This window comes from Lissotriton helveticus, chromosome 1_1 (assembly GCF_964261635.1).
Source record: "Lissotriton helveticus chromosome 1_1, aLisHel1.1, whole genome shotgun sequence".
NCBI lineage: Eukaryota > Metazoa > Chordata > Amphibia > Caudata > Salamandridae > Lissotriton > Lissotriton helveticus.
The window spans coordinates 1,439,711,660-1,439,783,748 of NC_136057.1; the positions used below are offsets into that span (position 1 = coordinate 1,439,711,660).

Here is a 72,089-nt window from a genome sequence, read left to right on the forward strand (position 1 = left end):
CCAATGATTGTGTACCGTGCACATGAATCTACCATTAATTGAGCAGGTTTACCATTTATGTTAATGATGCATGACCGAAATTCTTCACATTCAGACTCATCCACAAAAAAAATACAATTCAGACTATGTAAAGCTTCCTCTTCTTCCTCTGAAAAATAATTAACTCTCTGAAAAGAGCGGCATGCACTACTGAAATGACCCTTTTTCTTGCACTTCATGCAAACTTTATCCCAAGCAGGGCATCCTCTATCATTACCCACATGGTTTGCACTACCACACCTATAGCAAATAATGGCATTCTTTTTGAAAAAGGTCTTATTATCAACATGTTTTCTCTTTTTTAACGAAACTCTTCTTAGGACCATTAGTTTTATCTTTTACTAAAGAAACTTCAGGTTCCGTAGTTTGTACTTTAGTAGATTGATTCCTTATCTCAGACACGAACAATTCAGACTGTTCAATTCCCTTTGCAATGTTGATAACTGCGCTTAGAGTAGACTCTGTACCCAACCAAAGTCTTTCCTGAATATTTTTGCTTTTATTTCTCATCATTATCTGGTCTCTAAGTACTTGTTCATAAGAAATAGTCTCAAAGGCACATGAACAAGCAAGAGAACGTAAAGCGGCAACATAGTCTTCAATAGTTTCTTCAGTCTTTTGGGCACGTGAGTAAAATTTGAACCTTTCCATCATTAATTTTTTTTCCAAAGCGAATTTTCATTTGTTTCGCAGCCTTCTCAAAGACGTCCATGTCTCCAGCTTCCTCAATTGGCGGTAAATGATCAAACTCTTTAATTCCCGCACCACCTAAACAATGCCTCAATAAAGCAAGTTTTCTTTTAGCTGAGCAACCATCTTTCTCTTAAACATCTACGTAAGCCAAAAACATGGGAAACCATAAGTCCCACTCTATGTTTGGATCTCCAGCGATTTGTAAAAAATGTGGTGGTGCAGCGATGTTAGACATGTTTATAATGGGATTGAATAAAAATAGAATTGAAAATAATAATAACAAACAATACCTTATTTCTTGGTAGGACGAGAAGAAAGCAGAAAAATATTTTCTTTCATTATTATTATTTTTTTTAGATAATGATGGAGCCTTTGAATGATCACAGTAAGAAGAATACTCGAAAACAAGTTCTAACACCAAAGAAGGTGCTATCGTGAATTCCACTTTAAATTGATCTAAAACGCTGAGATCCGAGTGAAATTGACCCGACAATGCTCACGAAGATGATCCAAAATGGCCGCACGTAAGACGTGAGGTCAAAATATCAATTCCAAGGTGCAACGCGCTAGGGCAATGCCAGCATGCAATGCGCCAAACAAGCGAAGAGGTTCCGGCTTCGAACGCTGAAGAAAGAGAATAGGGCACGCACTCAGTTTTCAAAAAAATACAACGGAGCACAGTTACACCGCTTGATGATGCGGTTGAAAATAACAGGAAAAGTAAGTCAAAATTAACTTAAATTTCGCTCTCCACACAAAGCGCCAATATTTTTTAAAACTCCACAATACTCATTCAAGATTGACCCGCTTTCAACTATCAGCACGAATAAAAGCAAAGCGCTAAGTTGAAAGAAAACATTTAAAACATGGTAAAGTACTCAATTCTACATTACCAAGTGGTGGTCCATGACAAGGTATCTTGAATAATTTATTTTAGATGTGGGGAAAAAAAAATCATAAAGAAAAATCCAGTGAGCGCTGTCTTCTTCTGTAAATCAGTCTCCCGATCGTCGCCAGTAATTGTGTAGTAAATAAGTGCGAGGACGCAGGTCCAAGTTACAGGATTTATTCCAGAGAAGTACAGCTTGACATCCACAAGGGAGCAACTGGGTAACACAACCAGTCAGCTCGTAAACCACCTCCAACATTCCCCATGACCTAACATAATGACCTAACATCATTCTAACAACTACATTCTATAATCTAGAATACTACAGTACTGTGAGGGTTTGTGGTCTCTAGTCATGTTCAAGGGGTGAGATATACCGTGTGTTTGTGTTGATTTGATGTGAGGCGAAGTGGGTTATGTTGACAAGACCACTGTTCAAGGGTTGAAAGGTACTGTCTGTTGTGTCCCGATGTGGGGCGAGGTGGGATTTTACCAACTGTTGTAGGGGTAAGAGTTACCCTGTGTGTAGTGCACTGTTAAGGGGTAGAATTTACCACCCTGGGAGGTTGTGCCTTGTGTGTGAAGTCAGGAGGGATTATTACCCACTGTTTAGGGGTTGTGGAGATGCCATGTGTGTAGTTGTGTTGTGAGTGTGAGGCGAGGTGGTGTGATATAACCTCTGTTTGAGGGGTTGGAGATACCCTGTGTTTAGTTGTGCTTTTAGTGTATGGCGAGAAAGGGTTATTACCCACTGTTTAGGGGTTGTGGAGATGCCCATTGTGTAGTTGTGCCTTGTGTGCGAGTTGAGGTGAGTACCCACTGTTTACGGGTGAGTGGTACCCTGTAGTTGCTTTGAGTGTGAGGCGAAGTGGGGAGGTTAATCACTGTTTGAGGGGTGATAGATGTTGTAAAGCAATACCCTGAGAAGGGAATATTTTAGGTTCACTTTATTGAAGACTTGAACCCAGTAACATCGTTGAGGAGACACATACAGACACCTCCTCACAGCCTGGTGATCTCGCCTCTGGTGACCTCATAGCATACCACAGCCCGAGGAAGACCGGAGCCCTGGAACCCCATGAGCTCACCAGCAGGCTCAAGCTCACAAACACAATAGATACCCTGTGTTTTGTTGTGCTTTTAGTGTGAGGTGAGGTGGGGTTATTACCCACTGTTTAGGGGTTGTGAAGATGCCCTGTGTGTAGTTGTGCCTTGAGTGTGAGGCGAGGTGGTGTGAAATACCCACTGTTTGAGGGGTGAGAGATACCCTGTGTGTAGTTGTGCTTTGAGTGTGAGGTCTCGCCGCTATACTGACACGGCCACCGGATTGACTCCTCAGCAGATACCAAGATCAACTCAGGATCTGCAACCTCGTACCCGCGACCAACTTGGATCCCTACTCCGGAGACGACCGCTGACGGCGCTCCTTTAACCCTTTTAGAATAATCTCGGATGATGCTGCCCGCTTCCGCTCCACTGATCTACTTCTCCCTTGACAACCTTACCTTCAGTGCCTTACAAACCAGACAACCTCGTCCTGAAGACGATCCCAATTGATGAGGATCGAAACGCCGTCCACTCTACAGCGCAATACTAAGCGCACCTTCTACACTGGCTCAATACAAATCGCGAATTATCCTATACAGTCACTTCAATTTGTTACTATTCTTGAGCCACTCACTGTATAATATTTACACAATTGCTCACTTTGCGCCATTCACGCTGTTCACTTTGTCACTTGCGTCGCCAGGTTTTTCACTTGTACATACTTTAGCACCAAGTGCAATTGGGTTGTCTTATGATTTCTCTCATACAGTGCTGCCATAACTGTATAAACTTGACTCAGCATAATTTTTGTTGAAATATATGATGAATAACAACCTAAACTTAATTGAATTGAAGTCTCCTTTATTTCTACACCTGTAATGCTTCCAGCATGCATGCTTAACCCCATCCATGCTGCCGTCGGCCATTGACCGACGGCAGCACTACCTCGCTGGTGCTGCCGTCGGCCAATGGCCGACGCGGCCCCACCCGTTTTGCGGAAGTGCCGCACTTCCGCAAAACGGGCGGCGCAGCCAACGGGTTAATTGTCTTTAGAATATTACCAGTTGGGATATTGTTTCTTGCTCTACTTGAGTGTGAGGTGAGCACACACTGTTTTAAGGGTTGGAACTTTTATTTTGTGTTTTTCCTAGATTGTAAGGGCATGTAGTTCTGATGAATTATAGTGGATGTGTTGTTTGTGCATTTTGTCATCTTGCGTTCACATGATTTACTATAATGTTTTTAAGGGGAGATGTGTTATAATCTACTTGCTATGATAATGCATTCTCCCCATTGCTGTTCTCTGCCTTGCTGCTCAGCCAGTGGTGGGGTCATTAGAATGCTGGAGTGTTTGTGCTTGAAGGGGGTGAGTCAGTTGGAGTGTATGGGCTGAGCAGCAAGGAGGCTGCTCCTGGTAGGGCATTACATGGAACTTACCATCTTCCTATAACCTGAAACCGTTGCATACTTCTTTTTAACAAGCTTACTGTATCTTAATGCTGGCCATGCATCAACAATAGTAACATATAGTATATTGTGCACAAGCATAGTATCATGGTGCTAGAGCACAAACGTAAATAATTTTGAATACATCATAGTTCAAGCAGGCTCAGAGAAGAGAATTAGATCAAGTGAGCATGTTAACGTATATTCTAAGGGTATACGCTCTCCCCAAACCTAGGATTTATAGATCTTTGCCTAAACCTGTGTTTTGGGGAGAGGTTTGGCCAAGGAAGGTGAAACTTACTACTATTATTCGTTAATGTTTGTTTATATTGTCTGCATGAGAACTCGGTAAACGCAGCTTTGTAGGTCATCGGCAAGGCCTCATATAAGGAGTTACCTAACAAACGCAGTATATAGCTTTATTGCAGCTGGCACCTCTACTCTGTTTCGCAGCTTGCTGTGCGAGCCTGCCATGCTAACCAATATCCACGGCCACTTGCTCAATTCGGAGAGCTCTGGCCCAGTCCTCTGCTAATTCGTTCTCAATTGCCTTTGAACCATGAATGGAGCAACGGCCCCGCCCTTTTCTTCCATATATGGGTAGTCGCTTCTGGTTTGGAATGTAAACCCTAGTTGTGACTGGCAGCTCGAGACTGATTGGCAGTAGTGCTGCTTCGCTCTAGTCCGTGTGGGGCGGGGATTAGGATGAGTGGCAGAGGCGCTGACCAGTGGAAACTCTGGGCGGTGCTTCCTGCTCCCAGAGGGCGGAAGTCCGTGGGTCCGCGAGGCTGCTGGATAAAGATACCGAGCTCATTGTGTGCGACTTAAAGGGACCGCGGCCGTCGGAACGGAGGCTGGAGACCCGAAAGTGCGCTGGGCCTCACCCGGGGAGGAAGTGACGGAAACAAGCGGGGGAGCTCCGGGATCTGCTGGGAGGTTGAGTCGCACGAGTAGGAAGGAACGGGAAGCACCCGGAGGAGAACCACGGGAGTCCGGGAAGAAGACGGAGGAGAGCTTCAGGGAGGACCAGGCCGCTCACGGGGAGGGGAGCAGGAAGGACCGAGAGCTCGGGAGAGCCAGGGTACCGCAGCCCCCGGAACTTGGCAAGACTAGGCCGCAGCGGAGAGGGGGGAAGCGGGCCTGCATTCTACAAGAGCCCGGGGATCTGCGGGACAGTAGGCCGCGCCCTGGGGCAAGAGTGAAGCCGGAGGAAGAGCGGCCGGAACAGTGCCAGCAGGCCCGCGGGAGACGCCATGGAGCCCCCGCCCTGTAAGCGGCGCTGCCAGGGGGGCTCCGCGGAGGTGCGGGGCCGGGGAAGGCTGGAGAGTCTCCTGGACCTGAGTGCCCAGAGCGTCGCCGAGAGCTGGGCCTACGAGCAGGTGAGACCCAGGGAGCAGACGCTTGATTACAAGCAGGGGGGGTAAGGGGGGCAGAGGGTCTGTGCTACGAATTGCTGCGACCCAGGCAGGGAGGATGTGTGGTGTACATGGTCCGTGCTATAATCGGGCGAGTAGTGTGTGACGGTTCGGACTGCAACCTGGTGTTTTTGTAGAGATTTGACGGGGAGAGGGTAAAATCGCTGTGTTTTAACCTGGTGAGGCCTGGGGGTACAGGACATGTGCCATGAGCAGATGAGACCCGGCGGTGAAGAGGGCACCGGGCAGACCGTAGGGTTACAGGAAGTTACATTTTTCAGTGAACTCTGAACAAGGCTAAAGTAGCGACCAAAGCTCATACAGCACTGTTTGGTTCATAATACACGACGATCCCGAAGGGGAATCCCAAAGGGAGTCGCGAGCCAGGAATTTGCCACTACTCTTAGGCAGAGGTAAACCCTGTGGAAAATGAGCACGAGCAGAGGTCGGCAATCCTTTGAATACACAAATATCTACCGGCCCTATCAGCAGATGGGTCCCTTATGCTAGACTGCAGACGAAGCAGCAATAGAATGTTGTATGCAGTGATGCTTTCAACCTAAAGGGCTTCTAAGCGAACATCCTATACTTAAATAAAACTGAAAGGTTAGGATAGTCGGTCCATGAGGTCTGAGCACAAGTGGGGGAGGGGCAGGGAGCACATATATAGGCTTTTCTGTAAACATTATAAGCAAATCGTTAGCAAACAAGTAGTGTCTAGTTGGGAACTAGAGTGCCTCGCCTACCGGGAACGGGAGTGCTCATCTAGGTTGGAAGATCCATATCTGACGTATAGTCAATCTGCGGACAGAGATAGGGGTTCGCCTAAATTGAAATAATCCTCATGGCATCAAAACGGAGTAGTGCCTGGCATTATTTGAAGGGATGGTTTTCATGAGTCTTCCCTCACTGACCAAACTGAATAGAAATGTGTGTAGTGTGCAGCATGCTCACATCACAGGCTTCGTGTATGTTCATATATGTCCTACGTTCTTGCCAGATACCATGTTGTCAGATGTTACTGGAATTTTATGGCCAGTATTCCACCCTGTCTACAGTTGCGGACACTCGTTGTGTGTGTGTGTGTGTGTTTGTTCTTTATAGTGAATGTTGGCATAGCTGACATGTAACACCACGAACGGGTGCACGTTATTCTATAAAAGTTGCTAAAGGTCAGTAAGAATCTTTCTTGAGCACTTATTAAATGCTGTTACCATCAAGCGCTGTAAGTCATAATTATTCCACAAGAAATCGCCTATAACCAAATACACATCTTAACACCAGTCCATATTGCTAACTGTGCTTGTGTAGTGAAACACCGACTACTAGTCTACTTTGTGTTTGCATTAAACGAAAACGATCTTCCAACCTTCCATGCTTTTGGGAGTGCTCAGGTTTTCAGTGGTGGGCGCTGCTGTTTCCATTTAAAGTATATTCCTTGTGATTTGCTGTTATGCACGGCTCAGCGGTTTGCTGCTGGTGGAGCTCTCCCACTTCTGGTTGTTGGGAACGTGGGTGGTTGGCTGCAAACAGCAAGATAGACTTACAGTGAGTGGTTTGTTTGGCACGTAACAAGCTCCGAGCTGCTAAAGCGTTGACCATTCAGCATGAGGGATACTGGAGCTCATTGTCTGGAAGTTGAAAACTTAGAAATTGTTTAGCTTTGTGTTAACTGGTTTCATTCATCCTCTGAATTTCAGCTCTTACTTGAGTGCTGTTAGCCTTACTCATAGGGTGCCTGGTACCTGATGTCACCCATGGTGCAGTGATGTCATCTGCTGTTGCTGAGCCTGTGTTATTGGGTAAATGACACTACACCATAATATAGACTCGGTGAACCTCAGTTGCTGCATCTAAGTGCTTGTCCAGATGTCAATTTTTGTTTGTAGACCTCGGTTCCTGAACTTTGAGTGTAGTGCCAAACTTAATTCAGCTATTGCTTAATCATACACATTCTACAATCAGGAATTAGTTGTATTGCTTTTGTCTATAATGTCAAATAATTAGTATGTTTAGATTGGATTTGTTTTTTTTCTTTTACAACAGAAAAGGTTCTCCCTATAACATCCTTTTTCCAGGTAAACTTGGACAATGATCTACCCAAACCAACATCCAGGCAAAGGTCTGTTCTTTCCTCCAGCCCTGGGCAACCTTACCCAGTGCTGTTCTGTTGGGTGGTTATGGATTCCCTTCTCCTAAGTAAAATGCAAGTTACAATTTCTTTATCCACCAGCAGTCTTTGTGGTACCTGTCCCATAAGTAGTAGGGCTGGTCACCTGGTGGGTAACCATTCTTGAGTATAATAGTTCGGGCTCTGCTGGCTCTCTTAGGATGTTATAGGAGTACTTTGATTGTTTCTGACCTAGTGTTGCATCTCTTTCTTCACTTGCAGGTAGAGGAGCGGTTCTCCCGCGTCCCAGAGCCGGTGCAGAAGCGCATTGTGTTCTGGTCCTTTCCGCGTAGCGAGCGGGAGATCTGCATGTACTCTTCTCTAGGCTACCATCCGCCTGAAGGTGAGAGGGATGCCCGCATACCCTTCAACCGCGGCCTACAACTACTGCAATCAGGTGCCGTTGGCCGCGTCCTGCAAGTGGGTAAGTCTGAGCTTGAGTTCTTTAAGCAGTTTCAAGTGATCATGCTCCACGCTTTAGGTGGGCATGGTCGCTAGATAGGATACCAAGATATGATTCTGCTCTCTGGATTTCTTATATTCCGTTAAGTGTTTATCTTTCCTGTAGGTTTGTGTGGTCATTTTGTGGATGGCTCCGCCAATTGTTCCAGAGAAAATTTGTCTAATCTAATATTCCTATGTTTTTGTATTGCACCAGCATGTCCTTTTTATTACTTTGGTGCATCAGGTCTGCTATTACATTTAGGGATTGATAAAGACCAGATTTAGGTTATGTTCTGTAGGTTAAAATTTGTATTGTCCCGGATAAAGGAGTTTTGGAATTGGCTATAAAGTTGGTTGGGGTGTTTTGAAAGTTAAACACCTTTTTATAAAATGTTTGTATTTAAGAGCTGATTGAGATGTTAGTTAATAATTCACCTTAAACCTCACAGGGTCAGCTCTGGACTGAAGGTTGTCGGGTGTTAAAATGGTATTAGATGACCTGCTTCACCCCGTAAAACGTTTTTTCGGTTCCTTGATGCACTTGCATGCTTTTGAAATTACAAGTGGTTTTATTCAGTCTAAACTTGAGATTTGCATGGTGAATATTAATGGTGAACACGATAATCCCCCTCTCAATGGTCCATGATAACTTCTGGACTCGTCTGTGGATCATTTTCGGATTAGCCGAGCCTAGCCATACAGAAACAACTGGATCCTATCCAAGTGTGTGAATCCACTTTATTTTTAAGAGTTTTTGGTACGATGTTGTTGACCCCAAGCTGCAGCGTGATGCTACTTGGTCCCATTGGTTATGAGCTCCAATGGGTCTAAACCATAGCAAATAGTTATGTCGTGTGTGAATTGGCATGTTCTTGTTATCGTCTGAAGTTGATCCAATGTCTGTCTGTGATTCCGTATTTCAGGGTCAACTGTGTGTTCCTACGTAGTATGACCATCACTCGCCTCAATCGTAGGGGGCGACCCCCCTTTAGGGATTTATTAAGTGTGTGATCTCGAGTGTGAGTGTTTGAGCAACTCCCTTGACGACGGGATGCTTTAGAAGACCCAATTAGTATGGGTGAGGCTTTCATCTTTTTAGCCCACTTCATAACTACTGTTTGCAACGTTTTGAAGGTCGAGAGTTTTGCAGATATGGAGTGTTGAGAGGTTTTTGGGGAAGAGAGCGATTAAGGAATTTTTATTTGTTGCCTTGCCAATGTTGCTTGCTTAATTCACCTTTTTGCCACCTTCGCTTCTCCGTGGGACTCTTTCCTCAGTCTTCTGTCGGACCTTGTCTTTATTGCTGTGGTTCCTTGACATAGGGGTTCAAAAGGGGGTGGTAATGGACGGAGCATTTGAACCAATCAAACACTCACACCCAGTCAAAAGATCTGGGTTTAATCCATCACCGTTCTTTAGCCCACTCTGCCACCCCAGTTCAGACATGGCTATATGCAAATCAGTCTGACCCTGTGCCTCATGGGAACAGTCCAGCCCGAACTGCCAAGCCATGCCTTCCCTGGACCGGAAACAAGCTTCCGAGGACCGGTTTCTGGCATTACAGCCGTCTTCAGCCCGGCTTGCTTGAATCCAGTGGCAAAGTGAGCAAGGGACTCACGTCTGAGCATACCCTGCCACACTTATGGCGGCCAAAAGCGGTACAAAGGGGGGTGGTAATGGACATAGTCATTCAAGCTTTCCTGCCTTCTTTTTGGCAAGCTCATTAAGCCACTGATTTGATACTGTGCGTCCTTATGTCTTTTGCTTTTATTGGGAGCAATTCTGATTATTTGACATATGTGAGCAGGGAGCGTGTGCTGTCAATTCTGTTGGGTTGCCTGCATCTTATGTTGAAGTTTGTAGCTTGAGCCGCGGATGGTATTCCTGTTTAATACATGGGAGGCGATTTAGGAGAAGAAATTGCCATATTTTTAGATATTACGGTATTAGTCATGAAGATTTGGCTCATAACCATGGTTTGAGTTATTTCCAAGCCATGTCTCCTTCAAGGCTTTGGATTGGATTCAGTTTGTACTGAATAGAATGCGTCTGTCTAGACTTTGAGTGGGCGTTGATTAGGCCGTTTCTGATATTGGAGTTTCTTTTGGGCGTGTGGAGCTGAGCAGTGTGTTACTGTTTCTGAGTCAGCCAGCCAAATGGAACTAGATATTACTAGACAGGGTCATCTATGGGCTGCTGAGGAGTTTTTAAGCAGGCTATCGAGTGGTTGCATTAAAAACTCTATGCTGTGATTTGCTGTTGGGCGAGGAGGGTTGTGAACAGTTACTTTTGTTTAAAAGCATGTTACAAGCCCATGTGATGAAGCCGCTGCTGCAGATACACATTTGTACCCCTAGAAAAGAAGACATCATCTTCCCATCTCTCAAAATTCCACAACTGCTGTTTCCTCTTGAACTTACCTGGTGGTTCAAGCATGCTTTGTTCCACCTTATCATGGCACTGGGAATGCTAGCCGTTCTGGCTCTGAAGTTTGTCTCCCCCTAACCTCGATGCTCCTTGATACTAAAGCGATTGCTGTTCTGTAGGAGCTGGATCCTGGTGTCTTACATTTTTATTTGCACTTTAATCTGGTCTGTAAAGATTTCTTCATAACTAAAGCATACATTATATCTGTTACCTGGAAAGTAATTTCTTTGACTTGGCTACTTGCGCGTTTGCTTGTTGTCAACTAGTTGATATAATTTGTGGGTTGCATGTGTGCACCCTGTGACCCAAGGCTTGCATTGTCCTGATGCATTCCTTTAAATTCAAATCCCAAGTTGCTAGGTGGCCAGAAGCTCACCTTCCCATCCAGGAAGGGACTCGGACTACTGTTGACTACCTCACTTTCCCATTGCTGCTTGCGTTAGGTGACCCGTAGGCACTTTGACGTGAAAGGTTCTTCTCCCGTTGGGGCTCCTGCCGACAGGCCTGGTGATGAGTTTCCTGCTGTTGGGTTGTCCTGCTAAAGGTGAGTAATATGATCTACCCTCTTCGCCTCAGGGTGATCTGCTGCAGCGGGTTAGCATTAACAAGCCCATTCTGACTCTGTTTGAAAGTGTTTGAAAGTTTGGTCCCAAAATTTGAGCACTGTCTTGCTCTGCTCCAACGTATTGAGATCCCAGCGTGAATGAACCCTAATAACCAACTGTGAAGAAACTTAGAAACTGGTGGTGTGTATTGGAGTCTTTTTCTCGTGTACTTTAACCAGTAGTATTGGTAGCTGATCTGGGAAGATCTGCTCAAAGGTTGGTTAAAATATTGCAAGGGCAGTTGTTTTTGTAGTGCTAATTCCCCTTGAAATTAATTGTGGCTGCTTCTGGGTTACAGGTGTGATTGGATGGTGTGAAATTACGCTGCCGATGTACTGCCATAGACCAGTGTAATCCTCATTGGCTATTGCCCGATGTGCTGCTTCTTGATTATGGAGCAAGCACTTGTGGTGGGCAGAGCTCTTGCATCTCTCATTTTTTACACAAACTGTACTGACGGCACAGCGAGGACACACTTGGTTGTGCAGGCTTCTGGAATCTTAGTTGAAGCAAGGGCTGTGTTGCTAAAGCTTAGGATTTTTCATGGTTGAGGTGCAGGTCCTGTCTTTACCACGATGCAGTATTGCTCAGTGGTGGTGCAGACATGGACACGGTCTTGGTGGGCTCCAGGCCTCTATAACCACCTGGTTGGGGTGCATGTCTGTGGGCAGAGCTCAGGGTTCTCTTGGTTGATGTGCAGGCGTCTATGACCTCCTGCTGGCTGGAGTGCAGGTCTGTGAGCAGAGCTGGTTCTCTTGGTTGAGATGCAGGCCCTGTGTTGTCAGAGCATGGGCACATCTTTGTGGTGGTTCTAGTCTCTATAACCGCCTGGCTGCGGGGAAGGTCTGTTGGCAGAGCTCTGGGTTCTCTTGGTTGAAGAACAGGCCCTGTTGGCCACGCTTGGGTAGAACTCAGCGGTGCTGCAGGCATGGCCTCCTTGTGGGGGATCCAGGCCTCTAGAACCTCCTGGCTGGGATGCTGGTCTGTGGGCAGAGCTCGGGTTCTCTTGGTTGATGTGCAGGCCCTGTGTTGGCCACGCTTGGTCATCACGTGCTTGGTGTGCACGCTCTGAGTGGAACGTCTTGTACAGCTCAGGGGGGGGGGAGGAGGCCTTGTGTTGGGACGCCTCGGTTATCTCTGCGTTGAGAGGCCCCTCATTGCGGGTAGAACTCGGGCGCCTCACTTTGAGGTCCTCCAAGACCTCTTGGCGTCGGGCGATTTCGAGCCTTTTGTCGTTGGCAGACTCGGGGCTCGTATTACCCTTCGGGTGGGTCGTATTTGCTGGGGGGTTTGGATTCTTTGTGTTTTCTGATCTGGACACGCTTCAGCTTGTGTTTGAGAGGTTCAATGGGCATTGCATGGTCCCCGGTCGCTCTCCTCCCCCCAGTGCACATGCACCTCCTTCCTCTCCCTCTGCCTACTCCCTCCTCACCAGTGCACAATACAAACAGCCCTTCCCCTGGGGTGCCCATTGTTCAGAATCCATCCATCACAGAGGCCTCTGTCTGCATTATTTAGGAAACAAGCCCCTTTCTGTTGTTCCTCCCCCACCCCGGAGCGAAAACCAATATACCGTCTTTTGCCGTAAGCGAGATATTTATTTTAAGGAGTCCCTGGCATCTACGCGTAGGTACACGTACTCGAGGGCAGTCTTTCTCGTCCCAGACAAATAGCACGGGCCAAGGAACCCCGAAAAAGGCAATGTGTATTTTTTTTTTTTTGTTTGTTTTTTACTCAACTGATATACCCATTTTGAGCACCAGCTACCACAAGACTGTGGTGAAATTTCACCGCAATACTAAGCCAATTGCAGTGTAATCGGCGATCCTGGTCAGAAGAAAGGCCTTGTTACGTGAGTCGTGACCCCCAAAATAAAAAGATGCATCTACAGTTTAGTAAACGGTCAACAAAGCGCCTCCAACCACGCATGCAAATGCTGCCTGCTGGTGCATATTGAAAAACGTTCCCCGAATATAAGGATCGCGGCGCTACAGAAAGTACTGCCATTTAAAAGACAAAAATACCCCAGGAGACTAGTAAGAGCCCTAAGTGTAGGCAAGGAGTGAAACTCTTTAAAGTATGACCAGTAATGGCTGCCTGCAGAGCCGCCTGCCGTGAGCAAAGGCTGTTCTGGAAGCAAGGAGAGGAAACTTGCGTTCAACGCAGTACGTGGATTTGTAGAGCTGGTTCCCACCATTGGATGCCCCCAAGCCTTTCAGAAGCGTGAGCCCGACTGGATTCGGCGATGTGCTTATATTGTGTGTCAGTGCACTTCCTGTATGTGAATGTATAGAAGCGGTGTTCCGTACACTGATGCGTTGGCAGCACTTCGTTTAATCATGCCAACGACCGTTATTGAGAGTTCTATCCCTGCCGCAGGTGTGGCTGCGTGTGTTTCTTACTGGCCAGGGTGCTAAGGACTCGTTCTGAGTCCAAGATGGCCGCCCGAGCTTCTCTCCTCTCGGGCCTAGCGTGGACAAGCAGTCGAGGCCTCCCTCGTGGGCTGGTTGTGACTCGATGCCGAGTTTACAGTTGTTACAATGCCTGTAAACTGGACTGTCCACTTCTGTGGCAAGGAAGCTAGCAGCGCCCTATTTGTGTTGTGCAGATGTCAGTCACGCACCAGAGGCAAACCTTCTCTGCTCTGCGTCGCCTAATGTGTGGTTTATGCGGGAATTCTCCGCTAGTCGTGAACACCTATCCAGTGTGTATATTTGTGTGTCTATCTGTACTGCTGCCCTTGACGTACCCGTACCTGTTTATTCCTGTGGAAAGTTGTGCTGCTTTTGCCGGGCTGTGGCGCTTTGTGTGAGGAAAACCCGTACCACTACTGCCTGTGCTTCGTGCGTTCTGAAGAAACCCGCCCTGCTAATGCCACCGTTTTCCATGTATTACTGACGCTTGAGAAACCCAAAACCTTATTATTATATAAAACCCCGAAGCATTGTCTGCTCGGTTGCATTGTGCCTTCCCTTTCTTCTTTTGTATTGGGAATGGTTGTGGTGGGTGGGGGCTGCGGGTAGTTCTGTGTAAGCACCTTTTGTCATGGCCTCCATGTTTAATGATGCTATCTCTCGGGGTGTGAAAGGGCGCCAAGCCCCTCTCGGCGTTGAGGTGTGGTCTGACAATACTGGCAGCGGGTGGTGCCCGGCTCTGCACACGGAGGGGCCTTGCATTTGAGCCCCTCTCCTGCAGTCGCAGCGCACCCTATTGATGTGATGGCTGGTCTGGGATTAGCCCCCACTCCATGTGTGATGTCTGGGAGGTTTCAAGATTGTGCTAGATTCCGCCTGCTGTGTGTAATGTTTGTCCCCCAGAGAGGTGTCGGAGGGACTCCTCCCTCCCCACCCGTGATGATGTCCTTCGTCTTGAGGGGAAGCTGGCAACTCCGTCTTACTTATTGTGCCCAACACGGGATTTAATATCACACGTTCTTGTGATGGGGGTTGCCCTCTGCTGATGGCTGAGCGGATTAGCTTGGTTGGGGGATATAGACCGCCCCGAATTTCATCGTTTTAGTTAAGTACGCTGTTTGTGTACCACGGACAAATGCCTCTTGCGTCGGGGCGCTTTACAGTAGTTTGGGGATTACTTGTTTCCAAAGTAGCAAGAAATCCAAAGGTTAGCACTTTTAGGCTGCAAAAAGAAACTGTTACAGCAAACAAATGATTGACGGAATGCTGACCACGCTAACGGTCTCCCCCAGTCAAAAGATCTGGGTTACATCCATCGTTATTTTGCCCACTATGCCACCCCAGTTTGGACCCAGCCACATGCAAATCAGTCTTGACCCTGTGCCTCATGGGAACAGTCCAGACCAAACTGCCAAGCCAGGTCCTCCCTGGACCGGACACACGCATCCAAAGACCGGTTCCAGGGTAGAAAAAAAGAAACATGCCGTATAGTATTTATCGCCAGATGGTGATTTTATTAACGACCTAAGAATCATGCCGTTAGAATGGGTAGGGTCCTGGTTTTCTGTACTTGGGTACAGTGGAGTGCGGCGGTGTGTTCGTAGGTGGGTTTTGGGACCTGCTTAGCATAAAGAGCAGTGTCATCACGGGAACATGTGGGGCTCTAAAACCCGCCAATCAGTATCCGTGTCATTGAAAGGGGGCGTGGACCTCTGCACTGTCTGACATGCCTCTGTGCAAGGCGAGGCCTGGTGGGCGTCTGAACCCATTTTGCCGAGAGGCAGGACACTATAGATCGGACCGTAATGGCGTATGGTGACCACGCCTGGCTGGGGGGGCATTAATTATTTATAGTCGAGGTTATATATTGGGTGTAAGACCCCAAGAAGGGTGTGTACCCGTCGCTGGTGGTGCGCCGAACAGTTATGCACTTGTTAGCCTCGAAGTATGCCTGGGAAAGGGGCACGTCAGCGCTCGTTTGTCTGGCGGCCCTGTGCAGGCAGGCCCTGGTCTGTTCTTGTACCATGTTTGCATAGTGCTCATACTGCGGCAGAAAGGCTCTGCCCTGGTTTCTCAGCCAAGCTTACTGGAAGGACTCTAGTCCAGCTTGCACTAGTCTTTCCGCTCATACCTTGTTAAGCGGGCTGTCCGCACTGGTGCTTCTCGTTCTTTTACTTGAAGGGGTACGGCCCGGGGCGTAACAAGCCCCGGCGGTGCGCACCACTTCAAGGGCCTCAGACCTTCAGGTGACCTATTCAGAGCAAGGCGAATGAAAGTCTGAGAGACGCCACTGGGGTCGGCGGCCCTGCCCAGTCTGCACTGGTGGAAGGGGCGGCGACGCTGACCAGCCCGCACTGCGCAGTCTGTGCTCACACCTTGGTGCTAGGGCACCCTCACCCTTCCAGCCAGGGCCTGTCCATGCGGCTGCAGACAGGTTGCTGACTCCGCTCCTCGGTGCTGCCGTGAGGTATCCGACAGGCGTGTCCGCAGTGAAAGTGGGTGCCGTGTGTCGCACGCCGGGACCTGTCTTGCCCAGAGGTGGCACGTGGGCAGGAATGCTCCCCTGATGACAGGCTCCTGCCACTGGGCCTGTCCGGACCCATTTTCTGCTGGTCGATGTGAACGGCAGCTCTCGGTATCGGCCCGGCCCTCCTCGGCGTGTCTGAGTCTGCCTGGTCCGGTATGTGGCGGAGCCGGATAGAGGGAATCGCACCAGGACTTAAGTCTCTGAGCTGTGCCTTAACGGAGGTGTTTCTATAGGTTGGATGTAGAATGTATGGACGCGGTACAGCTGAGCCTTCCTAGCCCTGGCTGCCAGTCCTTCCCTCGCTGCTGCTTCGCTGGCACGCACGCCCCCCTCCCCACCTGGCCCTCTGCCTCCATCTGCCCCCGGGGAGGGGAGCTCTTCCCATGTGTGGTTGGGTTCCCTGGTCCGCATCAGCGTAGGCCTCCACCGTGCAGCAGTGGTGCTGCCATTAATATTACATCACTAAAGTCTCAGCGATTGTGAAAAATCCAAGCATCCTACCAAGAACAAGTCTAGCAAACGTACCGGGCCGATTCAGCAGGAGAGCCGTAAAGGTGTGGTGTGTAGCTGCTGATGCATTTTAGAACACAGTTGTGGTTGCACACCTTTACTTACAGGCAGCATATTTTCCATTGGAATGGCATTACATCTGCATAGACATGCGGTTTTACTAGTAAACTGCATAGAAAAGATAATTAGCGGATATTTGTCATGTGCGTCTGTCACCAAGAAAACTGCCTTGATTTATTTTAATCCTATTAAAATATTTGATTTCATCACACTTCAGAATTGCAAAAAGCGTGCTTCTTTTGCTCTGTCCTAATTGCTGAGCTATTTTGAATCCTATGTATAGTCTAGTTATATTATTTAAACGTTGTTGTGTGTTTGAAGGGACAAGCTGAAGGATATCGTTTTTTTTAATTCTTGTACCCTAGCAAGATTAACCTCTAATTCACTTTTACATATATCATCTTTATTTAAGTCAGAGAATTATATGTAAATACCAGTTTCTGAATAAGCAGAAGCTTGTCAGTAGTCCTAGCATGACATTTGACCTTTGTTTTTAAACGCACAGCAAATGTGACCAGATAAACAGAAATATTGCGCCTTTACCATCTGGACTCCCAACATGATTATTTTTGGGCTGCTGCAGCACCCTTACTTCCAGTGACCGTGCTGTGCAGTGGTCCTGCCGAAGGTTGGTGGCCCTCACCTGGTCTAATACCTGTCCCTAATCTTCTGCCTGGCCTATGGCAGGTCGGGTGTGGAGGAATGCCAAGCCCTGATTCAGAATCCTTCCCCCCGCCCCCCCAACAGAATAGGGGTGTGCTGGGCTAATGTCCCCCCCCCCCCTATGGTTTTACCTGGCCTAGTACCTCTCACAGTTTGTTCGCCCACCTGCAGCAGTACAGGCACGCGCAGCTCGCCCACGAGCTCATAGACAGACAGCAGATTGCTTTCGCTGCCCCATGTACTGTGGTTTTGCTGGCTTCATTTTCCGGATCCATTAGCTGTCGTCAAATATCGTGAACGTTCAGTATCGCAGGTGGATGAAGAGATCTGGTTGTGCTCCGACTTTAGGGTAAAGGCCCACGGCCCGTTAAGAGGCAGCTTGCACACCGCCCATAAATTAACTCCATCCATCCATCCATCCATCCATCCCTCCCTCCCTCCCTTTCTGATTTGTGCGTTGGTGCAGGTGAAGGCAGCTTGGACTCCCTCCAGACTCTGAAGTACACCGCCTCTTATCTTGTGCCTTTATTCAAAGCTTACCACAAGGTGGACAATACTTGAGGAATGCGGCTTCTCTTTGGGATATCTACGTGGCTGCGTTGCCTGGCTCCGCTTTGGGTTAGCAGTTGAAGCCCCGAGCGACTCTTAGTTGTGACATTAGTATAGACCCACTGCCCCTGTTTCAGGTGCCGAGGGCATGGGTCTTATCAGCAACCCCTTTTTTCTGTTGACAAATCACTGGCGATGCCGTAGAACTGGTCCGGTTGCTTTCTTGGTTTTCCTTTGCCTCTAGCTGGCTGTGCTGCCTGTATCTAGGTAGAGGTCTGTACCCCATACATGACTTGGTTTGTGGTTGTTTTGCTGTGGCCAGCAGCGGTCTTCTGTTTGTCTGCACACTGGCTAGCAGTGGCTTCGAGCGATTTCTGGTGGTCTGCGGTGTGGGTACCAAGGGTCCGTGCCTGCTCCTGGCCGCCCACACTAGTATGTGCTGTGCTCTATCCACTGGCTAGTGACTTCCTCAGCCGGTATCGCTCGACTGTACGGTCATCCATACTAGACTGCTCAGTACTGGGGGAAACCAACTGGAGGTTGAGGATCGGCAGACGGTGCTGGGACACTGGGTTTTGCGAGCAGTAATTTGACACTGAAAGGGACACCAGGCACTGGAAAGAGTGGTAGCCGTCAGTGGTGACAGTTTCTGTACTTGTAGTGGCACTGATGTGAAGCCAGTGAAATTCTCCTTAGTGTAGAAACGACTTTATGGGCATCTATATTGGGTGGGGGGTTAATTCCCCTCTGGGTACCTTGGAGGAAGGGAGACACTGGAAGTCTGCTTTGAGAGGTGGTTATGGGGGCTTCTGTACTAGGGGGGCCGCTGGTGGTGCGAGGAGGCGGTAAAAGCCTCTGTATTGGTAGAGGGCAGGAGGGGGGCAGCATGGGTACTGAAATGAACATTAAGGATTTCCCGAGTGGTAACGGAGCAGTCTAGGTCCCCTCGTAGTAAGTGGCAGCGAGGGGTGAATACTTTGAGAACTGTGGAAACCTCTGGGGACCCTGGGTACTGGGCGGACACTAGGCGTTTGGATAGAGGGCATCCGAGTACTGGTGGGGCGGGCAGTAGCAGCCAGCAGAAGGGACAGTGAGGCGCTTTGTGCTAGGAGGCCAATGGAGGCTTAGGGTAACCTTGATACACTGACGTCATCGGGAGGCTCGACACTGCCAAGGCATTGGGCGCCTCCATAGGGAGAATGAGCTCCCCTAGGAGAGTGAGGCTGTGAGGGGCCAGTGACATCCTTTGTCTCGGATACGTGCGGGCACCTTGTTACAGTGGCCACTTTGGGAGCTGTGCCAGTGGGCACTGGGAGGAAACACTAGGATTCTCTGTATTGGGAGAGGGGGCAATGCTGGCAGCTGCTTGGGAGCTTGTGGGAATCCTCAGTAACAGGATCAGTATGGGAGCCTCTGGGGGTCGGCAGAGGGCGCCTGTGCACCGGCAGGGGGCGCTAGGGGCTTCGGGACGAAGCACCAAAGCTCGACTCGAGGGGCGCAGGCACTGAATGCATACGTATGCCTCTAGCAGGGAAGAAGTTAATGAGACCCTCGGGGAGGGGGGACGCGGAGAAGAGGAGGTGTATTGTGCAGGAAACAGAAGTCTTAATTAACCACAATCCTGTCCTGGGGCTGGAGATTGATTTCTTCATTAGGATTCATTAGAAGGGGCGGGGGAAGACGGCCTCGAGGGGGAAGGAGGAGGCAGGGGGGATTCCCCCGAGGGGGCGTGGATGATTGAGCAGGTAAAGCCCTCCCCAGGAGCAGCCGGTCTGTGCTGAACAGATGGGGTGCCCGGGCAGCCTCTGCCCTGGGGTGTATAGAGTGTCTTCGCCCCCTCCCTCATCGGCCCTCACCCCTCCCATTGTTCATCCGCCGATCTCTCGCCTCGCTGTCTGTCACTTGTTTCTATGTCCTTCGCTGTTTAGTTTGCGCTAGAATGTCCTCCTTTGTCGCTACTTTTATCTCCTACCTCAGCTTTGCTACTTAAAAAGGATGTGTGCAGTCTTTCGAAAGTTAATATATATATATATTATTAGCAGTCGAATGCAACTGGGGGCCTTAATAAGTTTTACACATTTTTTATAATTTATTTATTTATTGGGAAATTGTGTCCGGTGTCGCATTTCTTACGTTTCTGACCCGCTGGGTAAAAAAATGGTCGCACGTCGAACTCCGCAGCGCTCCCTTAGCTCACTGAGCCAATGGCGGCTATTTTCCTTCCAGTGGAGAGGCGCTTGTGGGCTCGGCCAGTGTAGAGGCGCCCTTCTGAGTTTTGGATACGTGAGGACTACACTCCTGCTCTGTAACTTGTTTCTTACTTGCCAATACCCTCGGTGTTGGTGGTTCCCGTCAAAGCTTTTGATGGTTATCGGGGAGTGGGTGTAGTCGTATAAACACCGTTGTTGTGCCCTCATATATTTCTTTTTACATCTAGTGCTAGGTAGGTAGGGCATTTTGAATTTACTACAATTATGTATGCCTGTAAAGGCTTTCAGTCGGCCGTTTTCATCCATTGATCTGTTGTCATTCGCGCTTTATTGTCTGCCCACTACAGCATACAACATGAAACAGTGGGTCGGCTCACTTCAGCCAATTTAATTGCAACTGACGGCATTCTGCTCCTTTGCAAGGAGCAAAATGACCTAACCACCTATCACTCCGCGCCATGGAATGCCGATAGTGTGCTTTTTGAGACCATCCCAAAAAATATATATATTTGTAGCCATTTTTTATTGATGAGGACCGCTTCCCCAACGATAACGTTTTTACCAAAAAAAGGTCAAAGCAAGCACAAACAAAACCACAAGGTTGGCAGGCTAGCACCCGATCTATTGGCTTTGCCAGTGTTTGCCGGGTATTGGTATGGGGCTTGCTTTAGTAGATCTATCTGTGATTTTGGTGATGTTCACTCTGGTTGTGTGGATGATGGTAACAAACTTCATTGGCAAGCAGCATTGTCTGATGTACTGGGGGTCAGGGCGTGAGTCGCAAGGTCCGTGTCTTTGCTTAACTTGTTGAGGAGTGTTTAATGTACTGGTTCTTGTAATGTTGAGGTGGATGCCTCATGAGCCAAGGATGGTCTGTGTGTGTGTGTTGCTTGTGTGTGTGTGTGTTGTGTGCTGCTGTCGAGTTGGAGACCATAGATGACTTTTCAGGCATTTAGCGAACACTCCACGAGGGTGAGTGTAGTCCCACACTGTACTTGCCTTCATAGAGCAAACGCAAGGAGAGGATGGACGGAGCACTGAAACTTTTCAGACATTCACCCCCAGTCACAGATCTGGATTGAATCCATCATCATTCTTTAGCTCGCTCCACCACCCCAGTTCAGACCCAGCCACATGCAAATCAGTTTTCAGCCTGTGCCTCATGGGAATAGTTCAGCTCTAACTTCCAAGCCAGGTCTTCATAGAGGCCTGCTCTGCCTGCCCTCCAAAATGCGTGTTTGCTGGCCATAGAAAGAGATATCATGTGCCATACGCGAACAGGCCATAGTTTTTCTAGCCATCCACTTGGCGAAGGTTGACACTGTAGGCAAAGGCTGCTTTGCTGCTGTGATTAGAACGCAGAAAGGTTTTGGTGAATTTGGAGTAGATTGGTGCCGTAAATGAATTGGAGAAGTTAGTCAGTGATGTTATTTGCCATTTGTTGATCAGTCCTTGTAGGTTGTCTTTTTTTTTTTTTTTTTTTTTTTTTTTCCAAGGGACTGGTTTGCTACTTCATTTGTGATAAAGTTCCTTGTGTGCTTCTGTAGATCAGTCGGACATGGTTGTCTGGAGTGGAGAAAGGCCGTCTTGGCCTATGTCGCCAAGATAGCCAGCATGTTTTTTGTTTGCTTGTGACATTGAGTGGTTGCTTTGTGAATAATTGTGCAAGACAGAGATGGTGTTTCTTTGTGTAGCATAGTTTGTCTAGAGACCTTTTTGTTAAGTTATGCAAGGATTGAAGCCTCTTCATACAACAAAGTATAGTGTAAACTTGGTTTAAAGTGCTTCATGATATCGTCCAGTAATAAGTACCTTTCATACAATTCCTGAGTGGGCAGTGAGCCAGCAGGTAAACTCTGGTTGTTTCAGCAGGTGTTTTTGGACATGCTGTGACCAGTGGTTCCTTGTGCAGACACTCCCTTCCTTTTGCTTTATTTTAAGGACACGTCCCAGCAGGTGTTTCCTAAATAAAGATATCGTCTTTGACAGCTATGGTTCCTAAATACCTCCGGGTGTCTGAGTATCCGAGTGACTCAGAGTATCACTGTGCAATGCTGTCCTGTCGCCCGTGCGACGTCATCAGATGCTTGGCATGTTGGCTCTTGCATATATGGGTTTTATTGGACCATAGCATGCATGACTTGTGAAGGAATCTGGTTGTTGCAGATTAATGGCAAATAATGGGCATTGTGTACAGTAAATGTCGTGGCTGGCAGAAGTAGCCAGTCCTGTTCGGCAGCATGGGCTTTTTCTTCAGTTTCACCTCTTGGAACCATAGACTGCTACCTGGGCAGGTGCCTCACAGTTAACTCCAGCTGCTTTTGACGCTCTAACTCACTTGCTAACAATAAATTGGAAAACGTTTTCAAACCCACCTGTGCTTCTTCTGCGACTGCCTCCGGATCTTATCGTGCAACTATTTCGTGATTTTTTTATATATATATATATATATATATATATATATATATATATATATATTAATTATAGTTGGGACCTTGTTTCCATAGGAATGCGATTTTGGCCTTGGAAAGTTTCAGGTGATCCGTTAAGCGGAGCTGAGAAAAAGAGAAGGGGGGGGGGGGGGGGTGTCAAAGTGAATTCCCCATGTTAATTCCTATAGAAATTTTAGACCTGACCACAGCCCAAAAACCGCAGGACGGAATTACACTAAATTTTGCAGAAAGCTATATCTTGGTCCAAAAAGAGTGCTTTTTGTCATTTGATGAAAGTAAATTTGTATATCTAGTTGCGCAGAGCCTCCACAAATCCAACAGATGTCGTGCTGAGATCTGATTGGCTGCCAACACTTACACCAGGATATGTTGGCAGCCATTTTGAGACTCCGACTCCCTGAAGGGTCACAAAGAGAGATTAGGTCCAGTGGCTAAGTTGCTAACTTTGTAATTTTGAGTCTTGGATCTAATTCCGGTTTTGGTACTAGAAATTATTTAGGGTTGTGTGTTTTTTAAAAAAGATAAACAAACTGCAGTTAGGAAAGGCGTGTTTCTGAGTACAATCCCATTTACACCGACCCACCCAATCCTTTTTGCATCCTGTTTCTGTAATCTGTTTCGGCCTCACCCTACGCATCATACTGTTCGGTGTACAGCACCTAGTTTTTGGGATGCTCATGCTGCTCTACAATGAAACGTGCTCTGTAAAGCTCTTGGTTGCTGCATCTTGGAATTAGATGTGCTTGACACTGCATACCAAAACTTGCGGTAACTGATGTCATCTCTAATAGTTGATAATAGAAGTGAAACCAATATATTCAAGTAGTGGTTTCCAGGCTCTCCAAACTCAGTGCTTGTTTAAAAAAAAACAAACAAAAAAAAAGAATAAACTGGTTGTTGAGTAATGCTTGTGCTTCTGACTGGCAAGTTAACTAGCCTGTGTTCTCCGCTGTTGGCGTTACAAAGTTTCTGTAATAAATATGTTTATAAGTAATCTGTATGTAGGTCTGCCTGCCAGAATGGGAATGTGCGTGTTCTCTTTATGTGGCACTCATTGGTCTTTGCTTTTTGTCCTTGGTGTTTCAGGATTCCATTTGAGTGGTAGTGTCACTGAACCTCCAAGCCAGAATGATCCAGAGAAGGTCTATCATGTATCTATCAGCTTTGACCGCTGCAAGATCACATCAGTGAGCTGTGGCTGTGACAACCGTGACATCTTCTACTGTGCCCATGTCGTTGCACTCTCACTCTACCGCATTCGCAATGCTCGGCAGGTGGAGCTGCGCCTACCTATCTCGGAAACTTTGTCCCAGATGAACCGCGACCAGCTACAGAAGTTTGTACAGTACCTGATTAGCGCACATCATACTGAGGTCCTGCCCACTGCCCAGAGATTGGCCGACGAGATCCTTCTGCTGGGCTCCGAAATCAACCGGGTACACGGTAAGGACGACTTACAATTGGGAGGTATACTTTATTTGGCTATCAGAATTATTTCTGGTGTGATGCCTCTCAAAGATCTCCAGGTTAACCCACAACTGAGAAGAGCAGCTCACTACCGTTCTCTTCATTCTGCTTGGTATCTACGTTATCTCGGCAGAAAGGGTGAAAACTATCTTGTGCTTGGTAATAGCTTGAATTTGATATTTCCCAGAGTTCCCCCACATTAGACAGGGTTGTTGTCCAGCTGGCCCTGGATTTGTGTACTTCTCCAGTTGGACAACATGAGCCACCTTGTCAGGAACCAGTAGTCACAGATTGATCTCCACAGTTCCATTTGGAGGAATTGGTACCAAAACGGATCTGGTAACGTTGTCCTCTTCATCAAATTAATTTCTAGGGCTATTGGAGTTGTGTGGTCAGTACTTATCTTTAAGGAACGCACAACCCACCAGTCCACCCTTAACAACATGTCTCCCAGAGTTTGTGCCTTAAGCACCATAACTCAGTCTTTATTTTTTGATTAAGACAATTTGTTTTTCATTTTCGATGCAGTCTGTGTACTGTTCATCTAAATACTCGGGAGGGGTTATGGCAGCCTGAAGGAAAGAGATGTTCTTTTTGTCCTCTCATTCGAACCGACCCAAGCTATTCCACTGGCAACAGAGGTTTCGTTTACACAGCCATGCTGGCTATGCCAGGGGTGAAATTATTAAACTCCTTTTGCTTCTTAAAACTCCTATCTGCCCTTGTAAATTTCAAGTGGCCTTCTACCATGACATGCTATAACTTTGCTCTCTTAACATGGCGTGCTGCAGGGGGCAACTGCACTTTTGCCAAGCCTTTACTTTAGAAATTCAAACACAATGGCTTCCTCTCCTCCAACGTAAAGCCTCCCCTTGGTGTAAAGGATGGTTGTCTTGAGTTGCCTGTGTCCCGCCAGACCTAACCCTGGTGTTCAAGTCCATTTATAAATACATATTATTTTTCGCTAGACCCGTCTCAATCACTCACTCCTCCTGAATGTTGATAGCCTCTGTTTTCTTGTTTCTGGCTCTCTCGCTAGCATCCCTCCCTTTGAGCGTCGTAGACTTTGTTTTTCTGGGCTGGTGTCTATAGCAGTCTTTTTTCTTTGCTTTTCTTCCAGGAGCGCCTGATCCTACGGCTGGAGCGGGTATCCAGGATGATAACTGCTGGCACCTGGACGAAGAGCAAATCCAGGAACAAGTCAAGCAACTACTGTCCAATGGTGGCTACTATGGGGCTAGCAAACAGCTGCAGTCCATGTTCAACAAGGTACGGATGCCTGGGGAACTGCCGCTCTAGAGCCAGCGGCTCCTGCACTAACCCACGTCCCCAAGGCAGCACCACATTCTGCAGCCCTTAAGGGTTCAGCCTTCTCTGGACAGGTCAAGAGAACAATTTGCCTGACACCAAATATGAGAAGACTGCATCTGCTGGTGTCTGTTTCAAATGCCGGCTCATTTGCTTTTGTGTTTCTGCCCGCATTCCCTACCACATTGGCTGGCAGTCTGTTTCTCCCTGGAGTCTTTCTCATTCCCTTCCTTACCCCTCCCACTGAAGACCCATTAGAGTCCAGCTACTTGCCTTCTTTCCTTATGGTGGCTACATGTACATATCTAACAACTTCTCCCTTCTGCGACAGGTCCGCGAGATGTTGCGTATGAGGGACTCGAATGGTGCCCGCATGCTCATCCTGATGACTGAGCAGTTCCTGGAGGACCCCCGCCTGACTCTTTGGAGGCAGCAAGGAGCTGGCATGACAGACAAGTGCCGGCAGCTCTGGGATGAGCTTGGTGAGTGTGCAGTTCTTGCTGCCTGAATGAGGAGATTGCCTTCTGTGATGCTCTGTTGAAAAGGGGGTAGGACAGACCATCACAAAATTAGGGAGCAAGGTGAGGAGGTCAGCTTAAAGTATGGGTGTCTGATGTAGGATCACTACTGGAGCGCAACATCCTGTACAGTCTGATAGGTTTGTCAGGAAAGAGGAAGGAATCCTATATACTGTCCTTTACTATAGCTGCCATCTGCCGGGCGAGTTGCCAAAAATCCTTGTCCTACTTCCTTTGTTTGTGTGTGGTGTTGGAATAACCAGTGGATAGGCCTGTTAAACTCTACGTGTTGGGGGGGTATTAAATTGGCAACCAGGCTTTGAGCTAATAGATTAGTCAGGAGAAGGAACAAATTCCCCAATCCATAGTACATTCTAGCTTCAGTCTGGCTCTCATGCTTAAAATGTATTTCACTTCTATTTTGCGTGCTAAAAAAGCCTCCTCACTGTTGGTAATGGTAACTTTTATTTGAGTAAAAAAGAAAAAGCTACATTAGTCAGTTTTGCTACGTCTTGCTAAAGTTAACAAGTTCTCATTTTCTTTTATAAGATGGTGGAATATTTTTAAAGCTATTGTTGCCTGTGTCCTGCTTTAGCAGCCATTTTTGATTGGTGTTCTATTATGTTATTGAACTATACATTCATGCCCCTTCACGTGCTCAGCAGTATGTTTGTATATAACACAGTTTTGTATCCCTACACAACAGGTTCCATAATTTAGGCAGTTTATAGTCCTTGATACAGCTTGACCCAGATTATACCTTACATAAATTTCTTGACTTTCAGAAGAGGATAATCCCCATGTTGTCCGACGATTATACAATTGTAATTATATAGCACTACCTCTGACGAGGCATTAAAGCGATTTTCAGCGATTAGCATGCTACCCCTGGTCACACAATGGATTACTATAGGGAAATAAGTTGTTAATTTGATCGGTGAACAGGCAAGTCTGTTAGTTGGCTTTAATAGAATAAAGGTGGGATAGAGGAGGGAAGAGTCAAGGGTTATCAGGTATATAATAGTAGTAAATCGAGGTTTGGGGTTAATCAGAGTGGCGGTAGAAGATGTATTGAGAGAGCTATAGGACGAGAACTAGAGTAGTGCATTGGAAAGGGCAAACCTAGTTTACAATCATGTGTACACATAGCATGCCATTACAACGTGGTCCTTACAACTACTGCGTTATTACATTGTATTGCATAACAATGCAAGCTGGTACGACTTGCTGTAGGGGCCAGACAATGTTGGATATTAAATCCAACACCTTCCATACTGTTGCACAGACTGGAGTTGGAATAGTAAATTATACTATTCCAATATCCAGCACAACAGCAAGTCTTTGTAATTGTAATGAATTGAATTGAGGGCCTTTTTAGGTCGAGCCTGTCCCATTCCGCAGGAATGGATAGGATCGAATTCATGTCGGCAAAATCCTCTTCAAACTAAGGGGTTTCAGCCCGGCGTTTTCTTGCAGTTCACGTGAACATGCACGAGCATTCACGGCCAGGGCTTCTCCTCCCCTAGCAGCACTCCTCCCACACCAGCAACTCCCCCCTCCCACACCAGCACCTCCCCTCTCCCTCCCCGCAAACACAGCCTTCCTTTCATTTCTCCTCCCCCTCCCCAGCCAGCTTCCCCCAGGCCGTGTTCCCTCAGATATGCTATTGCATATCGTTTGCTACCTCTTGTATTTTGTTGCTCTTGATACTTGCACAACAATCACTATTGTCTCATGTAACGTAACGTTTGCTTTTGTAACATGCTCACTTGTAATTTTGGCTTCATGTATCTAAAAACGCCTCCCTCGCGCTCCTTTCTCCCTCTCTCCCGCTGCCTAGTCCTCTCACCCCCTCCCTCTCCAGCGCGCGCTCCACTCGCATCTGCCTGCTGCTCCCCCGCCCACCCCCCCACTCCCCCAACCAGCAATGCCGAGAAGCTTGTTTCCTCTAAGAACATATCGTTTGCTACCTCTTGTATTTTGTTGCTCTTGATACTTGCACAACTGTCACTATTGTCTCATGTAACGTAACGTTTGCTTTTGTAACATGCTCACTTGTAATTTTGGCTTCATGTATCTAAAAACGCCTCCCTCGCGCTCCTTTCTCCCTTTCTCCCGCTGCCTAGTCCTCCCACCCCCTCCCTCTCCAGCGCGCGCTCCACTCACATCTGCCTCCTGCTCCCCCGCCCACCCCCCCCACTCCCCCAACCAGCCTCGGGCCAGGCAGTCACTCGCACACCCTTTTCAGGCAGAGTGTAATCTGCAGGCCGCGTCGCTCTTTTCTCATCCCCAATATCTGCAGGCAGCTAGTCATATCTTTCCGCTGCCCTCTGTGGCCTGTTCATTTCCCCCTCGTGGATCAGCCGCACTGCAGAACTGATTAATTTCCTCTGGCTCGCCATCTTCCCCAGCAATGTAGGCTGCTCTCTAATCTAAATAGCACATGGACAGCTCAGCTTGGGGGCACGGCGCTATCTGACACGCCGATGCGGCCCCCGAGACGGATTCACTTCAATGGCTAGCTGGCGTGGGCCGCGGGTTTCCGGTTCGGTAAAAGCTGCATGTCTGGCAGCACTTTCCATGCAGGGATTTGGTAATATAAGTCCACAGGTGCCAAGCTTCCCTGTAATTTTGGCTTCATGTATCTAAAAACGCCTCCCTCGCACTCCTTTCTCCCTCTCTCCCGCTGCCTAGTCCTCCCACCCCCTCCCTCTCCAGCGCGCGCTCCACTCGCATCTGCCTGCTGCTCCCCCGCCCACCCCCCCCACTCCCCCAACCAGCAATGCCGAGAAGCTTGTTTCCTCTAAGAACATATCGTTTGCTACCTCTTGTATTTTGTTTGCTCTTGATACTTGCACAACTGTCACTATTGTCTCATGTAACGTAACGTTTGCTTTTGTAACATGCTCACTTGTAATTTTTGCTTCATGTATCACTACTGTTGTCCGCACTATATAACAAGCATTGGCATAGCCAATAGGTCTCGCTTGTGGGACCTTATAAGTATTTAGTTTTGCAGCACAATATCCGAGTTGCATAATCGGATATTGTGCTGCAAAACTAAATACTTATAAGGTCCCACAAGCGAGACCTATTGGCAATGCCAATGCTTGTTTCCCCTTGCAGTAGGTAATCAATATATAGATACATAACTACATAGAAAGGGTTGCATGTATATGGAAAATAATAGAGAGATATAAAGTTACATTTTATTGTCCCATATGTGCAAAAAAGACTTAACAGTTGCTGTACATAACGTTTATTTGTATTTTTTATTTATATATATATATATATATATACATCTTTCTTTGATAACTTTATTTCGGTCAGAGACCACAAAAATGTAATAAAATATATACAAGCACAATAATAAAACATAGATACATTAGAATTAAAAAGTTATTAAACTTTGGTTATCAAAGGAATAGTAAAGGATAAAAACAACAATCCGTTATTTCTTGTAGATAAAAATAGTTCTTCTCCGCCACATGCCTAGTAGAAACCGGGAGACTGCAAAAACAATGGGAGGGGCAGTGTCATGAGTTAGCACTCTACAAGCGTGTGCACAGTGTCGGAAACCAAGATTTTTGCATAATGGAATGATCCAGCATGTTCGAATTTCACTATATGCTGGACAGAAGAAAAGGATATGTACAATGTCTTCTCTGGCATAATTACAGGCAGGGCAGTTGGCATTTGTCGTTTTTGCCCTTCTGGAAGTCCGTGCCCCTACCGGTAAAGAGCCGTGCCTCAATTGGATGTACAGTTTTCTTGCTAGTGGGGGCTGCATATATATACATTATTTTTTTTCTTTGTTTAGGCTGGTGGGGTATGCAATTTTGTTCTTATTTTGTGTTTTCCCAGGTATTTCAATAGTGAAGCACTTGTAGATACAATTGTTATGATTATATATACACATTGCGATAGAATAAATAAAGCAGAGACTCCTAATCATATAATCAAATAACTTTGCAGTGACCTATATACGTCTTAAGAATATATTTTATTTATATATTTTAATCCTAAGTTATATACATTTGTTAAGCAGACCTACAAGTATCTATATATTTTTAAACTATAAGTAGTATAAATATTTGTGCTAAAAATGCACATATCTAAATACATATAATCAAATTATACATGTATATGCTGTACATTTTTGTTTTGGGTATGGTGGTCACATAGGAAAGTGCCAACTCTTGAGTACTCTTCTGAAGATAAAATGGTTATCTGTGGATCTTATCTGTTTGGGGGTAACTAATTCTATAGTTTGGCTGCTTCAACAGAGAAAGATTTACCACCCATGTTGTTTTTTCTTGTATGCTGGTGTTTTGAGATGAGGTGCCAGTCTGGAGCGTAGATCCTTTGTTGCATGTATTTGATTATTGTATTCCTGAAAAAGTATTCAACAGTTGTTATTAAACAATCTCAGTGGCAGCCATATTAACACAAAGAGAAATAGGACAGTGTTCGAAGACCTGGTGGATGTTTAGCATTGGCTGATGAATTAAAATCCGTGTCGAAATGTTAGGCTATCTTCATGGTGTATGTTTCCATGCTCCTAGTCTAAATGTGACTCTTTACTGTAGTTATTCTGAAAATGTGGCATGGAACTGCACGTTTGGATCAACTGCAGATATGCACCCCCATGGGCATTACTAAGGGTTTAGTGCTTAAATTACAGATTAGTGTGATGCTAGATTTACAAAGTAGCACCCAGGTTCTGTATTTAAAACTGCAAAAAGTTAAACAAGGGCGTTGGGGAAAGGAAAGCAGACCAGATACCAAAAAAAAAAACTGAGTCTAACCATGGCTGCTACTTAGATCCCAAATCAAGCACTCTGTTAAAGTGCAGTCTTCCACTGGCAGTTTTCAGGGAGGATCCTTAGAAAGATTTGTTATCGATTTCCACATACTAGTGAAACAATGTTGCATTCATCTGTGAGCCCCAACATTTCATTTATTTTTCTGTAATACCCCTTGTTATCACCATGGTTACTAGATGGATGGACGACATTCAATGAACAATTTACATAGATAATCTCTCTAAGCAAAATTCTTTTGTGTGCCTGAAGTGGCAGGTTTAATGTGCATACATCTGGTGTAATTGCTGTTGGTACATTTTTGTAAGCACCGCCATTTTGGCTGGCTTCTGAAGTGGCTTTAAGTTGCTGGTTTTGGTCTACCATATGAGCCCACTAACACAGCCTGTTTTAGGCATTCTATATTGGTCAGATTTTGAAGGGAGTGATAGGTTTGCATTCAAACAATACGGCAGATCCTAGTAAGAGGTTGCAAATGTGGCTATAGTTTCCTGTGGCTAGCTTCGGAGTGTGCCAGTCATGGCCGAGTGTGAGAACTGATTCAGTGCTGCCTTGACATCCGAGCATTGTTTGGACGGGGGTCAGTTGTTTCTTAATCTGGTTGGGTGGTGGGAGACTGTACCAGTTATCAGTTTAGGACTGATACGCTGTACCCAGAATAGGTTGGGTGCTCCCACCCATTGATTGGATTGTGGCTAGCTTTGGGTAGGTGGTGTCAAGTGTCTGCTTTCCGTTGGATGATCATTAAATGTAATGGGGTGACCCTGTAACCCTCAGAACCTGGGTGGGTAGTAAAACAATCAATAATGGTTCTGTCGGACCGAAATACACAATGATACAGTATTCCAATTATATTACTTCATAGGTATGTCCCTGTACGGGTACATATACAGTGGTACTTATACCAAAGGCAAACAAAAAGAAACACTCTGACCACAGTGAAAAAGAAAGTAAAGTTTTAGTCATATACTTTATTATTTTTTGGATTGTTAACAAACGTTAATAATGCTGTCCAAACGAACATTAAACATATACATTACAAAACACGAAGATTTGTGCAAGACTGATATACATTAGAACATGCATACAAAAATGCGTAATGGAAAAATTATTGAAGAATGCCAACTATATGTGCAATAGTCCAACAGGTTAGTCCATACATTCTTGGTCCTAGTAGACGTTGTATAGTTGAATCTCAAAAGGGGGTGTGTCGACGTTTCGACCCTGGGGGGTGATGCGCTGATTTGTGCGCATCAAGAGCGGGTCATCATCAGGACTGGATAGGTATAGGACAGCCTTCTGAGGACCACGATTCCTATTTATTGCCTGGACCTGTACTTGGGATGGTGCTGATCAGCCGACTCGGCAACTATCGCCGTGTTTCTTGGATCTATAATTTAATTAAGATAAAAAACTGGATGATTCAAGGTTGCACAGGTGGGGATTTTTCAGCGGTGCATCGATAGATTTGGTGAGCGAAGATTGCCTGAGTCTTTCTCCGTCGAATCCTTACACTGGAATGCCCTATGTTGGATGATGGCAGGCTGTACGCTGCATTGGTTGGGGTTGGCTTTGGTTCCATAGAGTATACTTTCCTTTTAACCTCCACCCTGTCTTCTTGGTATCCCTAGGTATCTTCCTTGTGTGGTATTTTTATTTTTGTCAGTGTGTTAAACTCTTTCATCTCTTACTACAGGTGCTCTGTGGGTGTGTGTTCTCCTAAACCCTCACTGTAAAGCCGAAGAGAGAGCAGTGTGGCTCGAGCTTCTCAAGAAATGGAATAACATGGATGTTTGCCCGCTAGAAGAAGGAAACTACTCTTTTGACGCTCCCGGAGCTAGCTCAGGCTTTCAGTTCCCCTCGAGCCAGCATCAAGGTACAGTTACAGTAGACCGATGGAAAGAAAAAAATGTAACCTTGTCATTTGACCTCTGAGAGGTTTTCTCTTGCCTCCTTCGTTTGAACTATAACACAGTTGAAAGCCAAGTGCTTTCCATCTTTTTCAAAGCTAGGCCTAGTGTAGTCGTCCGTTCCTTGTTTTGTTGTTTGATTTGTGATATATCCACTCCTTTGAATTTAGGACATGAGCGTCCATGCTGACACTCCCTTTAGTACTATTGACATCTAGCACCTATGTTGACACCTTGGTAAAGTAGCCTTTAGGATGCAAAAGCTTTCCTGGCACATTGTCCAATATCTCACTGAGGTCTGCTTTTTCTTAATCTCTTGCTGCAGGTGGTACCCGTCAGACAGTTTTTGGACGTGCCATTAAGGCGGGTGAACTACGCTGGGGTGATGCCCACCTACAGAAGATTCTGGGCAGCGAGTATTACAGCCTGGGTATGAAGAGTTGTGGTGACAAGCTGTCCTTCGACCCACAAGGCCGCCCGCTCTGGTTAGGGGATCACTTCCCTATGGCTTGTGCCCGTGTGGATGCCCTGCGCTCTCATGGATACCCCAAGGAATCCCTGCGGCTGGCTGTGGCAGTAGTGAACACCATGCGGCTCCAGCAGCGCCACCAGCTGGAAGCATCCAAGCAACAGAAGAAAGGTGAGTGAATAAGAACTGGAATATAGATGGGCTATTGTTACTTGCATGGTATGGAGAAGGGGTTTGGAGGTGACTAGTATGGTGAGTAGGAGGAAACTATTGTGCAGTGAGTCAAAGTTGGTGGTGTGGATGGATGTTGAGGGAGTAATGCAGTGTTGTAGGAAAGAGGGACATTTAAGATGTTCTTAGCTTTTAGAGGATGATTAGTGTGCAACAGATATTGCCACCGAAAGGGACCCTAAAAATTGTGGCCAATATTGCAGTGCAGTATCCCTTGCATGGCTACTCTTGGAGCTTAAGGAGAGAAGGAGTTTCTCCTATGGAGTGAGAAACCAAATTAAGGCTGACTTCTCTTGTTTCTTTGTAGAGCTTCTGCAAAAAGGCACAACAACCATCACCAACCTGGAGGGTTGGGTTGGGCACCCTCTAGATCCCATTGGGTGCCTGTGCAGAACTTTCCTTGAGGCATCTCGGACAGATGAGGAGGGTCTTGCACTGTATGCTGGTAAGTAGTCCTTGTCATGCGGGGTGAAAAGCAGCCAACTTAACTTGTGCATATGGGCGTCAGGAAGTCTCGACTCTGTAGAACAGGCTTGTGCAAGGGGGAGATGTTGCTTGCTAAAGAATAATTGTGGTCAGGAGTTTAATGTCTAGTTACGGGGGATGTCTAGTTACGGGGGATATATTTTCTGAATCTTTGTCTGGTTGGAATGTGACTTTCCTGGTTGAGGAATGTTGTCCCTTTTTGTAATTCTTTTGAGCAGTGCATGCATTAAGTCTTCGCTGTGTACTAGATCTAGGGTGTTCAAGGCTGTCCACCAGAGCTAGATACATGTAAGATAAATATACATACAATGAATCCAATTGGAACTCATTTACATAACTATTTCTATCCGGAAAGTCTCTAATGGATCCAGTCCTTCTGGCCCTTCAGGATCATGCCTGTAAAAAATATTTCCGTATTTATGGACATTTGGAGAACCCATGTGCCCCGGTTCCTTAGCATTGTCTTTGTGCTCCTTCTGTTTGCTCCATTCACATTTGAGAGAAAACATTTGGTGTTTGTGACATGTGGACTGTCTCTTGCCTCAGATTCCACAGTAGAAATGAAGAAGGTGGTGTACCAACATGTGCCAGTCCCTTCCAATCCCAGCTCTGGTGAATCCTACTTTAGCCTGGCTTTGGAGGTGGCCCTCATGGGCTTGGGGCAGCAGCGGGCTATGCCGGAGGGACTGTACGCTCAGGACAAGGTGGTGCGCAGCGAGGAACAACTTCTTGCACTCCTGGCTGAGATGGAGCTGGATGAGAAGCTGGTCCAGGTGCTGAGGAAGCAAGCTCTTCTGCTGCTGGAAGGTAAGTGTGGTGTGGTAGTACTTGAGGTAGATCTACATTGGGGAGGCTGAAAAGATAAATGACAGAAGTAGAAAATGGTGGAGTTCCGGTAATGTGCATGTATGGGAGTGGTTCTAGCATATCAGGGCAAGTGAAACGTATGCCTCTGCTAGTGATTTAAAGTATCCAAGGGGACACATTCTATAATGCATCGAATCATTCAATCATCAGTTTACTACCCGAGAAAAACGTCAAATACCTCTGGCTGAGTGAAAACACGTTCCCCAAACTCCTCCAGTAATTGCTAACTTTCTTGTGGATCCTCCTGACACCCAGAGATATTCCATCAAGTAAACTATTTATTTCGAGGATGATATTGAAGATCAAAGAAAGGGTCCATTTGTAAAGGTTCGGTGTAATGTGTGATAGCACCAAGTTGCTGTGTAATTCTGTGTACACAAGAGATTTCACTCTTTGGGTGCATATATTTGCTTTGTTTTAAAGCGGGCACTCTGCATGGGCAATGATTTTCTGACTTTATTTTGCTTTCAAGGTGGGCCTTTCAGTGGATTTGGTGAAGTGGTCTTCCGGGAGAGTGTACCAATGCACACCTTTGCCCGATACCTCTTCACTGCTCTCCTGCCACATGATGCTGATTTGGCTTACAGGGTCGCTCTTCGAGCAATGAGGTAAGTCATCCGCTGCCTTCTTCTCTGAATGTCCAATTTACCTCTAATGCAGTCTCAGAACCCCTCTGCTGTATGTCCTGTGCTCTGTCTCTCACTGCTTTGAAATCCTGTGTTATCATAGCCTTTAATTCTTCTTTGCCTTTCAGACTTCCTGTGCTAGAAACAGCGATGAGGGCTCCAGATCTGCTGCACCACAACCCCCTAGACTCAATGATGGCGAACCGCTTTCCTCGATGGTTCATCCTTGGCCACTTAGAAACGCGTCAGTGTGAGCTGGCATCTGCCATGCTCACCACTGCCAAGGGTAAGGTTGGTTCTGTCTGTCTGTCTGTCTGTCTGTCTCTGTCTGGAGAGACTTGAGTTGTTCACCAGCTTACATCTTTAATCTTCCTTCCCCCAGGGGACCCAAAGTGGCTGCACACAGTGCTGGGATCCATCCAACAGAACATCCACTCCCCTGCGCTGCTCTTCAAGTTAGCACAGGATGCTTGCAAGACCGCCACGCCTGCAAATTCCCCTCCGGACAGCAGCCTCCTAGGCATCTCCCTAGAGCTTGGCCTTCAGGTAGGAGTTTGTTGTGTGGTGTCTTCTGCAGCAGGAGTGTCTGCTGGCCGACTGTTTAGTAAGAATATGAGCCTCTATCTGGACATTCTCTACCTGTATGGTATGAACCTAGATGAAGAGCAAGGAAGTCTCAACAGTGGACATGAGTGGTGATAGTAGTGTTCTTGTGTAGGTTTGTTGTACTCTTCGAAGAGATGTCTCCATTTTCTTTCTAAATTCCTGGATTGTAGGAGCTGTTCTAATGTCAATAGTGTGCTCCCCCTTAATCAATACAAATGGAACCTGTGGTTGAGACAGAAAAAGGCCCAGGAAAGCAGACACTGAGCTTCCAGAAGTGGAATGTAGAAGCATCATTGGTGTGTAGGCACTGCAACCTGAGTTATTGGGGACGGGAAGGGGGCTCTGAGGGAGTCTCATTAGACCATACCACAATTGCAAACTTTTAAAAGAAGGTACTTTCTTAGCCAACAACTAGCTGGCTGGATAAAGGGCAACTTGTGAATCATGCTGAGGAGAGCAGTGGTAGTGCTGCCTCTAATATTATATAGTGCAATGTTAACTGCGGTTGCCCAATTCAGTGGTCCCATCAATAAAATATAGAGGAGGTGTCTGGTGTGTTTAGGCTCTGCATTGATGACGGAGCTTCCACCCTCTGACAAATTGCAAAAAAAGTTTTGCCTGGTAATCCAGTAACCACATGATGCTCTTTATAATGCGTGTTGCTTCTCTTGCAGGTGATGAGGATGACTCTGAACACTATGACATGGCGGCGGAGGGAGATGGTGCGCTGGCTCGTTAGCTGTGCAACTGAAATCGGTAAGAAAGGGAGGATGCCTCACAATCTCCAGCCCATCATCAGTTGCCACCCACTGACTGGGAGAGGAATTTGGGTGGTGTTCAGTGTTCCAGACTGGATTTGAGGGAGGGGAAGTTTACATTTTTTTTTTTTTTTTTTGTACATGCATGCATATTGTATTAGGAAGCAAATATGCATCTGTTTCCGGGTACGAATAGTTGTCTAGTTAATGCTAGTAGACTCTTTGTCTCTGTTGGTTAGTCTCTCTGTACTTATTTGCGATTTGTTGTTTCAATAAATGTATCTGTACTTATTTCTTATGTTTATGAAAGGTTCAAAAACAAGTTTATTTAGATAATTGTCCATAAAACATTCTAAAAAGTACACTTTAATTAAAACCTTTAAATGAACCCCCCTCCTCACCGCCCCATCCCCATTACATTCCATTTTTAAAAATTCTGTTTAACAATTCGTAAGAACCGAGAAATCCCAACTGCCACATCTAAATATCGCATCTCAGACTGTAACTCCACCGCTTTGTTCCTATGAAGAGTATCATATTTAAAAAAACAAGTTCTTAAAAACTTGATCCGATTTGCAAGATAAAAAGCGCAGTCCATAAGAATATGCGTAATAGTACATTTAACTCAACGGGCAAGGACAAAGACCACTATTATTCTGCACCCCAATCCTATATTGGTGGGGATGAAAAGATTGGATTACATCCCACCGAATCCTTAGGATTTCTTTTCTCAAACCTGGATCTGGTAACTGCAATAAATAAGAGAACACAATCCTGGCCAAATGAAGCAAACGAGAAGCTAATAGATTTCTTCTTTAAATATAATAAATCACATTGTTGTGACACCATAGCTGCAGATTCTCTCAATACTCGTTTGCCTGGGAAAGTGAGCCAGGATGGGACTGAAACACTATTTAAGTGGAGGTTCTTCATTGCAGTTATTCTAGTTCGAACGGCCTTTGCCCAAATCCTTTCACTGCTTTGCCTCTCTTCCCAACACAATTTGGAGACTTTAACCACCTCTTCATTCTCCAGCAGGGTGTTAAAGTATTTTAGAGCCCGAGCGGCGGCTGCCATGTTCCAAGAGACCAGACTGAACTCTCTCCTTATAGCCTGAACCATGGTACCTTGTAGGAGTGTGCGAAATCTTTTAAGCACTACCCCTTCCAGTCTGTCTCATTCAAGGTTGGATCAAGAGAGAATACCTCTCCCCCATACAGGCCTATCGGTGGGATCTTCCCTTCATAGGCCTTTAAAAGTGGGATATGGGATAGCCCCCCGAATCTGCCATTGAATCCCGATAAACAGCTTGCCTGCAATAGGGCCTTCTGCCTATGTTTATGAAAGTTTTTTTCCCGTTGTGTGCTTCTTTGTGTCACTGAAGCATTTGTCTTCCACTTTGTGTCTTGTCTGCTTCAATCCCTCCTTTAGTCAGTTTTCTTCACTTTGTGTTTGTAATTGGGCCACCTTTCACTCGGACTGCCGCTGTTCATTCAATCTTTTCCTTTGTTGATTTGGGCCTCTGCTGTTTAGCTCGAGCCTGGGCATCACATGCACTGCTCTGCGAGTCATGCTGTATTCAAGTATGGACTTGAAGCTTCGCCCACTCTCTGACCATATTTGTCATTGGCTAGTGACACTGTCCTTTGTAAATGCTGGCTTCAGATTCGTTAATAGGCTTGTTAGTCCCTCCTTAGTACTGCCTTGTCTCCATTTGTAACCTCCCAGTAGGACTGACCCTTTTACTTGGGTTGTTACACGGTTTGTCTTATTTAGCCTGTAAGCGCTATTTTCTTTAATGAGTTTCTCCTACTGCAGGCACGACCTGCTTTCCTGCAACATTCGGCGCGCCATGCATACTTTCACTTTCCAAGCGGCCTGGGTCAATGGGGGCAGCTTATTTGAAATTAAATGGGTCTCGTTTGACTTATTGACATTGTAAATGACCATGCCTTTTATTTGCGTTAATTATCAAAATTGATTAAAAAAAAAAGCATTATCATTAATAATGCCAATAGCTTAAACTCTCAAATGCGAGACCGCTTGTTTTTATAGATGGGTAGGTTGTGGTAGTACTCTTATTGGTCATATTAAATATTTTTGGTCTATGCTTCCCTATCAGTCTGTGCTGGCTCCCCTATGTCCATGTGTCTTTATTATGTGTGTCTTAGTTTCAAATGTGTTTCAGTGCTTCCTTACCAGTTTCCAGTGCCCTATTTTAAATGTGAATTGAGTAGGCTGGGCTGGCTCATAAAGGTCATTTGCATTTTAGCTGTCTGTTTTAGTTGTCTCGTGCCTGTCTGCATCTACTGCTGTGGGTCCAATAATGCGTTGCTTGAGCACACCCTGCTCTGCACAGGAGTTGACGTAGCCTTTATAACGATTCAAAAGGGGGTGGTGATGGACAGAGTATCTGAATTAAGCAGAACACTCCTACCCTATCCAGTAAAGAATTGGCTTGGTAGTTTGGTCTGCCCTGTTCCCATGATTCACTGGGCCAGGGACAGACTAATTTGCATATAGCCAGGTTCTGAACTGGGATGGTGCAGTGAGCTAAAAAAACGGTGATGGATCAAGCCCTGATCTGTTGACTGGGTAGGAGTGTTCTGATTAACTCAGATACTCTGTCCATCACCACCCCCCCCCCCCCCTTTTTGAAATTATTTTGGCCACCATGAGTGTAGAAGGGTATGCTCAGACATGAGTCCCTTGCTCATTGCACCATCAGGATTCAAGCAAGCCGGGCCGAAGACGGCTGTAATGCCAGAAACCGGTCCCCGGAAGCTTGTTTCCTTTCCAGTGAAGAATTGGCTTGGTAGTTTGGTCTGCCCTGTTCCCATGATTCACTGGGCCAGGGACAGACTAATTTGCATATAGCCAGGTTCTGAACTGGGATGGTGCAGTGAGCTAAAAAACGGTGATGTTTCAAGCCCTGATCTGTTGACTGGGTAGGAGTGTTCTGATTAACTCAGATACTCTGTCCATCACCACCCCCTTTTTGAAATTATTGACGTAGCCTTTATAAGCAGTTTGGCTGAGGCTTTCTGGTGCGTTTTCTTAATGTATTTTTTCCAACTGAGTATGGAGTCGAGTGTCACCCCTAGGTAGAAAGGCTGTGAGAAATGGAAAAAAAGAATATATGTTGCATAATACTGAATTAATCAACCTAAGCAATAGCACAGTGGCCATTTTTGAGCCAAAGCATAAGAGGCTGTGTAGGGCCTTCTTCAAGGTTCCATGTTCTTTCACGAGTGTAGGGAGCAGCGAAGCAGGCTTGATCTGAATAAGGTTGGTGGGTCCATGTGCCATTCGGGGCTGTGAATTAAGTGGTGTGTAGCTTCTTCCAGACCCTATGGGGAATGGTTGCTCTGGGGCCGTGAGGATGTTTCCTCCAGCACAGTAGGCTGGTTAAGCTGTATGAATGTAAGTTACATGGCCATTCTCTTCCTTAACATTGTGTTTTGTCCTCTAGGTGTGCAGGCCCTGATGAACATCATGCAAAACTGGTACTCCCTGTTCACGCCCATCGAGGCCACGACCATTGTGGCGGTTACGAGCACCACGCACTCCACGCTGCTGCGGCTGAGCTTGGACTACAGCCAGCGAGAGGAGCTGTGCAGCTGCGCCCGCACCGTGGCCCTGCAGTGCGCCATGAAGGACCCCCAGAACTGCTCGCTGCCGGCGCTCACACTGTGCGAGAAGAACCACGCCGCCTTCGAGGCGGCTTACCAGATCGTCCTGGACTCGTCCAGCACCAGCATGGGCCACTCCCACCTCTTCACGGTAGCCCGCTACATGGAGCACCGAGGCCTGCTGCTCCGGGCCTACAAGCTGGCAATGCTGGCGCTCTCGCACCTCAACATCGCCTTCAACCAGGACACCCACCCTGCCGTGAATGACGTGCTCTGGGCCTGCTCGCTGAGCCACTCGCTGGGGAAGAACGAGCTGGCGGCGGTGGTGCCGCTGGTGATCAAAAGTGTGCAGTGCGCCCCGGTCCTCTCGGACATCCTGCGGCGCTGGAGCATCCCCACGCCCGGCCTGGCGGGCCTCCCCGGACGCAGGACTTCGGGCAAGCTGCTGGGGACGACGGAGAAGGCCCCGCTCTGCCAGCTGCTAGACGCCGCCATGACGGCCTACATCAGCACCACCCACTCGCGGCTCACGCACATCAGCCCGCGGCATTATGGGGAATTTATAGAGTTTCTGTGCAAAGCCCGGGAGACATTCCTTCTGGCCCCCGACGGACACCTGCAGTTCGGGCAGTTCCTGGACAACCTCAAACAGACCTACAAGGGCAAAAAGAAGCTGATGCTGCTGGTGCGGGAGCGCTTTGGCTGACGCCAGGCCTTTGTGTGGGACCCCTGCCTCGTACGGGCTCTCTTGTAAGACGATGGGACTCTTGTGCAAATTGGTGCCCGGCTCACTGAAAGCCACTCTTTCCTCCGTTTTTATTTTTATTCTTTATAAAATGGTTGATATTTAATTTTATATTTATTTATTTAACGAAGAGGAGGGGAGTGCTAGAAGGACTTGGTTTATGCTGTGGTCAGTATTACTCTGCAACGTAACTCCAGCAAACTGAAGGATAACCAAGAAACTGTCACACCGTGTTGTGGCCTCCATGTATTCCATACCCACCATTGCGGCATACCTGATCCAAGCATTGCCGTACGTGTAGACTTTATTCCTAGCATATTCCTGCACAAGCGGAGCCTGCTGGCAACTTTGAGGCACATGTGGACTCCCTTGTGAGCATATCTGCACATCTGGGCTCCGCACTGAACATTTCTGCACCCGCAGGCTCTGCCGCCAGTGTCAACGTACCTGTGGATCAGCCCCAGTGCCCCTTCACCCGTGGACCCCGTGCACAGCATTGCAGATTGGGGCCTGCACTCCCAGCATTCCTAGTTGTGTGTGTTCTGCTGCAGGGCATTCTGCACGGATGGAGTCTGCGCCTCACCTTCTGGCCCAGGCAGACTCGCTCCCACGTCCTGCACGTTTCCGCTCCAAACATTCCTGCATGTGCTTAATCATTTCTTGCCGTTACTCGGAGTGCTCGCCCATTGTTAGATGCGTTGTGGCAGACCGCAGTGGAGTCCATTATTTTTAAAAATTAAATTCAATGGAATTGTTTATTGTTTGCTTCCGATTTGGACCGTCTGGTCCCACTTCGATGGCTGCTCCTGGTGGAAGCTACGGGCAGCTCATGGCTATGTTTGAAGTGAGACTCTAGAGGCGTTGACTGTTGAAATGGACAGCTTCCAGTTGCTGTCATATTGGACCCTCTGCCACGCCTGACCATGGGTGTTTACGGACAATGAAGCAGGAAGCCCTGGGCCCTTCTCTTCCTAATGTGTACCTTAAGCTGCTGGGTGTCAAATGGAAGGTACTGCAGGCCTTTTCAGGGAAATGGTGGAGACATAGTACATTGGTGTCATACCTGCTTGGCTGTCGGAGTGAGAGGGTCATCCCAGATCTCTGTCATTTTTGTGTTTTTAAGATTTGAGCATAGCACATCTTTTCGTGGATGCAAACGGGCCACTTGCGTCTTCTCACTATGGTATCATTTATTTTAGAAAGTTATTCTCTCCTATTCTGTTTGTGAATGATCCCGGACTCGAGCCAGTACCTCAAGAGAAGCTGCACTGACCACTGCCGCCGCCTCCAGGAGTAGGGTTCTCCCTTAGTGACTCAGTATTGCTCAAGAAAAGGGACAGTGAATTTATCCTTGATGTGGTGCCCACTTTGGCATCCTCACTCCTTTTGAATTTGAATACTCCGGTTTAAGACATGAAGCTGTGCTTGATGCACACTTGTTAATACTCCATTGCCGCCTCACAATAAGGTGCTTAGATTTCATACAGCCCTTGCTTAATGTTGTCCAGTTAAATACATCGCTAAGCCCCCCCTGTTGCACATATAGCCTCCTAGCTTTCTGCCAGTATGTCTGCCCTCTCACTCCTCTGGATTCGTACAGCTGGTACCCTTGAGTCTACATTTCTTAGCGTATTGCTCTACACCTACAGGATAGAGATCTATACTATAATACACTTGGTGTGTATATGCCATTGCTCTGATGTGGAAGGCACAGCCTACTGTCCCACTTGACTTTCTGCTTTCCATGTACTGACTTGGTTGTCTCATTGAAACTGTCACCAATTTTGATCTTTCACTGGATTGACTGGATCCCCTTTTGTCGCCACTCATTTGCCGGTTATCCCAGGCTTTGTCTTGCAGTGGCCCACAATGTACCCCTGGGCACTAGGACTTTTCAAGTGTTCTGTTTATAGAAGCACTTTAGAGACACCTTCCAAATAAAGCAATAAGTTTTCCACCCCACTCAGATATTTTGTAACCTGCTTACCCATAACTTAATCTTGGAGTTAAAGTAGTGCCAAGAAGGACTGCGCTTTTATGGAATGCACTGGGATTCTATCTATGGACTCTCAACCTCACTAGGGCGAGCCCTGCAAGGCTGATGTTTGAACTTGCCCAGCCCCAATTGTGTCCACTTCTCAATGTCCTTTCTATTTCATGCGATTGTTCTGGAATTGAGTCGCACATCTGGCCTGCTCGTTAAAGCCTTTCTTGGTACGTTTGTTCCAAGCCTTCCAACTTTATCATATAATTAAGCTTTTGGGAAAGTAGACTAGAGTACTTGGGCCCTTCATATATTCCTCTCGATTACGGTGCACAGGCCCTGTACATTTTATTCTTCCGTTTTTCACTGCACTGGCCCTGCCGATTTAAATTGCGTATGTTAAAATACGCTAGCTTCATAAAGTTCTCCTGTCAAAAATACAATACGCTGACCTTGCAGATTTCTCTATTTAAGTTATGATGCAAGAGTCTTAAAGATTTTGGCCTTAGTTTTAGATCAAAGGACCATGGCAACTTTACTCTTTTAAGTTACGATTCATTGGCCACTGCAGGTTTCACTTATCGATTTTCATGATGCACCTTTCAATATTCTGTATTTTGATGCACGGTTCTTGTAAAATTACAAACTTTCACTCTTTGGAATATAATCCAATGCACTCCAGATTTCACTTTTAGATTTGGATGCAAAACTTGTAGACTTTGCAACTAGGTTTCCACAGAGGGTCCCTTTATATTTTACTTTTCTGCATTAAGGTAAATGGCCCCTGCACATGTCACCTTTAAGATTTGGAATCACAACCTGTAAAGTTTACTTTTCTAAATCGGGTTAAATTAACCCTGCAGACTTTTTCCTTTGAATTATGAGTCATTCGCTCGATAGAATGAACTCTTTTAAATTGTGAATCATTAGCCTTGCAGGTTTCACCTTTCTAGCTTTCGTTACATGGGCATTTCAGATTTCCAGAAGGGGTCTTAGATTGCCATATCAGTTATGTCTGGGGCTTACCTCCTATATATTCCACCCCTTCCTTCTAATATTTAAAGAGCGCAAAGCATTGACCGCCACTAATCATGGAACAGTGTTGGGGATGGTGGGGGTTGCCAGAATATGCTTGCTTTTAATACATCAAAATGTGTTGTTTACCTCACAGGCATCTGCAGCACAGAGGGGACACGCCCTTACTCACAGGGGCATACCTCATGCCTCACCTGCCCCTTGCCACCTGAAAAAGTTGAGGGGTTTACCTCATGTTGGCCACACCTCTGGACATGGTAGGGGCCGCCCCCAACCTTGTGAAAATTTCTTGCTGTTGCCTCTTTTCTCCTGCTCCTCAGCATGTGGTTTGCTGAGTGCGGCGTAGCTGGCTGGGTCCCAGTTCCTCGGCCGCCCATGCCTCCAATTTCCCTACACTGTATAAATTCTCAGGAACAAATCCGGAGCGCCCAGCTCCTCTGGGTCCAGAAGCTTGCTATGAAGTCTGATATAATGATTGATTGACCTATTAAATATATGGACTGGGAAAGATTAACCTTTTACTTTGCAATATGATGTTCAGAGAGAGGGGGGCCTGCTTGCTCACACTAACCTGGGTGGCATCCCCCCACACTCCTTACTTTACTATAAAGTTTGTTAATTTTTGTAATTTTGTTTTCTATTTATTGAATTGTTCTTGTGTTTTTGTAAAATATAACTTGGGAGAAAAATAATTGTGGTCCAAATTTTTTGGGTGTGAATATGCTTTACATTTTTGTCTCGCTTTTGCTGTCTGTTTATTCTCAATCCTCTTATTGTTCTCCTCTAATCTTTTGGTTCAATATTTATTGCTTTTTTAATGATCTCTTCTTTGTTTCTGCCACTCTTTTGTCCGTCAACTTCAATCATCAGAAAAGGCATTAACAGAGCAAGAAAAATAAGGATATTAAAGGTATCCAAGGAATGACAAGACGAGTAACGGAACTGTTTAAAAGTGATTTTGTCGAAGAGGAAAATGTTAAAATACAGAGAGGGTTAGGCTTTTAAAGTCTGAGGCATTGAAGACAATTCATGAACCCATTGAACATGGGGCTCATGTGTCCTATATTTGTGCTTCCTCAGTCTCTTGGTATGCCCCTGCTTACCAGTCGTTCCTAGGTGTCTGTCCATTTTTGTTTCTCTCCTTTTCCTCTTCATCACTAACTTTTGTATTCGTGCCATTACCTTTCTCTTCCATGCCTTCTCTTCCCCTGCCCTCAACTGTCTTTTCGTTAATTTTTCCTTAACTGAATGTCACTTTACCATTTTTCCCTATTTGTTTGCCCCATGGCCTCTCTGTGGTTTTCTACTTGCATAACTTTGTCGCATTTACCATCAACTTGAATTAAGAGACTTTTCAAGTTGTCCCTGAACTGCAACTGAAAGTTTTGCTATAAAAAATGCACGCTTGGTATTCTTGTTCACTTTTCAAAGCAAAAACTTTAATTCAATGAGCTAAAATCCTGTTGTCACAGTGGAGATGTAAAAGCAGTCAGCACTTGAAAGGCAGAAGAAATATCCCCCATTTATTGAGGAAATTGGATTTTCAAAAGATGGCGGCGTCTAATGAGTGTGAGGGGCAAAACCATTCTGATTTTGACCTTGAAGATGTTTCTTCTTACAGTTTTGAGGCACACTGATGTATCTCGCAAAAAGAGGTCTGACCCGAAGTTTGTCTTGCAGCAAAAGACTTTCAGAACAATCCAAAGAGAAAACATTCAAGTCTGTACTTAAACAGCAGAAGTTGAGCTCTTTGAGTGAACACAAAGATTTCGTACAAGAACAAATATTCAATGCTGTAGTGTCTGAAGACATCAGTTCTGCTTCGGAGGATGATCAAGCTTGAAGGGATGAGGCGGGGTTGGAGACCATGATTTGAACTCTAAAGAAAAGCAGCTGGAGGAAAACAATTTTCCAACATTGCTGACCCTAAGAAGAGAGGAGACATTCTAGCAGAGATAGTTAACCCGATTAAAATATCAGAAGAAAAGATTAAAAAGGCTATTTCTGCACATAAAATACCAAAGCCATTCTGGCAAACCTCTTCAACTGTGTGACAAATGGCACAATTCTTTTGAGAACTTTCTCGTTGCAATTGATGCTGAGAAATTCAATGCAAAAAGAAAGGCCATTCTATATAGCAATTTGGGTATTGAGGGACAGAAAGTGTTTTGACAAACTACTTCTGATAACGTCATCAGGACAAGGTGAGAGCTAGAATGAATACTTATAAGCCATAACCAGACTGAAGAGCAAATTCACAGAACAGCCATGTGTATTGGAAAGATTTAGTGTCAACAAGAGAAAACAATCAGCAGATGAGTCGGTGGAAAATGCATCTGTGTGCTCAGGATTTTGGCTGCAAAATGCAATTTTGGTTTATCTGTTGACGTATCCATTAGAGATCAGTTTGTATTTGGCTGCAATTCGAAGAAAGTTCAAGAGCAACTTCTTTCTTTCTGGGAACTAACATTGATGGAAGTTATCAACAAGGCAAAAGCAATCTAACTTTCCATTCTCTCCACTAGATGTATTTCTTCAGACTTAATGTCTCAACCTGTAAGCAATGTTCTGATTCCTGAATCCATTAACACTATATCATTCAGGTCTAAAAGTAACACATTTTAAGGTGAAAAGAGTACTGTTTTGCTACCGGTGTGGATCTAAGACACACCTTCGCAATAACCCTGTTTGCCCACTGTTAGTAAGAGATGCACCAAATGTCATAAGATGGGTAATTTTTTCAGAGGTATGCAGGAGTGATGGGGATATCACTCGGGTGGGGTCTGTTGACATTGCCTTTATCACAGAGGATTGTTCACAGGACCTATCCAGACTGGTACTTACCCTTGAAGTTGACACGATTGATTCTATTCCAATTAAGGGCCTATTTGTGATGTCTAAATTGGTGACGCTAAACTTGATATGATGGCAGATTCAGGTGTACCATATCACAATAATTTTGGATACCCTGTATAATCCACAACCAACCAAACCTTTAGAAAGACCAGATGTATTTCCAAAAGCTTACGGTGATAAAGACAATGATATGCTTGTCTTCTTTACGGAAAATGTTAAGTGTTTGGGTAGAGAAGCATACAGTAAAATCTACGTGGCTAAGAAAGGCAAATTAATTTTGGAGTGGTGTGATTTAGCAAGCTTGGGTTTGATGTTGGTTCCTGGATCATCCAATCCGGTCGGGGTGTGTGTGATATTAACTTGGCTTCTACACAAGATTCTGAAGATTATCTCCTTACTGAAATGTTGAACGTTTTTCCAGAAGTATTTTCCAATAAGAATTGGCGTGATTGATACATTTGAGTACAAAATCAAATTAAAGGAAAATGCTGTTCCTGTGTCACACAAAATCAGGTCTGTTCCCTTATCAGTTAGAAATGATCTTAAAATGTTACTGTATACCCTGGTAAAAGATAAGGTAATCACCCAGACTGACTCTTCTAAATGGATCAGTCCCATTGTAATAGATCGTAAAAAGGATGGTAATATTAGTCTATGTGTGGACATGCGCACTTTAAACTAAAATATTGTCCGTGATTGTCATCCATTGCATAAAATCAGTGATTTGCTATTGAATATCAGTGGAGCCAAGTTTTTCTCGCTTTTGGACCTCGCCTATGACCAGATTCCACTTGTTGCAGAATCCCAGCACCTTCTGACATTTATCACTCCTTTTGGGGCCTATAAATTCTTGAGACTTCTCTTTGGTCTGACTTCTGCAACAAGTGTTTTCCAAAAGTTCATGGATTCTGTATTGTCTGGAATCCTGGGAGCACAATCATATCAGGACAATGTCCTTATCTTTTCAAGTACGAAAGCAGAACATAAGTCCATCTTGTCAAACGTTTTGGAAGTATTTAGAAATGTTGGGATATATCTTAAACCTGACCAATGCAATATCTGCAAAACAAAAGTAGACTATCTGGGACTTCGTGTCTCTGACATGGGGATACATCCAAAGTTTTCATTAATACGGGCAATATAAGAAGTCCCTCCTCCCAAAGACAGAGATTCCCTCAGCGCTTTCTTGGGGATGAGTAAATTTTGAGTGAAAATCATTAAAGATTATTCCATTATTGTCCAACCCCTCAGAAATCTATTTAAAAAATGTTCAGTTTGTTTGGGATGAAATTGCTGACCAAGCGTTCAATACTATGAAAAATGTGATCATGAAAACACTAGCTTTTGTCAGCATTTAAACCGGGTGCCAGATGTTTGGGGACTGTTGATGCTAATCAAAGCGGCATAGGTGCAGTACTTTCACAGTCCTACAATAATAAAGAAATCTGAAAGAAACAGGTTAGTATTAGATTCCTTACCTTAGAATATCCCCAGGCGTCAGTCTGGATCCGGAAACTTTTGCGTAGCAGTACCCCTGCGCGTCGGTAGGCGTCGTCTGCAGGCGTCCCCTGCGGCTCCGCGTCGTCGTGCGCCGTGATGACGTCGCTGGAGTATATAGACGCCGCCTCCGCGCGCTGACGTCAGTTCTTCTTTTTTCCGCGCCAGTTAGCGCAGATCCGAAGAGCAGTACTCCGGTCTTTTGACCAATTTTCTTGTTAACTACTTAATCCTCTACGGTGCCGGTAGGATGCCCGGTTTCAAGGGTTGCGACGAGTGCGACCGCCTGATGTCGGTCACCGACCACCATCGACTCTGCCTCCGGTGTCTGGGCGCGGACCACGACGTGGAGTCCTGTGTCGACTGTCGGGCCTTGACTGGTAAAGCTAGGCGGGAGCGGTCCCGCAAGCTTCTCGAGCTCCGTGTGTCGGCCCCGCGTCGAGAGCGGTCCCGGTCCGGTCGGAGGTCGAGGGAGCGGTCGAAGGAACGATTGCGGAGCCGCCATGAGCGCTCCGGGAGTCGCCACCATTCCTCCGGTTCGTCAGGTAAGCGTAAGAAGTCGGGGCGTCGTCATCGTACCCCCGACTCCCCCTGACGCCTGCGTGCTGCGGCCGGGGGCTCGGGTGGCCCCACCCACGCCCGCGTGGGTCGCCGACGCCGTCTGCCCCATACCCGTCCTTCCCTGGGGAAGGCGCGTCGCGTGAGGAGATCGAGGCCTTCCTCATAGCTATGAGGGCGAGGTCTCCTCCGGCGGGGCCTACGGCGCCTGCGGGCCCGTCTGTCCCGTCTGGGGGCCCGAGCGGTTCGGGTGCTCCTGCCTCGACGCCGCCGGTGGCTCCGGCCCCGGCGCCGCTGGGCCTCTCAGGTTCGTCGCCGGCTGGTCTACCGGCCTCTCCGGCGTCGGTTCCTTTGGGCCAACCCGTGGTACCGCCTCCGCGCGGTGCAGCGACTCCGCAGTCGGTTCCGGCCGGCGTCGGGTCCCCGGCGCCACGCGGCGCCACCCCCATTCCCCCTCTGACTCCTGACGCGGAGTCGGACCGGCGTCGTCCGACGCCGGATCCGGCGCCGATGGGGCCCATTGACCCCGAGGTCTATATCGTCGATCCAGAATACGGCGATGAGGACGAGTATGGAGAGGGTTGGGAGGGGTCTGAGGACCCTTTATCCCGTGCCTGCCAGTATGATGTGGACTGGGTAGGTGATCTGGGTGATGCCAGTGGCCTGGACGAGTCGCCAAACCCTGGGTTTGTCTCCCCGACCCCTGTGGCGTCTGAGGCAGGTGCTGCCTATTCGGTGGTCCTGATGAGGGCTGCCAAGGCCTTGAGCTCCCTGTCGCGAAGGTCAAGCCGAACATTCTGACCGAAGTGTTTAAACCGCAGTCATGCCCCCAGGAGCCTCTGCTGCCGTTTAATGAGGCCCTGACGGATGTCCTTTTGGGCACCTGGTCCAGGCCCGCTTCCGGTGCACCGGTTGACCGGAACGTTGCCAGGCGTCACCGTCCGTGCTCGGACGACCCTGCCTTCCTATCCACCCATCCCTCCCCGGAGAGTCTGGTGATCCAGGCCTCCACTTCACAGTCCGTGTTTCCGTCGGCTCCGCCCGATCGGGAATCAAAGCGGTATGACCAATTTGGTAAAAAGGTCTTTTCCTCTTTGAGCGCTGGACTGCGGTCTTGTAATACCGCGTGCCTCTTGGGCCGCTACACCCACTCCCTGTGGGATACGGTCGAGGAGTGTTTGCCGCAATGCGCCCAGGAAGTGCGGGACAAGCTCACCCGGGCCTTGGTTGAGGGCCGGGATGCGGCGCGGTACTCGATCCGTTGTGGTCTGGACACGACCGACTCGCTGGGACGGGCTATGTCCACGACGGTGGCGATTCGTCGCCATGCTTGGCTGAGATCTGCCAACTTCTCGCCAGACGTCCAAAATACACTCATGGACATGCAATTTGATGGCAGTCGCCTGTTTGGTGACAAGGCGGACCACGCGCTGAAGCGCTTCAAGGACTCCAGGGTCACGGCCAAGTCCTTGGGTCTTTCGACCCAGCGCCAGCAGACGGGTTCGTTTCGCCCCTTTCGTGGCCAAGGGAGGGGCGGTCCCACACGTGCTGCCAGCCACGCGCCGCAGAACGCTCCCCAGCGCGGTGGCGGCCGTGGTTTCCGCCGTGGTGGCGGTAGAGGCCAGCGGTGAGGTCAGTCCACGCCTCCCCCCGCTGCTGCATCCAAGCCTTCCTAGTCCGAGCTTTCGGGCTCACGTGACGCCAGTGGGTGGCAGGGTTCGCCATCACCACTCCCGCTGGCGCGCGATAACATCGGACAGGTGGGTGCTGCAGCTCGTTCGACGGGGCTACGCCCTCCCCTTCGAGTCCACTCCTCCAGCCATGCCACCGCAGAACCACCGTGTGTCGGGGGACCACTTGACACTTCTGCAGGAGGAAGTTACGGCCCTCTTGGCCAAGGGGGCCATCGAGCGCGTTCCTGGGCCAGAAGTAGGGTGTGGTTGCTACTCCCACTACTTTCTGGTGCCCAAGAAGGACAAAGGAGGCCTCCGTCCTATCTTGGACCTACGGAACGTCAACGGCTTCCTCCGGAAGGAGAAGTTCAAGATGTTGACTTTGGCTCAGGTCTTGGCTGCTCTAGACCCTCAAGACTGGATGGTAGCGTTGGACTTGCAGGATGCGTATTTTCACATCCCCGTCCTGCCGGCCCACCGGCGTTACCTGCGGTTCACGGTAGGCCAGGAGCACTTTCAGTTTATCGTGCTCCCATTCGGCCTTACCAGCGCCCCACGGGTGTTCACGAAAGTGATGGCGGTGGTCGCAGCTCATCTGCGCCGGTTAGGGGTTTCAGTCTTCCCCTACCTCGACGACTGGTTGTTGAAGGCGGGCTCGCCCCAGACAGTCGTCCACCACCTTCAGATGACGGCAGACCTCCTGCACGAGCTGGGGTTTTCCATCAATGTGCCGAAATCACACCTGTGTCCCTCTCAAAAGCTCCTTTTCATCGGAGCGGTTCTCGACTCGGCGCAGTTTCGGGTTTATCCCCCGGAACGGCGGGTCCGGGATATTCAGGCTCTGATTCCCATCTTTCAGCCGTTATTCCGGGTTTCGGTCAGGTTGACGCTGCGGCTTCTGGGGCTGATGGCCTCCTGCATCCTACTGGTGCATCACGCCAGGTGGCGGATGCGGGCTCTGCAGTGGGACCTGAAGTTTCAGTGGGCCCAGCATCAGGGCAACCTATCCGACCATGTCCTGATCTCGGAGGGCACTGCGAGACAGTTGCAGTGGTGGCTTACGGACCGCGATTGGGTCAGAGGCAGATCCCTCTCCCTTCCCCAACCGGAGCACGTGGTTGTGACGGACGCGTCCCTCCTGGGCTGGGGTGGCCACTTGGGAGAGGCGGAGATCAGAGGCATCTGGTCTCCGGCGGAGTCCCGGCTCCATATCAACCTGTTGGAGCTGCGGGCGATTCGCCTAGCACTGAAGGCATTCCTCCCCTTTGTCAACGGGAGTGTAGTGCAGGTGTTCACGGACAACACCACCGCCATGTGGTACTGCAACAAACAGGGCGGTGTGGGGTCGTGGACCCTTTGCCAGGAGGCTCTGCGTCTCTGGCAATGGCTGGAACGTCAGGGCGTGACTCTGACGGTTCAACACCTGGCAGGTTCTCTGAACGCCAGGGCGGACGAACTCAGCCGTCGGTGCTCGGTGGATCACGAATGGCGTCTGAACTCGGACGTGGCGAGAGGCCTCTTTCAGCGATGGGGAGAGCCTTGGTTAGATCTATTCGCCACAGAAGAGAACGCGCAATGTCATCAGTTCTGCGCGTTGGAGTTTCCAAGACGGCACTCGCTCGGCGACGCCTTTCGGCGCGAGTGGAGTTGCGGTCTGTTGTACGCCTTTCCACCTATACCACTTCTGCCCAGAGTGCTGAAGAAGATCAGGCGCGACCGGGCCCAAGTTATCCTTGTGGCCCCGGACTGGGCTCGAAGATACTGGTATCCCGAGCTACTCAGCATGACAGTCGGTCCCTCGATCCGCCTGCCCCTTCAGGAGGACCTTCTGTCGCAGCAGCAGGGGACGGTCCTCCACCCGAACCTGTCCAGTCTCCACCTCCATGCTTGGAGATTGAGCGGCGGCAGTTGAGGCCATTTGACTTGCCTCCTGAAGTCTGTGATGTAATTCTGGCAGCCAGGCGTCCCTCCACAAAGTCGGTATACGCCTGCCGGTGGAACAGATTTGTGGCATGGTGCACAGCAAAGGCTGTGGATCCCCTTTCTGCCCCTCTGTCTGAGGTTCTCCTCTTCCTCCTTTCCCTTGCCCAGCAGGGCTCTGCTCTGGGCACTATCAAGGGCTATCTTTCTGCCCTTTCCGCCTTCTTGAGGCTACCTGATCAGCCATCTTTATTCAAGTCCCCTATTGTGTTACGATTCTTGAAGGGCATCACGCACATGTATCCCCAACTCCGTTCGTGATGCCTCAGTGGGACTTGAACCTGGTTCTGACTTTCCTGATGTGCGCTCTCTTTGAGCCTCTTCATTCCTGTCCTCTCCGTCTTCTCACTTTAAAGACGGCCTTCCTGGTGGCTATCACCTCTGCCAGGAGAGTGAGTGAGCTCCAGGCTCTTTCTGTTAAACCTCCTTTCTCGTCTGTTCATCCTGATAAGGTGGTTCTTCGGACTAGACCTTCTTTCCTGCCCAAGGTAGTCTCTGCTTTTCACATTGGGCAGTCCATCACCTTGCCCTCCTTCTTCCCGCCTCCGCATCCTTCGAAGGATGAAGAGCGGCTCCATCGTCTGGACCCAAAACGTGCGCTTTCATTTTACATGGATCGCACACGCCAGTTCCGGGTGGATGACCAACTGTTTGTTGGCTACGTGGGTGAGAAGAAGGGAAGGGCGGTACAGAAGCGGACCATCTCTCGGTGGGTCGTCCTGTGCATCAAAGCATGCTACTCTTTGGCTCGGAAGGAGCCTCCTGTTGGGCTGAGGGCCCATTCCACTCGGGCCACGGCGGCTACTACTGCCCTGGGCCGGGGAGTCCCTTTGCAGGACATTTGCCAGGCGGCCACGTGGGCCTCGCTGCACACCTTTGCGAGGCACTACTGCCTGGACAGTCAAGTCCGGAGGGATGGCTTCTTTGGCCGTTCGGTCCTCCAGGACTTTCTGGTGTAGGTTGTATTGGTTCGCAGACCCACCACCGGGGTTGGTATTGCTGGGGTATCTATTCTAAGGTAAGGAATCTAATACTAACCTGTTTCTTTCAGATGAACAAGTTACTTACCTTCGGTAACGATATATCTGTAAGAAACAGTAGTTAGTATTAGATTCCTTACCGCCCCGCCCATCCTCCCCGTTCTGCGAACTGATACCTAGGGTTAAGGACATCCCTTTCAGGGCCCTAGTTTCATATGGCACCAGTGTTAGTTCTCACATGGCTCTGCGTGTTCTGGCGCGGAAAAGCTGTGTGCAAAGAACTGACGTCAGCGCGCGGAGGCGGCGTCTATATACTCCAGCGACGTCATCACGGCGCACGACGCCGACGACGTGGAGCCGCAGGGGACGCCTGCAGACGACGCCTACCGACGCGCAGGGGTACTGCTACGCAAAAGTTTCCGGATCCAGACTGACGCCTGGGGATATTCTAAGGTAAGGAATCTAATACTAACTACTGTTTCTTACAGATATATCGTTACCGAAGGTAAGTAACTTGTTCTACACTGTTGCCTTTGCTTCAAGGTCTCTAGAATTATTGGAATCTCGTTATAGTACCATAGAGAGAGAGGGGCTTTACCCTTTTCATGGGCCATTGAGATATTCAAGACATACCGTTGGGAATTAATTTTATTTAGTTTACTGATCACAAACCATTTATTCATATTCTCAAAGGAAACTGGTCAGGGAAAGCTTCCTCTAGATTGGTCAGTTTATCACGTCTGCATGAGTACAACTTTAAAATTGAGTTTATTCCAGGCAGCAGAAATTCCAGAGCGGATTTTTTTGTCCAGAATGCCCATTCAGGAAGATAATGTGAGTGAAGAACTCAAAGAAGTGGATTCAGTGGTAGCTACTTCGGATGACATACAGAGTAGTCATAGTTTGATTTCTCATGATGAATAGATAGCTGCTATTGCAGACCATAAATTTTATCTCAAGTAATGAAGTCACTTAAGTCTGGCCTAAAGGAAGGTATCTGACTGCTCCAATTAGACCTTTTTTCACAAGTGTGCAGTGAGTTGTCTATAGTGAACTGCTGGTTTGCAATGACCTCGTTGTTCCCCCCCATATGCAGTCAGATCTCAATTGTTCCGAACAGCTCACTCCGGTCATTTAGGTGTTGGGGCCACTTCCCAGAATCTAAAACAATATTTTGGTGTCCCTCATTGGACTCTCAAGTCGCTGTTGAATATCATCTTGCAGTGCATTTGTAGTCAGATTAATATTGTCTCCCTCACAATACCCCCTTGCATGTAGCACCCTTGCCAGAGGAAACTTGGTCCAAAGTTTCTATTCAATTTGCTAGCCCATTTCACTTGTTATCGTCTGGCAAAAGTTTTTTTTTTAAAAAGACTTGGTTGATTATTTTTCGAAATGGATCTGTTCAAGGCATGTGTGCTGTAGATACACATGCTTTGCATACTTCTGTCATCTGGTGTTTGGTCTGGATGTTTCCAAGTTGTTTTCCTTCGAAGTAGTCTTTCCCAGTCACGAAGTAAGGTGACTCCTCCTTTTGGCAATAGTGCGCATGGGCATCGACCTCATTGTTCGATTGCTTTCTTTACGCCATCGGGTTCTGACGTGTATTGCTGCGCTCTGGTTCGAAACCGTTCTCCCGGTTCCCCTTGGTGCACAATCGACTGTACCCTCAACGGTATTGTTATCCTAAGTGTTTCCCTATTCTCCGCGTATCGATTCAATCGGGAAACTCCATCTTTGGTCGAAAACATCATGGGCGGCCTTCGGGCCTAGACGCATAGGTCTAGCCATCTGCAGATGGAACTGACTCCATTTCAGTTCTGTCCTCGGTGCCACTCCCAGTACCCTCGCACCAACCCATATAAAGTCGGCAACATGTGCCTCTCACCGGAGCACAAGGAAGAAGATAGTGAGGCTTGTCGGTCGCTGTTGGAAAACGAGGCTGCATCTGTGAGGCCTGCACAAATAACATGACTACATTTGTCCTTCAATGGGAACCAAACACCCAATTGTAGCGCCTGACTCTCAGAGGGTAGTGTTGCAGAGCAGTCTGAGGCTTACTCAAGGGAGGTGCTGTGGGCTAATAATCGCCATTTGCAGGTGTGCACAAATAACACTCCATAATTGATTGTCCAGTCTGTACTTTGCTTTATAAAAGTTAGAGTACATTTATTAAACACACACACTACTCCATACTATGCACCAATTCACAAATATACATAAGCTGTTGGGATTACTTTGTGACACTGCATAACAACTCCACCCCTCCCGCGGGGGGGGGGGGGTCTTGTACCACCACTTCCATGTATGCACATTGTCTTGCCCCCAAAGTAATTAGTTGAACATAACCTGGGGCGTGGGCCCTGCGCACTGGCACCATCCCAGTGGCGTCCCACCCCATTTCCTCAATAAGCATTAAAAATGGGTACACCTGCCTTGGTGACACATGACCCTGACTAAGCGTCTCCTACTGACCATAAAGTATGCACCTCTATATCTTAAGGGCTAGCAGTCTGGGGTATTCACCTAAGTGCAGCAGCAAGAATACATGTTTTTTTAAAATAAAAAAAATTAAAAAAATCTTTTTATTGATTTTCATCATCAAAAACAAAGAATACAGTTCAACCAGTCAATAGAACTAGCAAGAATACATGTTTACGCACAGTTCAGAATGAGAGTACTCAGCACATTTGTGGATCATTAGAATGCATTGCAATTACAGACCCTAAAGGTGTCACAGATGAAATCACAGGATTGCGCATACACAGCCGGACACCCTAGCAGGAATGTCTGCCAACATAACCCCACTTTGCTTATGACATCACCTTACACCAGTACTTCACATTACACATGTGACCTTTAGAAAGAAATAACATTAGTAAAAGCATTTCTGGTACAATTACACTTCTTCACCTCCAGGAGATGCCCTTCTTCCAGGGGATTCCCTTCGACAGACATACCCAGCTCAGCCCTTCACTCCTGGATGCACTTCTCAATACACCCTCCGCTGTAAAACAAAAGTTCCAGCCCAGAAGGTGTTCAAGGCAAACTGAGCCCATGAGGGGTTATTCCATTCAAGTCCCCATGTGACTTCGGTGGGGTGACTCCTCCGGCACCTTTGCACATGTATGGTGGTGACTCCGCTCTCCTGGGATCACCACAAGCCGTGAAAATGCTGTGCCTGCAAGGCATTATGGGTGTTGCCGCATAATTGATGAACGGCTCTCCCGCTGCTCCGGGGAGAGCTGCGATGTGGATCTCTGGCCGCTTCTAGGGCCTCGGTGGGGGTCCTCGACCCCGAGGGACTGTATGCGGCTCGGGAACCCACCCCCGGCCGCTCCTTCGATTTATTTATTTATTTTTTTATTTTTTAAATTATTCTGGGGCCCGGGCCCCTCGCACCTCTGGTGGTCGTCTCGGGGGCCCTGGTTCCACCCGGGGCCCCTGCATGCCTGCTCGGTGGAGGGGAGCCTATCCCCGGCTGCCCCCGCCGGCTCTCCGCCTGGCCAGCACTCTTCTGTGCTGCCGCGGGAGACGGCTCCTATGCAATACAAACAACCTCTTGTATATACAATGGTATTACTCAAACTAGACCTTTCCCCAAAGAGAGACAAAATCTCAGCACAGAAACTGAATTCTTTCTAGTTTTATTTAGTTATAGAAAAAAACATATATATATATATGTGCCCCTGCTACACGGACCCGCTGACTCTAGGGGCTGCGGCGGAGTGAGCGGACCAAAGGGCGGACTCGTTGTTTGTACAGCGGTTGTTTGGTCTAAGTGCCGCCGTGGATATTCCATCCCACGTCTTCCCCCATTACACCGGCCCAGGGCGCTCTCATCATTTGGCATCCTGGGAGTTGAAGTCCGGGATTTTCCCTTGTACTTTCACAGGTGCACAGCATTGATTGAGGGGAGGGGCGGACCTGCGCCAGTCTACTACAGGCAACAAGAGCTCACGAACAATTTTAGACTTTCATTTGGTGTTGGGCACTGAAGAAGGCAGTTCTTGCCGAAATGCATTTGCCGCCACCGCCACTGCTGTAAAAACAATAAAGTCTACCCTACCTGTTCCCCGCCGGGTTCTGCTTCATTCTTTTGGGAGGAAGCCCACTGCTCCATACATATATATATATATATATATATATATATTCAACAAAAAAAAGAATTCTGTATTTTCATATACTCTTTTGTCAATTTGTGTTTGTCTCATTTGCAAATGTTTTTATGAGTATCATATCAACATTTCAGTTGGAAAGAAACCTAGATTAGGATCTCTGTTTTGATACAATTTATAGTATTCCCCCCCCCCCAAGTTTTTAACACCATCATCCTTCCATTCTCACCTTTCATTCTTCTCACACACACCATCAATCATACCACACAGAAGAATCACAATAAAACACATCTGAAATGGAATCCTGCTCACTAAACCTATCCATCAAATTTATTTCTGGTTGGTTCTTCTCTTGATTTGGTTCTTGGGTCGGACTCCCAGATGTGTGATGACTGGCCTACGCATGTTTCAGGACCAAGAGAGCAATATACTTTTCATCTGTATAGCGGTCTGGGGGGTCTATCTGTAATTATACAATTGTTTCCGTGAGACAGGGGAATGTCTATAACATTTATACAAATCATTTAATTTACTTACGAAACATTTTATAGTGCACCATCTTAGTCCAAACACGTTTTTTGACAGCAGCTCATCGCTCCTTAGCCACCTTCTCCCGTGAAAGTCAAGATAGAAAAGTCACCAAAGTGCTGTGCAAGGTGAACAGCAGTAAAATAAGTTCCTTGTTTCCACTAGATTTAAGATAAGTAAGTGAAAAGTGTGAAATCCCTACACCATTGTAGAGAAGAGAGAAATATGAAGTTCGAGGCATGTGGGCTGCTGAATTCATATCTGTGCATAGATCGCCGCCTAGTGTTGGGTCCGGATGATTGCACCTTGTTGTCCTGGAAGAGTCTTCGAAGTAGCACGAGATAAGTGACTCCTCCCCTGGACTACAGTGCGCATGGGCATCTTCTCCGTCCTCAGATTGTTTTTTTCTGCCATTGGGTTCGGATGTTATTCCTATACTCCAACTTCGGAATCGAAACTAAAGTTTTCTAGGCCAAAAGGCCTTCCACTTCGACGGTATTGTTCTCGCTCGGTAATACTTGACTCGATCAAGCCTTCCATCTCGACTCTGTCGTCGACGCAGGCCGCTGGGCCTTTTCGACGCCACGTGGGCCTTTTCGACGCCACGTGGGCCTGCTGTCGATGGAAAGGAGCCCGTTCAAAAGGTGCCCACAATGCCACTACAAGTTCCCGCATACTGACAGGCACACAGTATGCAACAAGTGCCTATCACCAGACCACAAGGAAGAAACCTGCCGAGCCTGCGCCCAATTCTGTTAGAAGAAAACGATCCGGATTAGACGGGCCGCTAGGCAAGAGATGCAGCGACAGGCACCGGAACCAGACAACATCTTCGAGGATGAACAGGAACTTCCAGAAGGAGAAGATTCGGATCTAGAGATCGTCACCGTCGAGGACCACTCGGACTCCGATGACGAAATCCCACCGGGGCAAACCGTGAGTACATTGCCCCCGACACCAATAAGCCCGTTACCGAAGGCTCCGATCGAGGCATCGCCTAAAGTCCTTTGCCAAGATCCAAAACCTCATTCGGCAGCCCCGCCGTCCGACTTGGCTTCGAAAATAAAGACCTAGCCTTCAGACACCCCAGGTCCAAGTAACGTTACCCCAAAGAAGGCTCTACAGCCCAAAAAGGTCGTCGACCCGAAGGGCGTCGACCCGAAGAAGGGCGTCGACCCGAAGAAGGGCGTCGAGCCAAAGAAGGCCGTCGAGCCAAAGAAGGCCGCCGAAACAAAGGGCGAAGACCCGAAGCAGGCCGTCGACCCAAAGAAGGCCTCTGCGCCGAAAGTCGTCAAACCGAAGAAGGTCGCCGACACAGAGGGCGTCGTACCGAAGCCTGTGGCCCAGCCGAAAAAGGTTATCGAGCCAAACAAAGGCACCGACTCGAAACCAAGTTCTCCTAATAAACCAGTCGATCCGAGAAAAATCGTCGACTCGACAAAAGACAGTCAACCTAAAAAACCTGTCGAGCACAGAAAGCGCATCGAACCTAAAGATCCAGTCGATCTGCAATCAATCGTCAAGCCGGACAAACAGCCCGAGCCGAAGAAGAGCAATAAGGCACCGAAAGTCGTCGAACCAAAACAGGTTGTCGACCCGAAGGCAACGGGAGATCCAAAAAAGTCAAAGACACAGCCACGGACAGTAGAAGAGGAACTCTTCCACCCAGAGCCATCAGAGGATCAGGCAAAAATATAACTCAAACCCTGACACGGGTAAAGTCACTATTTTACACAAGAAAAAGAGGCCATTGGACACTGATCCTCAATTCCCCCATTCCTCTGAAGAAAAAGGACTTTGGGACTTCTCCCTCTAGACCCTTCATTCCTTTCTATCCTACTATGCCTACTACGCCTTTTGCTCCTTACTCTCCTACTCACTCTGGGGACAATGAGGGCGACACAGGGGAAGATCCCCAATATGATATTAACTGTCCTGAGGATCCTAACCCTCAAAATGAACCATTGGTAGAGCCCATTGATCCATATGACACGCATCCCATCCCTGACACCTCCTCATACCCACAAGGCCATCACCTACTGACGACACCATTGTCTTCAACCAGTTAATCGATAGGGCAGCGCAGTACCACAATGTAGACATGCACAATGAACCTATAGAAGAGGACTTTTTATTTGACACATTCCCTACTACTGAGAAAAATGTCAGAACACTTCCTATGTTGAAAGGGGTCCTAAAACACGCGCCAGACATATTTAAAGATACAGCCAGAGCACGTGTAATCAATCCCAGGATTGAAAAGAAATCTAGAGCGGCCCCTACAGACCCTACTTATATCAGAGGTCAGTTGCCATTAGATTCACTGGTGGTGGCCAATGCACGCAAACCGGCCAACTCACAGACAACAGGAGAAGCTCCACCTCCTCATAAAGAGTCCAAAATACTAGAGGCCTCGGGTAAAAGAGTAGCATCCCAGGCCTCCAATTCATGGAGAATTGCAAATACACAAGCTCTACTAGCTCGTTACGACAGGGCACACTACGACCAACTTGAAAGTTTGGTGCAACACCTGCCTGAGCGTTCCAAGGCACAAGCTACTGACCTCATACAGGAGGGGAAATTTATTACAAACGCCTCCATTAAATGCGCGCTTGACGCAGCAGACACTGCAGCCAGGTCCATTAACACGAGCGTCTTATTATGAAGACATGCATGGCTACGCATTTCTGGCTTTAAGAACGAGGTGCAATCCACCATTCTTAACCAACCAGTCAATCAAGACTTCCTTTTTGGGCCTGCTGTTGACACCATTTTAGACAAAATGATGAAGGATACTGAAACCGCAAAATCAATGGGTGCATTGCAGTTTCAACAACACAGAGGTTTCTTTCGTCGCTCCTCATACAGAGCAGCTACATGAGGCAAAACTTCACAAACCTTATCTGCATACAAAAGCAACACACAAGGTTCCTTTACCAAGAACTCCAACAGAGGAGGTTATAGGGGCAACAATAATAAGGGACGAGGACGTGGAGGCAATAACACCAGAGCCTCCACTGCCACAAAACAGTGACTTCACACTACCTCCAGACCATCTACCACCGGTCGGAGGCAGAATCCAACAGTTCCTACCTGTCTGGAACTCAATTACCACAGACCGGTGGATGAGACAAATTATCCAGTATGGCTACTGCCTAGAACTCACCTCTACCCCACCAAACATACCACCCAGGCACCGTCCTATGTCCAAGGAATACATCACCCTGCTACAACAAGAGGTGAGATGTATGCTGGAAAAGGGGGCCATAGAGCCAGTCCCTTTCCAACACCAAGGGGCAGGAGTATACTCACTATACTTCCTTATTCCCAAGAAGGACGGTTCACTCAGACCAATATTGGACCTCAGACCCCTAAATCAATACATACTATCGGAGCACTTCCATATGATCACACTACAGCAAGTGCTCCAGCTGCTCCAGCAAGGAGACTTCCTAGCAACATTGGACCTCAAGGATGCATATTTTCACATACCCATCCATCCAGCTCACAGGAAATACCTCGGGTTCACAATAGAAGGTCAACACTACCAATTCAAGGTTCTCACCTTCGGGTTAACCACGGCTCCAAGAGTGTTTACAAAATGCTTAGCGACAGTAGCTGCACATCTCAGGAGGCAACACATCCACGTGTTCCCATACCTAGACGATTGGCTAATACAAGCAAAATCATACGAACAGTGTGCAAAGGACACGTCTCAAACACTTCAGCTGCTACACAGCCTAGGCTTTTCGATAAACTACCCAAAATCGCATCTACAACCATCCCACACACAACAATATCTGGGAGCTACTACAGACACCTCAGTAGCAAAGGCATATCCAAACTCAGCAAGGATAACCAGCATGGAGATGCTCATTCGCAAATTTCTGCCACAACACTCTTTTCCAGCTCGAGTCTTCATGCAGCTCATAGGCATGATGGCCTCCTGCATATTCATTGTCCCCCATGCCCGACTACAAATGCGTCCATTGCAAGAATGCCTAGCACGGCAATGGGACCAAGCTCAAGGACAATTAAAAGACCTAGTGTTGGTAGACAGTCGCGCTTTCAACTCTGCAGTGATGGAACCCACAAAACCTTTCCAAGGGGCGACTGTTCCAAGATAAATTAGAAAGAACAAGGAAGGAGCGTAATAATCACATATGCACAAAGCCCAATATATGTAACAACAAATCACAATGATTTATATTCCAGAGACGTCTTCTCAGTTTTTTCAATGATTTCTTTAATTCTTTTCGACAAATTTTCATAATTCACTGTACTTTCAACAGCCGACGTGTTTTGTCCCGTGATGGGACGTCCTCATGGCTGTGAGAAAACATATACAAAAACAATAATCAAACAATAGATTCTTGATATGAAAAAGAAAAACATACAAAAGCCATTTTTACTCCGGCTATATAGGCAAATAACCTGCATCATCTATGGCTAACGCAACATGATCACATCTTTTATTATCTTGTTTAAACACACTATTTATTAAAAATCCAACATTAAAAAGTTTATTTTTCCTCTCTCTTGTGTCCATAAACAGTGTACCTAATGAACGTTACAAAAGTCTTAAAACGATTTCAACACACATTGGTTATAACCGTTGACCTAAACCTCATTCCTATATCGATTAATAAGATTAAGCAAGCTAAACATTATAATATTGCTCACCTTTAAAAGTTCTAGTACACCACAATATATTGTATGACTGTTCAAAAATATTTCGTTGGTTCTGTTTTCAGAAGGCGACCCAAAATCTGTAGTGATGTATAGTCTATAGACGTGTCGACGGGGAGAAAAGACACCTCTATTACTTCAATAACCCCATTAAAATGCGTTTCTTACAAAAAATAATCCATGAAAGAATTAGCTCAAGGTGAGGCAGAGTGCAAATGTTGGATAAGACCCCTGTTACAATTTTGCCTGCTATTCAAAAAAATCATAATTAGTTGTGTGCGGTCCCAACATCTAATCAACAATCTTGTCAATCAAATCCAAAAAATCACAGAGAAAGTGTACTGACCAACTAGTTACACTAAATGTACATTCAAGCCCACGATATGACCCACAATTATCCTATTTGAACTTACTTAATATCATGTATTCCTCCTAGATCAATCTTCACGAATTTACAAGTTCTGTACCCATGCTCGTCAGTATCATGTGGTATATAATCCTGAAACCATCCCAAAAATTTAAAAATAAAATAAAAACCTTGCTCCCAATTTGCAAAAACTAGAGGGAAACACCATTCCTTCCCCCTCCAAGACGCACGTTTTCCTTAATGAACATACAACTCAACTTCTCACCTTGGGACTAGTCAAAAGAACCCATCATCCTGTTCACTAAAGAATTTTCATTGTCCAAACTTCCAACTTCTGAACTATTGCAGAAATTATCTAAACAGAAAAAGAGGAAATATGAATAAGCATCCCTCTATTATCTCTAAGTACTAAATATTAGATCATCTCCCCTGATACTCGGCCCCTTAGTTGTTATCTCACCTATAAATTATTCCGTAGCCGCCTTCGCAAACATCCTTTCGTCAGCCTTGTTCCGTTGACAATGTTAGTGAAAGTGCTGTGCTTAAATAGTCTTGAAAACCCGCCAAAAGAAACCCAATTAGTGGGTAAACTGCATGACGATGACCGTCCCCTGTGCTGATATTATCGTGTTTCCACCTCGGTCCGCTCATTCGAGGCACTGTTCATTGGTTATGAACGGACTACGTAACAGGATGGCAACCTGGGTCTGCCTCTCTCATTGGTTGTGAACTCACCCGACATCTGTACCCGTGCCGGGTATCAGCACTAGTAGAAGTACTGCCCTTTATATCTAAATGCCAAGGCCTTTATTGAGATGTATGACTCTATTTACCTAATCCAATATTTAACTAATGTATATGATAACCTACGATTCTGATAATACTGAACGGAGCACCCGAGCGCCTTGCCGGCGGCTTCTCAAAAACACCGTCTCTCCATAGTACACATCAGACTGGTCCCCCATTGGAGGATAACCAGATTACACCTGTGCTATTGGTTGGTTAAACCACCTATCATCCGGCTACTCCCTCGTCACTCAACGTCTCCTATTCAGCACCTGTATATCCTGCAAAAATGTCAACAACCTATCCCCGCTATAGATATGTAATCAACTTATACAAAAAGTCCCGACCACGGTTCCGCAATGTGTTCTGAGACACAGTTTCTCTCTAAACAATCTGGTCCCCCATTGGAGAGTAACCTGAATATACTCATCCTATTGGTCGATGGCCCACCTATCGTACGGTTGCTCCCTTGTAACTGGATATCCCGTGTTCAGTCCTCATGTTTGTGACCATGGCAACACCATGTCCAAGTCCATTGATATATTGTCTACTTATTCAAACAAGAAGAATTGCAACCCTGAATATTAAAAAAGCATCCCAGGTCGGCACAATCACCACCCCAAATAACATCTATCCGTGATAACACTGTGTCTAGTCCGCTATTGGACAAAGGTTCCAAGAGCAGGTTCCACAACTAGTACTAACAACGGACGCATCACTGACAGGTTGGGGAGCCCATCTACTTCAATACACAGTACAAGGGATCTGGACAATCAAACAAAAGAAACTGCACATCAACCAACTGGAGTTGCTGGCAATAGTCCTAGCTCTAAAAGCATTCCAAAAATACCTGTGTACAGCAAGGCTGTGTTGATCCGGACGGACAACATGACAGCCATGTACTATATCCAGAAGCAGGGAGGAACACACTCCCCACAGCTATCCCACTTAGCACAGAGCATATGGAAGTGGGCAATTCCAAAATACATCTTTCTCCTGGCAGAACACCTCCCAAGGAAAGACAATCAAATAGCGGATCTGCTCAGCAGACACAGCCAACAACTTCACGAATGGGAGATTCACCCCCAAGTTCTCCAGCCATTCTTCGAACAGTGGGGGCACCCAGACATAGACCTGTTTGCCACAAACCAAAACTCAAAATGCCAGTACTTTGCCGCCAGATTTCCACATCCGCTGTCACAGGGCAATGCGATATGGATGAACTGGTCTGGCAGATATGCGTACGCTTTTCCCCCAGCACCACTGATCCCGCTGGTGGCACGCAAACTGCGGCAACAGTCACTCACACTAATCCTAGTTGCTCCAACATGGGCGAGACAGCCGTGGTACACGACGTTCTTGGAATTTTCAGTAGTTCCTCATCAAAGGCTGCGCCTTCTAACTCAGAACCATGGAGAAATCTGACACCCAGATCCCAGTCAGATGAACCTAGCGATCTGACTCCTGAAGTCTTAGAATTTGGATACCTTAACTTGCCTCCAGACTGTATGAACATCATTAAGGAGGCTAGACGACCGACCACTAGAGAATGCAATGCAGCTAAATGGAAGAGATTTGTTATTTACTGCAACAATAACCAAATCAACCCATTAGACTCTTCCATTCAAAACATTATATGTTACCTACTGCATCTTCAAAGATGCAACCTAGCCTACACTTCAATAAGACTACACCTTGCTGCTATAGCAGCATACCTTCAAAACAGACAACACCTTTCACTGTTTAGAGTACCAGCAATCAAGGCTTTTATGGAGGGTCTTAAAAGGGTGATTGCTCCAAGACACCCACCTTCCCTAGTCTGGAACCTAAATATAGTACTTACCAGACTTATGGGGCCTCCTTCCAAACCTTTACACTCATGCGAATTGCAATTTATAACATGGAAGGTGGCATTCTTGATTGCCATTACCTCACTCAGGTGAGTTAGTGAGCTACAAGCATTAACAATACAAGAACCATTCATGCAAATACATGCTAACAAGGTAGTTCTTAGAACAAACCCTAGATTTATGCCAAAAGTCGTTTCAACTTTCCATATCAATCAGTCTACAGAACTGCCAGTGTTCTTCCAAAATCCACAGTCCGTAGCGGAAAGAGCCCTACGCACACTAGACGTAAAGAGAGCTCTGCTTTATTATGTGGACAGAACAAAATCATTTAGGAAGACAAAGCAATTATTTGTTGCTTTTTCACCACAACATAAGGGGAATCCCATATCAAAGTCTGGAATAGCCAGATGGATAGTTAAATGCATTCAGATTTGCTATCAAAAGGCAAAACGCACTTTAACCGTACCCCCAAGAGCACACTCTACAAGGAAAATGGGGGCATCCATGGCTTTCCTTGGAAATATCCCCCTTGAGGACATATGTAGAGCAGCCACATGGACTACCATACACACTTTCACAAAACACTACTGTGTAGACGTGCAAGCAAAGCCGCAAGCTGCGGTAGGTCAGGCTGTCCTCAAAACTCTCTTTCAAACTGCTGCAGCTGGCACAGGTAACCACCGCTAGAGGAGATACTGCTATACAGTCTATGCTCAGATATGAATTCAGCAGCCCACATGCCTCGAACGGAATATGCTACTTACCAGTATGCATCTGTTCTTGGCATGTAGGGCTGCTGACATTCATATCGCCTGCCCTCCTCCCCGGTGCCTGTCGCAGCTGCAGCATTATCTTTTGCATGAACATCTCTTACTTTACTATCTCCATCTCTGCCACAATGGCGAAAAACAATCTGAGGATGGAGAAGATGCCCATGCGCACAGTAGTCCAGGGGAGGAGTCACCTATCTCATGATACTTCGAAGACTCTTCCAGGACAACAAGGTGCAATCATCCGGACCCAACACTAGGTGGTGATCTATGCACAGATATGAATGTCAGCAGCCCTACATGCCAAGAACAGATGCATAATGGTAAGTAGCATATTCCTTTTAAGACATGCGTCTTAAGACATGGAAGTGTCTCTAATTCTGAAAGGTAGTAAATGATCCAGGACGTTGTCATCAAAAGGGAAATTCTCTGAGGGAATAATTCTACATGTTTAAACAAGGAGAGAGGTAGTGAGAGTAGAGAAACACTCTTAGTCCCCGGTTATAATCAGTAAACAAGAAAAGAGTGTTGAGTGGTTCAAACAGACCACAGTTAGGAGCAACTAAGAAGGGGGGGGTTGACGGCCAAATTCAGGACGTTTCAGGAAGGCCCTCACTCACCACCTAGTGATGACCTGCTTCATCATCGGACCCCACCAAAGAGACAGAGTGCCTCTTTGGTGTGCTGCGGCGCCAGATTTACTGCGGAGCAGGATAGTGAGATTCGGGCGTGTTGTGTAAAGTAAATTAAACTAATGAGCGGTGAGGATTTTAAAATAGTCAGTAGTGTACCAGAAACAATTTTATTTTTTGATCACTAAGGACAAGTTATTAAAATTATGTGTTTGGATAAGAGTCCAACAGTTAATTGAGTGGTAGTTTCCTTATAAATCAGTCGACATGTTTCAGCCATGAAACGGTGTAATGTTACCAGGCATTCTTCAGGACTTATTGGTGTATTAAACCCTGGCGGTATGGACACGCTAAGGCCCACCCTTACCTAGGGACGTGAAAGTGAAAATAACAAAAAAGTGAAAAAGTACAAAAAAATTAGGAAGAAATTATTGCTTCCTAATTACTCCTGGTTTAGGAGGCTTCCAGCTTTATGGTTTCTGCACTTTAATGATGTCGGGAAAGTACACCATGGGTCACAGGAGGGGGGTGGGAGCGTAATTGGCACACCGCCCTCGACGCTCTGCACCCTCAGTGTACCTGCATCACCCTCAACTGGACCCCGAAGAGCCGCTCAACACTCTTTTCTAGTTTACTGGGAATAATTCTACAGTCTGGGGCAAAAAGATTATTAGTTAGTATCCACCAATTGTCATCTCTATTTCATATCACTCTTTGCTTGGGGCGTGATCGTACCAGCTTGCCCCACATAAGTCAGTTATTATTCGTGAGAAATATATTCCTTGGTTCGATTGCAATCCGTACTGGCATTATATTGCAATCATAACATGTTCTTCATGTCTTTGACCGAATTGCAACTCCATCTGTAAACAGAAGGTATAGAGATTGTCTATAGTTTGACTATTAGATTTTAGCAAAAAACTTCTCGGGGCATAATCTTGCAAAAACTCTTACCTAACTTTTAAAATATCTGTTCACATCTCCAATTGCTATTATGAGTCTTGGTTTTTGTCCTGGAAGGGTTGATCGTTCTGATTGATTATTCACATGGACTCAATCTAAAAAAGTAAAAATATACTCAAGAACAACCTCTTATAAAAATGACACAAGGCTGTCATGCATCAGAGATTGAAATCCTGAAGGTTCCTGTCTCTTGATAACTGTTACAGGATGAATACCCTAAGTGTAGCCACAATGGGTAAAATCTCATACACTCTGATGGTAATTTTTTAATTCAAGCATGTTATAATATGCTCTTTTGGTAGATGTGTATCTAGCGTGGTTAGAACACCAGATCACTATACATAGAATAAAACATATCCTTTTGTAAAGAAACTAGGAGCAAAAAGTCCGCCTATTGCTGTTAGAGGCGCTGATAGGCTAAGTGGCACTTTGAGTATTGCGAATATAGGCAGTATTTTATTTATTAGAACATCGAGAAAAGGTTGCATGAAACTACTGTGTTTTGGATAACAATGCGCGTATACCGGACTGCACCAAATCATTTACAAGCAAAGCGGAGTCACAACGCAAAAGTAGCAATGCTCACGTGTGTATCGAGCAGGGATAGATACATATTTCGGCAGGGCAGACAGCCTAAAATACCGTCCCAGCAGGAATTGTAATGACCTGTGTATGTTAACTTCGAAAAAATCTATGGTTATGAAGGTGAGGTCGAAAGCTGCAGTAGTGTTTGAACTAGTTTATTTAAACTGCATGCGTGGCATTTTATTTATTATAACATCAAGAAAAAAGTTTTTAAAAGCCACCATATTTTGGATAACCATGCACATATGGCTGATTGCACCAAAAAATAGCAACGCGCTCCCCGTTTATATCGGGCAGGGATACATACAATAAAAAGGTCCAATTACTTGAGGTAAGTGAGGATGTTCCTGGGTCGTTTTTTAAAAGGCAGAAAAGTCTAATATACACAATAGCCCCGTCTAAACTGCTAGCAATATATAGAGCTCGTCTAACGCACAAGTCCGCATTGTATGTCGTAGTGTGACTTACCAGTCTTTCTTCACTCGTGCTTCACATCTTCCGGTAGTTCAAATCTGGTCTTCTAAATCGCGGGCTAATCCTCATCTAGTTTTATGGCGGAGTGTCACGTGTATATGTGTGTATTATCGCGATGTTAGGCATTGTAACAAGAAAGTCCTACAATTGCTTCACAAAAATGACGCCATCTTGGAACGTTAGTAAGGAACTATGTTTTTTGTATAGTAAAACGATGTATAAGTGTGAGAGGGGACCACCGGGTTAGGGAGGTATCGAGGGCATACACACCAAACTTTAGTTCTCTGGGGTATTTACAGACAAAGTCCACATTCCCTTTATCCACCCCCTTCCGGTGGCGAACTTCAATCTGATAGGGTTGCAGGGCCAAGAACCATCTCAGGATGCGCTCATTGTGTCCTCGGTTACGTTGGAGCCAAGTGAGGGGAGCGTGGTCCGTAAATAAAATTAAGGGTCTACCCTCTAATTAGTAACGGAGCTTATCCACCCCCCATCGAACCGCAAGGCACTCTTTCTCGATGGTAGAATAAGCCTGTTCACGGGGAAACAGTTTCCTGCTGATGTACAAGATCAGCCTCTCGTGACCTCCCTCATCCTGTTGAGAGAGAATGGCCCCGATTCCTACCCCGAGGCATCTGTCTGTAGGAGAAATGTTTTCCTGAAGTCCGGGGAGACTAGCACAGGGGAGGATGTGAGAGCTGGTTTCAAGGCCTGGAAGGCTGCAAGTTCATGTGCAGAGGGGGCAGGCAACTTAGAAGAGGAATGAGATTTACGTAGGAGGTCAGTGAGGGGCCCCGCCAAGTCAGTGAACTGTGCTATAAACCTACGGTAGTACCCTACCAGACCCAAAAAGGCCCTCAGATCCCTTTTTGTGGTGGGGTAGGGCACGGCTTGTATGACCTTTACTTTCTCCGATTGGGGTTGTATCTGGCCATTCCCCAGGACATAACCAAGGTAGTTAACTTTCCTAAAGGCGACCCTCGACTTTTTGGCATTGATATGTAGGTCTGCTCTGTGTAAACCGGAGAGAATGTTGTCTAAGTGTGTGAGATGGTCTTCCCAGGTTTTGCTGAAAACGACGATGTCGTCCAGTTAGGCTGAAGCATAAGCAAGATGGGGAGTTAACAAGGTGTCCATGGTCCTTTGAAAGGTAGCCGGGGCTCCGTGCAATCCAAAAGGGAGGATGGTAAAGTGGTAATGGCCAGAGGGAGTGGAAAATGCGGTCTTCTCCCTATCGGCGGGGGCTAGCGGAATCTGCCAGTATCCCTTGGTGAGGTCGATGGTGGTAATGTACCTGGCCTCACCAAGGCGTTCTAGCAGCTCATCCACCCTAGGGAGGGGATAGGCATCTTGCTTAGAGACCCGGTTAACGGCTCGGAAGTCGATGCAAAACCGGATGCTGCCATCCGGTTTTGGCACAAGGACCACCGGTGAACACCAGTTACTATGCGAGGGAACGATCACACCGGATCGTAGCATGTTGTTCACTTCGTTGTGAAAGGCGAGACGCCGAGCCTCAGGGATACGATAGGGCTTTTGCTTCACCACAACACCCGGGGGGGTAGAAATGGTGTGTTCTGCTAGATGGGTTCTACCCGGCTGGTCAGAAAACACAGTAGAGTGGCGGAGGAGGAGGGAGAGAACCTCTTGTTTCTGTTTCAGGGAAAGGGCCGGATTGATGGGGTATCATATACAGTATGAGGAAGGGGTGAGGCAATAGCGACTGTGGGAGCGGTTTGAGGGGGGGTACCTAACCATTTGTTCAGAATATTAATGTGGTACGTTTGTGTTTTGGTTCATGACAGTTGTAACAGGTAGGTGGTACGTCCTATCTTTCGGATGATTTTGAAGGGTCCCTGCCACTCCTTTTTTAGTTTGTGGGTGGAAGTGGGTAGCAGAATTAAAGCCCAGTCCCCCACGTTGGAGGCAGGTTTGCAATTGGCGGGTGTAATCCAAAAGCGCCTCCGCTTCTTGTGCCCCCTCCTTTTCCCAGCTGTCTTTAGTAATCTTCAGCAAGGTCCTAGGTTTCCGTCCGAACAGCAGTTCGAACGGCGAGGTACCCAAACTAGCTTAGGTCTGGCTACGTAGGACAAAAAGGACTAGTGGCAATAGCTGGTCCCAGTTTTTTCCATCCCCAGACAGTAGTTTTATTAGTGTGAGCTTTAGGGAGCAGTTGTAACGCTCAACCAATCCATCTGTCTGGGGATGGTCGACAGAAGTCCTTATGTATTTTATTCTCAATTGTTCGCACACTTGTTTCATAAGGCGAGATACGAACGGGGTGCCCTGATCGGTAACGATCTCCCTGGGGAACCCCATTCGCGAAAACACCTCCACCAGTCTCTGTGCGATGGCCGAGGAGGTGGCTGCCCGGAGAGGGAAAGCCTCTGGGTAGCGGGTGGCGTAATCCACCAATACCAGTGCGTATTGGTGTCCCCTTCCTGACTTGGGTAGGGGCCCAATAAGGTCCATACCTAGGCGGTTAAATGGAGTACCAATCATGGGCAAGGGATTCAACGGTACTGGGGGAGGAATGTATGGATTACGCCTTTGGCATATCCGGCATTCTTGGCAATATTTTTTAACCTGGGCGTATACCCCTGGCCAGAAGAAGTGCTGGAGTATGGCTTGTCCTGTCTTTTCAGCCCCAGAGTGGCCGGAAAAAAGATGAGCATGAGCAAAGAAAAGAATTTGCTCTCGGAAGCCTGTGGGCACTAACAACTGAGGAACCCCGTCTGATTTTGCCATTCTGTAAAG

The 72,089-nt window shown here is 47.0% G+C and overlaps 1 protein-coding gene across 1 annotated transcript; it reads left to right on the plus strand.

Moving 5' to 3' along the window:
• The first annotated feature begins 4,874 nt into the window (after positions 1-4,874).
• Positions 4,875-44,715, plus strand: ZSWIM4 (zinc finger SWIM-type containing 4). The gene is made up of 14 exons (XM_078685551.1): positions 4,875-5,493; positions 7,922-8,123; positions 23,648-24,004; positions 25,149-25,297; positions 25,668-25,818; positions 32,374-32,553; positions 32,913-33,227; positions 33,595-33,732; positions 34,320-34,580; positions 35,113-35,248; positions 35,395-35,552; positions 35,649-35,812; positions 36,547-36,628; positions 40,103-44,715. The coding sequence occupies exons 1-14, from the start codon at positions 5,368-5,370 to the stop codon at positions 40,966-40,968; spliced, it is 3,285 nt and encodes a 1,094-aa protein (XP_078541677.1). The 5' UTR covers positions 4,875-5,367; the 3' UTR covers positions 40,969-44,715.
• The last annotated feature ends 27,374 nt before the right edge of the window (positions 44,716-72,089 follow it).

Excerpts from the sequence above, each read along its gene's own strand:
- ZSWIM4 (XM_078685551.1), top strand. The coding sequence starts at position 5,368 with ATGGAGCCCCCGCCCTGTAAGCGGCGCTGCCAGGGGGGCTCCGCGGAG. Across the intron at positions 33,228-33,594 it reads ATCCAAGCAACAGAAGAAAG|AGCTTCTGCAAAAAGGCACA; the intron begins GTGAGTGAATAA and ends GTTTCTTTGTAG. Across the intron at positions 35,553-35,648 it reads CATGCTCACCACTGCCAAGG|GGGACCCAAAGTGGCTGCAC; the intron begins GTAAGGTTGGTT and ends TCCTTCCCCCAG.